This window comes from Myodes glareolus, chromosome 4 (genome assembly GCF_982192425.1).
Source record: "Myodes glareolus chromosome 4, mMyoGla1.1, whole genome shotgun sequence".
Lineage (NCBI taxonomy): Eukaryota > Metazoa > Chordata > Mammalia > Rodentia > Cricetidae > Myodes > Myodes glareolus.
The window spans coordinates 88,452,938-88,518,473 of record NC_142029.1 but is presented as its reverse complement, the minus strand read 5'-3'; the positions used below and the strand labels follow the sequence as shown (position 1 = coordinate 88,518,473).

Below are 65,536 nucleotides of genomic sequence, written 5' to 3'. Positions count from 1 at the left end.
CTTTCTTCCTTCCTTCCTTCCTTTCTTTCTTTTGTTGTTTCTTCCTTCCTTCCTTCCTTTCTTCCTTCCTTCCTTCCTTCCTTCCTTCTTTCTCTTTCTTTTTTCTCTAGTTTTTTTAAATTAAGATTTTTTAATACAACCTTTTTCTCATTTTACATAGCTATCCCTGTTCCCACTCCTTCCCCTCTTCCTACCTCCCCCACCTTACCCCCACCCCTCTTCCTTTCTCTTCCTTCCTTCTTCCTTCCTTCCTTCCTTCCTTTCTTTCTTTCTTTCTTTCTTTCTTTTTTCCTTTCTTGTTTGTTTGCTTGCTTGCTTTTTCAATTTCACTATGTGTTGTGTGACAAAGATTTTCCTGAGGAGACTCAGTAAACACATCTACTTGCCCTAGATAGGGATTCCACCACAGAACAAAGTACAACTTGGTGAACCAATGAATTTTATTGGAATTACCGTTAATCCTCAAGTTGAAAGGAGAAAGATACTGACCCAAATCATCATAGCCAAATTAATTAAAGCAAGCAATTAACTAAAGCAAGCTTTTTCATTTGTGTACAAGAGCTGCCTCCCCCGACATTGGGTTTTAAGAGGTCAGCATTGGTTGTGAGAATGACAAGGCTTTGATAGCTCAGGAGTAGGGGACTTCCAAAGGGGGATTCAGTGGGCAAAATGGGTGGGGTTACAGGGGCAGAACATGAGCAGAACAATTTGTCCTAAGGACCTCCTGAAACAAAGACGTTGTTGCGGGGTAGGCACGACAACAGGTAGTCATAATAAGGGTTATAATAATAACCTTGCAACAAGGGTTGCAAGATGGTTATAAGCAGCTTTTTGAAAGAAATATATGATTACCGTTCCTGGAACAGGCAGTACAGAACCATTTGTAGTTACATACATAGCATAGCCCAGTCCCTGAAAAATAGAGGTTTAATCATAAACAGTAACGAACCTAGTTTGTCTTTAGCATCAGATAGCTTTGGAGGCAGGCTGGTTCTTCATCACTTTCAGGAACATGGGTGAGGAATTACTTACAGGAGCAGAAAGGACTCAAAGATGGCTGCATCTCCGAAGCCCACCTCAGCACTGGCGACAGCTCACACAGCTGGGAACCTGAAGCACCCTGCACAGACTGCAGACCGTTAGCCGCTTGAAGAGTGGTCTTTCGCATCCCCACTTGCTCTAAACCTCATCCGGACGGTTAGCCTGGTTTCTGCTTCTTCCAAGCAGCTGGTTTGATGTCTGAGTCTTCGCAGTTTTTATTTTTTTACTCTGTCAAGAAGGGCCCTGGTGATTCTGGTCAGCTGCAGAAATTTCCTGAATGTTACTTTGAGTTTTTTATCATCCTGCTTAAGGAGCTTCCCTGCAGAATGGAATGTTTCAATCTTAGATTAAACTGTAAAGAACACTAAGAAGCTCTGGCTATCCTGAAATTACATATGTAGACCTTACTGGCCCAGGACTCACAGAGATCTGCCTGTGTCTGCCTCTGCCTCCCAAATGCCAGGATCTAAGGGGTGCTATGGGGAACCTCAACATTGACTCAGGACACCCCAAGACCAAGTTCTTAACACAAAGGAGATTTATTTTCCCCACAAGGACAGAAGGCAAGGGTAAAGGACAAACACAGGAAATAGAGGAAGAGGAAGAAGGGGAAGGAAACAAGGAAAAGGGGACAAGGATATTTGTCCTGGAGGACAAAGGACGTCTCTGGATAGAGAGGAGACAGACCTGGTACATAGGAAAATCATGGTTTTTATAAAGGTGAAAGAGGAAATCCTGTGTTAGGATGAGGTGTTTAATTTTAACTGGGCATGTTAATTATGTGAGCCAAAGGGAGCTTTTGATTGCTAGACTGGTGCGGGAGAATTGTCTGTATTCTGTCAATCATGCTTTAAATAAACGCTGATTGGCCAGGCAGGAGGTGTAGGCGGGAAAACCAGACAGGAAGTGAAAATGATGCAAGGAGAGCAGGAGAATTCTGGGGAGGAGGAAGCTGATTCCTCCCACTCGTGCCCAGATAACCGAAGTAGCAGGATGTGATCTGCCAGCTGGAAAAGGTACAGAACCATATGACTAAAATAGATCAGAAAAATGGGTTTATCAAGATATGAGAGTTAGCCAATAAGAGGCTAGAGCTAATGGGCCAATCAGCTTTATAACTTATGGAGTCCTTTGTGTGATTTTCTTTTTGGGGCTAAACAGCTGTGGGAACCGGGCAGGACAGAAAACACAAACAAGCAGGCCCTTCATGTTACACTAGGCTTCATTACTTTGATAGTTGGACCTTGGTAGTCAGCCTCAAAAGAAGGGATTGGACAAATAAGGGAATGGCCCTTGGTGGCTAGCCTCAGGAATGAAATCTAACAGTTTTTAACAAGGCAGAGGGAATCAGGGAGAAGGGCAAGATATGAAGATCTATACACTCTAGTGGGCTAGTGTCCCTTGAAGTGTACCACCACACCAGCTAGACATGGTTTTTTAAATTGTTTTTCTGTATTTCATCTTCTGGCTGCTCAGAGTCCCCCATTCATGCTTTAAGTTGTTAACCCTTAGTATATAGAGACCATTCAAAATTTACCAGACTGCCTTCCTTATATGGCTCTTACATAGCTGGATGCACACACACACACACACACACACACACACACACACACATGCACGCACACAAATAGAAATAAAAAAAAATAAAACAAAAGCCAGACTAAAGCCTTAATTACGGTTTCTATTGCTGTAAAAAGACACCACGACTGTGACAACTCTTATAAAGGAAAGCATTTAATTGAGGTGGAGCAACTTACAGTTCAGAGGTTCAGTCCATGATCATTACACCAGGGAGCATGACAGCATGCATACAGACGTGGTGCTGGCTACATCTTGACCAGAAGGCAACAGGAAGTAGACTGAGACACTGAGTGAAGCTTGAGCAGAAGAGACCTCAAAGTCTGCCTTTACAGTGACAGATCTTCTTGCAAGGGCACACCCACTTCAACATGGCCACACCTCCTAGTAGTGACACTCTCTTTGGGGGCCATTTTCTTTCAAACCACTGCAAAACCAGAAAATAAATAAATAAATAAAAAGAAATACAGTAAACTCTTTTTTTTTGTAATTTTATTAAATTATAAAAAGTTTCCATTTACGCCCCTCCTCCCAACGCCCTCCCACTCCCCCCTCCCTCTCCTCCTCCCTCTTTGTCCCCTAGGGAAGTCAGGGTCTCCTGCCCTGTGGGAAGTCCAAGTTCCTCCCCCCTCACTCCAGGTCCAGGAAGGTGAGCATCCAAACAGACTGGATCCCAAAAATCCAGTATATGCAGAGGAAACCAGTCCCAGTGTCATTGTCAATGGCTTCTCGGAAAGACTGCAGGCCAGCCACATTCAGAAAATCCGGCCACATTCAGAGAATCTGGTTGGATCACCAGTAAACTCTTTTTTAACATACTTTTTTGATTATTTGGGACTTTCACATCATGCACTCCAATCCCACCCATCTCTCAGTTTCTCTGTATCTGCCCTTCACTCTGTAGTGTTCCCTTTCCCAAGGAAAATTTAAAAATAAAGAATAAAGATGCATATAAGAATATTTTTTAAAAAACATACAAAAAAGCAAACTCCCCAAAAGACCCATTTCACTTCTTCATCTTTCCCACCTCTCCATCCTCTCTCCATCCATCTTAGCAGCATTGGGAGCTGCTGTGTACCATGCAGTAGACCCTTTGGTCCAAACAGCTTTGCTTGCAGATGCTCATTGTGTAATTTGTTGTTGGTCAGGTTCAAGGTCTCTGGCTTCTGGTACACCATCAATACTGGACAATCAATGAAGCTCCTCTTGGATATCCTGCTACTGCCCAGAGTCTTGGGGGATCCTGTGGCTTTGGTTCCTATGGACCAGTTCCTTCACAAAATCTAGCAGTCATAGATGGGGTAGATGTTGGGGAATGCCAACTCACAGCCCAGGAGATGTGCCTGGGTGCTATCTGAGTTAGTCAGTCTCAATTGCTGCGACTACCTCCAGGTGAGGAGCACAGCCAGCTCTCCCACACCCATGGTGGTGTGTGGGGCCAGCTTTCCCAAGTGGGGGGCAGGTGGGAGGGCAGTTCTCCTTTGAGAGGTGGGACGAGCTCTCCCACACCGGGGTCTTTGGGGTCAGTCCATTATCCCAGGGCTGATGTGGGGCAAGGTCAGCTTTCTGGTGAAGACAGAAGAGGCTCTCTCCAGGCCAGTGAGGAATGGGCCCAACCCAGGACAGCCATCATACTCCATCCAACACATAGTTCAACACATGGTTCACATGAGGCTCTGTGGTAACATGGGCAACACAGACGTCAGCTGCAGCAGGACCTTGAACCCAGACATGGCCAACAACAGTAACCTGGGGCCTGATGTCACCACGGCCCCCGGGGGCAGTGCAGGCCTCTCAGATCTATATGGGCTCAACACCAGCCCCAGCAACAGTGAGGTCCCCAAACTCTAACATGGCCTCAGATGGTGGCCCAGATCATGAACATCCTTGTAGCCCTTGGTGGCAACACAGGTCATGGACATCAACACAGGTCCTGGTTGCTGTAGGACCACAGACACAGACAAGGTCCCCAGCAGTGACCCTGCCCAAATGTCACCATGAGAGGCAGCACAGGCCACTCAGATGGGCTTCACTGTCTGTAGTATATAGCCCATGGCCCCAGGTAATGGCACAGACCCCAGGCACCCACACTGCCTTTGGTGGTAACAGGAGCCACAGAGTTCAATGCAGACCATGGCTGCGGCAGGGCCATGGACCCCAATATGGTCCTTGACAGCAGTCCAGGTCTAGATGTCACAGGATGACAAACAGGCCATTCCTCACCATCTTCAAATCTTCAGATCTATGTCTCTCCATAAGACAAGAACCATTCTGCCTCTGGCTGTCCCATACCCCACCCTATATTTGCTCACCATAAGGGCACCCCATTGCTCAATATGCTTCTGGCCCCTGGTTTCTCTTTCTCACCCAGGGCAGGTGGCTTCATGTGGGTGTGTGCATTATTTATTTATTTATTTATTTATTTATTTATTTATTTATTATGTATACAATAGTCTATCTGTGTGTATGCCTGCAGGCCAGAAGAGGGCACCAGACCCCATTACAGATGGTTGTGAGCCACCATGTGGAAGCTGGGAATTGAACTCAGGACCTTTGGAAGAGCAGGCAATGCTCTTCACCTCTGAGCCATCTCTCCAGTCCCGTGTGTGCATTTCTTTCACCCGACTGCTCCTAGTGGTGCCAGCTACAGTAAACTCTTAATGCTAGAAATTGATTATAATACAGGTTTTATTTATCTTTTTTTTTTTTTTGAGACAGGGTTTCTCTGTGTAGCCCTGTCTGTTCTGGAACTTACTCTGTAGACTAGGCTGGCCTAACATTCACAGACCTCCACCTGCCTCTGCCTCCCATTGCTAGAATTAGTGGCAAGTGGAACCACTGAAGTGCTCAAACAGGCCCGAGCAAGGCAAACAGGACTCTGACAGGCCTTGCCCTTCCCCCATTCCCTTCTCCTTTGTAAACCATTAGATTACATTCTTAAAGCTATACCAACGTCTAGTCCCTTAGATAGGCCATTTCCTCTTGTTGAGGCTGACTACCAAGGTTCAGCTTTCAAAGTATTGAAGTCCAACAATTAAAAGTCCCACTTGGCTCAGCTAATCGACACGCCCAATTAAAATTAAATACCTCCTCCTAACATGGGGTTTTCCCTTTCCCTTTTATAAACTGCTATTTGCTTATGGACTATGTCTGTCTCTCTATCCAGAGGTAGTCTTTATTCCTCTGGAGCAAATATCCCTTCCCCCTCTCCTAAGTTCCCTTTCTCTTCTCCCTCTTCCTCTATCTTCTGTCTTTGCCTCTTATTCCCTGCCCTTTGTCCCTCTGGGTCAAATAAATCTCCTTTGTGCTGAGAACTTGGTCTTGGTGCGTGTTCTGTGCTGAACTCTGGTCCTTCCAACCACCACCCAGCAGATTTATTTTTTTTTAAGGATTTTTTTAGCCAGGCATGGTGGTGTTTGTCTTTAATCCCAGAACTCCTGAGACAGAGACCAAAGGATCTCTATATGTTTGAATCCAGACCCTTCTAATTGGGGGCTGGAGCAATGGCTAAGAGCCTGCGCCATTCTTCCAGAGGACCCAGGTTTAAACCTTAGCACCCAGTCAGGCAGCTCATAACTGTCTATATCTTCAGCTCGAGGGGACCCTTGGGACATACATGGTGGAAAGAGAGAACAAATTGCCCCTGACCTCTGCATGAGCACTATAGTACATGCTTCCCTGTAGAGGACCGCAACCACATACTCCATTACAAGATGGCACTGGCATCCGGTTCCACCGCCAGGTGAACTAGGTAATGCACACGTGCTTGGTAACTTTCCACTACTGCGTCCCCGCCTACTCCCGAGGCATCTTCTGGGATAATAGACAGCGGACCAATCCAAGGGTGACACGTCCGAAGCGAGGACTGTTTCATATATAAGGGCTGGATTCCCCTCATCCTGGGTCCCCGCCATGTTAGCTTATGCTCTCTCTCTCAAGACGCATTAAAGTTTCTCTGCAGAAGAATCCTAGTGTCCCGCGTGGTTCTTGCTGGCGAGACGATAGCGTGGGACACTTCCCCCTGTCCAATAAATAAAAAATATAAAAAAAATAGATATTTTTCCCTGTGTGTTGATGGAATGTCTAATGAAGTATTATATAAGAATAATGGCTCAAAAATTTGATTTTTACAAGTATTATTGTGGTGGTTTGAAAGAAAATGGCCCCCAAAGAGAGTGGCACTATTAGGGGGTGTGGCTTTTTGGAGGAAGTGTGTCACTGTGGAGGTGGGTTTTGAGGTCTCATATATGTTCAAGGCACACCCAGTGTCTCAGACCACTTTCCATTGCCTGCGAGATGTAGAACTGAGTTCCTTCTCTAGCACCATGTCTGCCTGCACGCTGCCTAGCTTCCTGACATGGCGATAATGGACTAAACCCCTGAACTGTAAGCCAGTCATCCTAACTAAATATTTTTCTTTATGAGAGTTGCCATAGTCACAGTGTCTCCTCACAGCAATAGAAATCCTAACTAAAGTCAGGTGATGGTGGCACACACCTTTAATCCCACCATTCAGGAGGCAGAGACAAGTGGATCTCTGTGAGTTCGAGGCCAGCCTGGTCTACAGAGTGAATTCCAGGACAGACTCCAAAGCTACAGACAAACCCTGTCTCGAACCCCCTCCCCAAATAACCTCAAACAACAAAAAAAGAAATCCTAACTAAGAGAACCATGGTGCATTTTAATATTTATTACTTATTCATCAGATTAATGTCATTTAAGTGGCACAAAGATAATATTTTTCCTGAACAAATGTTTATCTTGTTAGCAATTGAACAAATGCAAATTAAATAATGAAATACTATTTTAAACCTTCAATTTGAAAACAATTTAAAATGATAACAGAAGTATGACTTCTCTTTATATTCAGCAAATAAAGCGATTTCCATTCTAAAACATTTCATAATACCGATTTGACAATACTGCTCAGAAATATAAAAGGAAATGAACTTCCTGGAGGTGGTGGCAGGAGATTGATAGTAGGTGGTGGGATAGGTATATTTCTCCACAATGCGAAAAAGAATGTAAATTGGAAGAAAAGTTCTATAGAAAAACTTTAACAGATATCAAAATCTTCAAAAACATAAGAGCCCAATATTCTTCTAAAAATGTATACTAGAAAGAGAAGATCACCCTGAAACGTTTAGCTAAAGGTGTCTGATCCTACAAGAACAAGGTGGCATTCTATGTATTATTGCCATATCTCATTCGGGAGAAAGCAAAATTATAAAGAAGTAAAGTCTGGTGGGGCTGTCAATGTGCTTATTGCCAAACCTGTTGATCCCAGTTCCATCCTTGGAACATCTGTGGACAGCTTGTGAAAGTCAGCCCTCTCTGTCTACTATACAGATGCCTGAATTTGGACTCAAGTATTAAGCTTGGTGGCAAGTGTTTTTACCCACTGAGCCATCTCGCTGGCTGCAGAACTACTTTAAAAATAGTAGTTCTATTGACATAGAATTAACAGACAAGGAGCTAAAGCTATTTAAAATGCGTAACTTGGCTGGGTAGTGGTGGTGCACGCCTTTAATCCCAGCACTCAGGAGGCAGAGGCTGGTGGATCTCTGTGAGTTCGAGGCCAGCCTGGCCTACAAGAGCTAGTTCCAGGACAGGTTCCAAAGCTACAGAGAAACCCTGTCTCAAAAACAAAACAAAACAAAACAAAAGTGTAATTTGGCCATTTCCACTTTCCTTTAAATTTTGTCACTGTGTGTATATATGCACAAGTACAGGTGTGTTCACCCTATGTGCCTGGCCCACAAGTACAGGTGTGTTCACCCTACGGTCTTGTCTTATATGTGGGTTCTGAAGATCTGAACTAAAGTCCTTATGCTTGCTGATTGGATAGCAAGCATTTTTCCTACCTAACCATCAGCCCCCCCAAAATAGTATCAATTCAACCTCAAGTCAATGAGTTCACCTTCACCCTTCTTTTTTCAGTAGTACTGGGGATTGAACCTAGGGCCTTATACTTGAGAGACAAGTATGCTATCTCTGAACTACCCATCCAACCAGAATTAGGTTGCTAACATATTGCATATATATGTAAAAACATGATCACAAACATCCCATCATACATACATATGTGAAAACATGGTCACAATCACTCTGTCATACATACATATGTGAAAACATGGTCACAATCACCCACAAAGTTGCCTTGTCTCTCTTTGTAATTTCGCTCATCTGATTTTGCACCCCCTTTTCACCATTCCCCAGAGCCACCCTTTGTGTCATCATAAATTAACTTTCCTTTTCTAGAATTCCAAATGAATGAAATCATAAAGTATGTACTCTTGAGGAGGGGACCACCCCCCTGCACAGTGGGGGCTCCCTCCCAGACCTCGAATTAGACACAAAACACACTCAAACACCTGTTTTCACAGAGAGCTACTTAATTTTAGCAGGGAAGAAAAGTTAAGGTGGCTGCTTTCTGACTCAGGCAGAAAAACAGCACCAAACAACCTTACAGGTGTAATTTTTAAGAGGAGAAAAGGGGAGGTCTGTGTTAGAATGGGCTAGGATGCAGTGGTATATTTTGATTGGACATGTTAATTAGTTGAACCAAAGGGGGCTTTTGATGGTGGGACTTTAATACTTTGATAACTGGACCATGGTAGTCAGCCTCAGGAGGAAGAAGTGGTCAAATAGGAAATAGACCTCAGGGGTTGGCTTTAGGAATGTAATCTAATGGTTCTTTAGCAAGGCAGAGGGAACAGGGAGAAAAGGAATGCCACCAGAGCCATGCGTGCTGTATTGGAGCTTGCCAGAGTCCCTTCAGGGAGGTCCCTTCAGGGAGGATCTTATTTATATTTGACTTTAAAGTTGTATTTATTTGTTATCTATCTATCTATCTATCTATCTATCTATCTATCTATCTATCTATCTATCTATCTGTGTTTTTTTTTGAGACAGGATTCCTTTGTATAGGTTGACTATCTATACCAAGATCAAGTTCTCAGCACAAAGGAGATTTATTCGCCCTAGAGGGACAAAGGACAGGGAATAAGAGGCAAAGACAGGACATAGAGGAAGAGGGAGAAGGGAAAAGGAGTTAGGAGAAGGGGAAAGGTTATTTGCCCCAGAGGTACAAAGGACAACCTCTGGATAGAGAGGAGACAACGTGGTTCAAGGCAAATAGCAGTTTATAAAGGAAAATGAGTAACCCAATGTTAGGATGAGGTGTTTAATTTTAATTGGGCATATTAATTAGTCCCCAATGGGGACTTTTGATTGCTGGACATCAGTACTTTGATAGTTGGACTTTGGTGGTCAGCCTCCAGAGAAGGGATTGGCCAAATAAGGGAATAGACCTTGGGGGCTAGCTTCAGGAATATAATCTAACTTTTTTTTTTTTAAGCAAGGCAGGGGGAATCAGGGAGAAGAGCCATGTTTGCCATGCTCAGGCTGGCTAGAGTCCCTTCGAGTATAACTGCAGCATATCATGTATGTCTTAATGGACATATGTTTTCTGTTCTTTTGAGGAAATGCCTAGAAATCATATGGCTGGGGCATATGGTAGGTGTATGTTTAACTTTTTAACATTCTGGAAAACTGTTTTCAAAGTAGCAAAACCATTTAATGATCTCAACAGTGTCTGAGCACTCCGCACTCTTATCAGCTAGTGTGATTAGTCCTTTTAGTATTAGGTTTTTGGCCATGTCATGGTGGCACACACCTTTGATCCCAGCACTCAGGAGGCAGAGACGGGTGGATCTCTATGAGTTTGAGGCCAGCTTGGTCTACAGAGTGAGTTCCAGGACAGGCTCTACTCAGAGAAACCATGTCTCAGGGAAAAAAAGAAAGACAGAGAGAGAGAGAGAGAGAGAGAGAGAGAGAGAGAGAGAGAAGAGGAGAGGAGAGGAGGGGAGGGGAGGGGAGGGGAGGGGAGGGGTGGGAGGGAGGAAGGAGAAGATGAAAAGAAAAGAAAAAGGAAAAAATTAGTTTTTCTGATATATGTCAACAAGATCTTATCTGGTTTGCATATTCTTGGTGAGCAATAATAATTACTATCATTTTATGAACTTCTTTCCCATCCATATACCTCCTTTGGTAAAGATGTATGTTATAGTAAAAATGGCAATCTTACCATAAGCAACCTACAGATTCAATGCAATGCCCATTAAAATCCCAGCAAAATTCTTCACAGACCTTGAAGAATGGTACTCAACTTCAAATGGAAAAGCAAAAAAGTCAGGATAGTCAAAACAATTCTGCAAAATAAAAGAATTTCTGGAGTCATCACAATCCCTGACTTCAAACTCTACTACAAAACTACAGTACTGACAAGGGCCTTTGTATTAGCATAAAAACAGACAAAAGGATCAATTGAACTGAATCAAAGACCCGGATATTAATCCACACAACTTTGAACACCTGATTTTTGACAAAGAAGCAAAAAATATAAAATGGAAAAAAGAAAGCATATTTAACAAATGGTGCTGGCATAATTGGATATCAGCATGTAGAAGAATGAAAATAGACCCATATCATTCACCATGCACAAAACTCAAGTCCAAATGGATCAAAGGCCTCAACATAAAGCCAGCCACACTGAACCTTAAAGAAGAGAAAGTGGGAAGTACACTTGAACATATTGGCACAGGGAGCCACTTCCTAAATGTAACTCCAGTAGCACAGACACTGAGAGAAACACTTAATAAATGGGACCTCCTGAAACTGAAAAGCTTCCGTAAAACAAAGGGCATGGTCAACAAGACGAAATGACAGCCTACAGAATTGGAAAAGATCCTCACTAACCCCACATCAGACAGAGGTCTGATTTCTAAAATATACAAAGAACTCAAGAATTTGGTCATAAGAAGAACAAATAATCCAATAAAGAAAATGGAATACAGACCTAAACAGAGAACTCTCAACAGAGGAATCTAAAATGGCTGAAAGACACTTAAGGAAATGCTCAACATCCTTAGTCATCAGAGAAATAGAAATCAAAACAACTCAGAGATTCCATTTTACACGTGTAAGAATGACGAAGATCAAAAACACTGATGACAACTTATGCTGGAGAGGTTGTGGGGTAAAGGGAACACTCTTGTATTGCTGGTGGGAATGCAAGCTGGTAGAGCCCCTTTGTATATCAGTATAACAATTTCTCATAAAATTAGGAAACAACCTTCCTCAAGACCCAGCAATACCACTTTTGGGTATATACAACTACTGCAAAGACCTCTTCAGAGAGTGGACTACTGGACACTGGAATCAACTACCTCATTGCCAAGGGCAAGGTAGGCTGGTCTTTCTACAAACTCCTAATGCACAGGATCTTCTGAAGCCTGGCAGGCCCTATGCTGCCAGGAATAAGACAGATATTACCCTGAAGCCCCTGCTCTCAAAGACCGTGGCGGATTCCGGGGTGGCTGTCTAGGTAGCCAATCAAGTAAGTCTCTGTCATCTTTTAAGCATTAACTCGGATAAATATTTTATCCTTCTCAAGATCTCTGATGTAGTGTGATGACCGGTAGCTTTGCCAGCTGTCTTCTCAGTTCTCTGGGTAAAATTCAGGTCACAGGTCTCACTAGAGCCAATACTAAGTCCAAACACAATTTACCTTGTTACCAGGCTCAGATAAGAAATAGACTCACAAAACAGATTTCTCCTGAGTGTTAGGTGATGTCACAATGGTGTAAAGACACGAGAGCTCAAGATGTGAGGATCGAAGACTGCTGCAGGGGCGACACCGTGTTTTAAGGTGTACAAATGCATGTCATCAGACTTCTCTCTCATTATGCTGCTGTCCATAGTCTTAACATTAATCAATAAAGTTCTAACAAGCTATTAATCCAGCTCTGACAGAGTGCTAAACACCATACTGTACCACTATCATCATAGACACAAGCTCAAGATTTTCAATCTTTTATTATTTTACATACCAATCCTACTTCCTACTCCTTCCCCTCCTCCCGTTCCTTCAACCTTCTTCCTCCATCCCAGCCCCCCATCCACTCATCAGAGAGGGTAAGTCACATTGCTTCGAGGAAGGACCAAGGCCCTCCCTACTATATCTAGACTGAGCAAGGTATCCCTCCAAAGAGAATGGGTTCCAAAAAGCCAGTAAAATCAATAGGGATAAATCCTGGTCCCACTGCCAGTGGCCCTGCGGTCTGTCCCAGCCATACAACTGTCACCCACATTTAGAGGGTCTAGTATGGTCCTATGCTGGCTCCTTCCCTGTCTGGCCAGAGTTGGTGAACTCCCATTGGCTCAAGTAAGCTGTTTCAGTGGGTGTACCCATCATGGTCTTGACCCCTTTGCTCATATTCTCACTCCTCCCACTCTTCAACTGAACTTTGGGAGCTCAGTCCAGTGTTCCAATCCTGGTCTCTACCTCTATTTCCATCAGTTGTTGGATGAAGGTTCTATGGTGATATTTAAGATAGTCATCAGTTTGACTACAGGGCAAATCAAGTCGGGCCCCTTCTCCTCTATTGCTTAGGGTCTTAGCTGGGGTCATCCTTGTGGAGTCTGGGAATTTCTCTAGAGCCAGGTTTCTTGCTAGCCCCATAATGGCTCCCTCAATCAAGATATCTCTTTCCTTGCTCTCTATCTCTGTCCTTCCCCCATCTCGACTATCTTGTTCCCTCAAGTTCTTCTCCCCACTCCCTTTCTCCCCTCTTCCTCCCCGTCCACCCTCCCTTCTCCTCCCACCCTCATGCTCCCAATTTTCTCAGGAGATCTTGTCTATTTCCCCTTTCCAGGGAGTTCTATATATGCTTCTTGTAGGGTTCTCTTTGTTACTTGGTTTTTCTGGGGTCATGGATTATAGGTTCCTTATCCTTTGCTTTACAGGTAGTATCCACTTATGAGTGGGTACATGCCATGCTCGTCTTTCTGGATCTGGGTTATGTCACTCAGGATGGTTTACAACTTAAATTTCAATACAGATTATAAACACTGGAAATACTAATGTGTCTAAAATTTATATTTTCACAAACTCAAAGAATTCTTCTAGGTTCCAGGCAGTAAGCTTGCAGGATTCACCTTAGACAGCTCAGTTGCACCCCTCTCTCAATTACCGGGCCCTCAGAACCCAAGCCTCACCACCTTTCCCTAATCCTGACACCCTTCCCCTCAATCACCAGGACCTAAAGAAAAAAAACCCCTCTTTTCCTAAACTTAATCTTGTTCTCTGCCCTGCCAACACCTCCCCAGGTCCAAGAGACACCGGACAGTTCCACAGAGCCTGGACAATAGAGAAACAAGCAGCTACCCCAGGATGTGGCCAGCGTCCCAGTTTTCTTAGGTCCCCTCACATTTCAATGCCCACAAATCAGCAGGAAGCAATCTTGAGAGCCTGCGCCCTATCCCTGCTCCACCTGCTATCCCCTTTTAATTTCCCCACCTGTTATAACAAGAAAAAGATGGGAATGTTAGGATTCAAGCATTATTCTGGCCCCTGTCACCTGGCAGGATGAACCCAGGAAGTACCTTAGCTACCCTAGGATCCTATGCCTGCTAAACCACTACAAAGATACAAAGATACAAAGTCCCTTTAAGAGCTTCATCCACTCCTGCTTCCTTCCTGCTGTTATTCTGAAAAGGAAAGCATACTTTTGCATTTCTCTCTCCCTCCCCTCTCTCTCACACCCTCCCCCCACTCTCTGTTTCTCTCTCTCTCTCTCTCTCTGCCCTCCCCTTTAACCTTCTTTCAATAAACTCCACACTCAAGCTCGATCTGCATGGCGCATTTGTCTCAGGTCCCAGCTCACACCATAATCATAACAGTGAAGCCATCTCCTTCAAATGTAGGAGCCAACTCTCCCATAAGGGTCAGGGCCAGCTTTCTTGTTGCAGTGTCCAGTGAGGGTCAAAGCTGGCTTAACATGGCCCTCTGATTTCATCATGCAAGGTTCCTATGAACCCCTGTAGCAGTGTGGGCACAGACATCAATACAGACCCAGCAGCAGCGGGACCATGAACCCAGACATGACTCTCAGCAACAGCTTGGGCTAGATCTAGCCATGGCCCTGGGTGACAGCACAGGTAACTAAGATCAGGATGACTCTGGTGGTGGCACAGCCCCCGGACTCTAACAAGGCCACAGGTTTTGGCCCAGACTTCTGGCTTCTGTGTGACCTTTGGTGACAGCACAGGCCTCGAACTACAACACAGATCCCAGCTGCGGATGGACCATGGACTTATACGTGGTCCTTGGCAGCAGCTTAGTCTACATGTCACCATGGCCCCAGGTGGCAAGACAGGTCATTCAGATCAGCACAGCCCGAGCAGCAGTGTGGCTCTGGAACACTAACGTAGTCCCAGATGGCAGCCCAGACCTTGGGCATCTGTGTGGCCTTCGAGGGTAACAGGAGCCTTGGACATCAACACAGTCCCTGGCTGCAGTAAATTCATGGACCCAAATATGACCCTCAGCTGCAGCCTGGATGTCACCATGGTACTGAGTAGCAGCACAGGCCACTCAGATCTGTGTGGCCCTGACTGCAGCATGGCACTCAGACACCAATAAGGCCACATGTTGCAGCCTTCTGTGTGGCCTTTAGTGGCAACGTGGGCCATGGACTTCAACACAGACCTGTGGATGAGATAGGATCATGGACTCAGACACGGTCCTCAGTAGCACCTGGGACTGGATGTCACCATGGCCCCAGGTGGCAGCAGAGGTCTCTCAAATTGGCATAGCAGCATTGTGGCCCTTGGACGTAAATATGGTTCCCAGGTGGTGAACCAGATCCCAAGAATCCTTCAACACAACAGCAACCAGAGCCATGGACATCAAGACAGACCTTGGCTACAAGAGGGCCATACAGTCTTAGCTTTTGAGTGCTGAATTTCAGGTGCTCGATGTGCACCACTCCTCCCAGCCCTATTTCTCTCTCTCTCTCTCTCTCTCTGCCTCCCTCCCTCCCTCCTCCCTCCTTCCTTTCTTCCTTCCTTTGAGAATCATTATAGTGCTAGGTTTATGTTTATGACTGAAGTAGTCCCCCCACCATTTCCTTCCTTCCTTCCTTCCTTCCTTCCTTCCTTCCTTCCTTCCTGCCTGCCTGCCTGCCTTTCTTTCTTTCTTTCTTTCTTTCTTTCTTTCTTTCTTTCTTTCTTTCTTTCTTTCTTTCTTCCAAAGCTGACTTTAAATTCCTGATTCTCCTGCCTCCACCTTCAGAGTTCTGGCATTACAGCTGTGTACCACCATGTTCAATTCATGTGTTGTTTGTGATTGAACTCAGGGCTTCATCCATGCTATGTAGGTGCTCTCTACCTACTGAGCTAGATACACAACTCAAGAGTGCTCTAAGATAAGGATATATGGCAAATTCAGCTGGGTGGTAGGGCACACCCCTTTAGTCCCAGCACTTGGGAGGCAGAAGCAGGTGGATCTCTGTGAGTTCGAGGCCAGCCTGGTCTACATAGTGAGTTCCAAAATAGCAAAGAATTACATAGTGAAAGCCTGTCTCAATAAAGCAAAAACAAACAAACAACAAACAAACAAAGCCAATCCAAAGGCTCCAAAATAGAAACAAACTTGGCTTATTCAATGGCACAGATAGGTACAAGGTCAGTGAAACTAGGATATTTGGGGTGAAGAGATTGATATGGGAGGCTGAACTCAGAGTCAGTGGCTTAATGTAACAAGGGTCTTTAAACTGAGTTATGACCTGAGGCTGCCTAAGGAAGGCTAGGAGGCTCTCACTGAGGGTCTCCAGCGTGATTGACAACAGAAGCATCTGGAGCCTGGTCACCTCAGAATGTCTTCATTCACATGTAAGAATTTGGACTAGAGAGACATTTGGGAGCTGTAACATTTTTGATTCTTTGGTGAACATTCTCAAGTATAATTAGAGTCCTCATGCCTTTTTTTTTTTCTTTTCAAAATAGGGTTTCTCTGGGTAGACTTGGCTATCCAGGAACTCACTCTGAAGACCAGGCTTGCCTCAAACTCACAACAATCTACCTGCTTTTGCCTCTCGAGTTCTGGGATTAAAGGCACACACCACCACTGCTTGGCTTTGTCCATGCTTTATGTGGTAGAAGAAAGGAAATTTGAAGGGAAACTGGCAGAAGTTGCAGACATTTTCAAGTGTAACCTTGGACACCACTCAGCATTTCTTTCCTAGAATTTTATTCATCAAAGTAATTCAAAGATATTCTCATATCAAAGAGTGTTATTTTGGGGGAACTGTGTCTTAGCTAGGGTTTCTGTCACTACGAAGAGACACCATGACCATGGCTACTCTTGTAAAGGAAAATATTTAATTGGGGCTGGCTTAAAGTTTCAGAGGTTTGTTGTAAGAAGGCTGCTAGTTAGTTCCCAGCTGTTTAGCCCCAAAATAATCACTCAGAAACCATATTATTTGCAATACTACTTGGCCAATAGCTTAAGCATATTTCTGGCTAACTCTTATATCTTATTTTTTTAATATTTTAAAAAATTTTTTGTATTGATATTTATTGAGCTCTACATTTTTCTCTGCTCCCCTCTCTGCTTCTCCCCTTCCCTCTTCAATCCTCCCCCAAGGTCCCCAAGGTCATGAGTGAGGGTTACCTCACTCAAAATAATGTTTTCTAGTTCCATACATGTTCCTGCAAAATTCAAGCTGTCATTATTTTTTTCTGCTGTGTAGTACTCCATTGTGTAAATGTACCATATTTTTTTAAATCCATTCTTCGATCGAGGGACATTTAGGTTGTTTCCAGGTTCTGGCTATGACATAGTTGAAACTGCTATGAACATAGTTGAGACTATGTCCTTGTGGCACGATTGAGCATCCTTTGGATATATACCTAAAAGTGGTATTACTGGGTCTTGAGGAAGGTTGTTTCCTAATTTTATGAGAAATCGCCACACTGACATTCAAAGGGGCTGTACCAGCTTGCATTCCCACCAGCAATGCAGAAGTGTTTCTTTTTCTCTACAACCTCTCCAGCATAAGTTGTCATCAGTGTTTTTGATCTTGGTTACTCTTATAGGTGTAAGATGGAATCTCAGAGTTGTTTGATTTGCATTTCTCTGATGACTAAGGCTGTTGAACATTTCCTTAAGTGTCTTTCAGCCATTTTAGATTCCTCTGTTGAGTGTTCTCTGTTTAAGTCTGTACTCCATTTTTTTTATTGGATTATGTGATCTTTTGGTGTCCAATTTGAGTTCTTTATATATTTTGGAGATCAGACTTCTGTCTGATGTGGGGTTGGTGAAGATCTTTTCCCATTCTTTAGGCTGCAGTTTTGTATTGTTGACCTTGTCCTTTGCTTTACAGAAGCTTTTCAGTTTCAGGAGGTCCCATTAATCAATTGTTTCTCTCAGTATCTGTGCTGCTGGGGTTATATTTAGGAAGTGGTTCCCTGTGCCATTGTGTTCAAATGTACTTTCCACTTTCTATTCTATAAGGTTCAGTGTGGCTGGCTTTATGTTGAGGTCTTTGATCCATTTGAACTTGAGTTTTGTGCATGGTGATAGATATGGGTTTATTTTCATTTTTTTACATGTTGATATCCAGTTATGCCAGCACACTTGTTAAATATGCTTTCTTTTTTCCATTTGATATTTTTTGCTTCTTTATCAAATATCAGGTGTTCGAAGATGTGTGGATTGATATCCAGGTCTTCTATTCAGTACCATTGGTCCTCCTGTCTGTTCTTATGCCATTATATCTTAATTTAACCCATTTCTATTAATCTGTGTATTGCCATGTGGCTGTGGCTTACTGGCAAAATTCCAGAGTCTATCTCCAGCCAGGCTACATGGCTTCTCTCTTATTCTGCCTCCTTCCTCCCAGAATTCAGTTTAGTTTCCCCCGCATACCTTTATTCTGTTCTGTGCAGGCCCAAGACAGTTTCTTTATTAACCAATGGTATTCACAACATACAGAGGCGAATCCCACATCAGAGGTTTAGTTCATTATTGTCGTGGCGGGAAACAAGGCAGCACCCGGACAGACATGGTGCTGGAAAAGGAGCTAAGAGTTCTACAACTTGATCCACAGGCGGCAGCACTGAGAGACTGAGCCACACTAGGCCTAGCTTAAGCATCTGAGACCTCAAAGCCCGTCCATACAGTGACATACTTCCTCCCAGGCCACGATGTAGCATGAAGCCTAATTGTTCTTAATAAGAACCCAGAGTCAGATATTAGGGGGTGAAAGCTGAGAGATCAGAGAAGCAGAGCAGCCAACTGTTAGCAACTTTCATCTCTACCAATACTCAGACTGAAGGGGTGATCCTATCTTCAGACTTCATTCTCTGACTGCTTCAGACTGCATCCTCAGACTGCATTGAGCTCTTGTCTTCTCCTGCCTTATATTCCATTCTCTGGAGGCCCAGCCATAACACTCCCGTCTCCACCTCTGTTGTCCTGGGAAAAAGGCATGGGATCCCAAGTGCTGAGGTCACCTTTGTCTGGTGACCTTGAACTAAGAGACCACTAAGGTGGTCTTGAACTAAGAGAGACCCCTCTGCCTTAGCCCCCTGATTATTTAATCTCCTGGGATTAAAGGTGTGTGCTGACACTCCCTGGCCTCTAGTGACTTAGCTCTATACTCTTATCTTCAGGCAAGCTTTGTTTGTTAAAACACAAACAAAATACCATTACAGCACACCTACCCCAACAAGGTCACACCTCCTAACAGTGCTGCTCCCTATGGGCCAAGCATTCAAACACACAAATCTTTGGGGACCATCCTATTCAAACCACCACAAACCATATACTCAGGTTTTGGGGCGCATGTTAGTGTTCGGATGTATTTCAAATCCACCACAGAGGCAGAGAACTCTAGCTGGTGGAGCTCTACCGAAGCAGGCCTAAAGACCCAACCTTGATTCCTGGAACCCACTTCAGACACCTAGGTGCTGTGCGGCATATGTAATCCCCGCCCTCCTACAGAGAAATTAGAAGCGACTGGGAGAATCTGCCAGAAGCTTGAGGGCCTGTTAGCCTGGAATATACAACACAGCAACAGCAGAAGCAAGAGAGACTATCTCAACAAGGTCAAAGAGAACAACTAAAAGCTGACCTTTGACCTACATGTTTGTGTAAGCAAACACACACACACACACACACACACACACACACACACAATAATTAAAAAAAAACCCAAACAGACCACTGTAGCACTGGCAAAGAATTTGGAATTCATTCCAAATGAAAGCCATCAGCAGACTTTTAACCAGAGAATGATGTATATTAACTTATAATTGCTCTTTTTAAAGTTTCAATGTTCATACATCACACATGCATAGGTTCACCCTGATCAAAACCCCCTTTATCCTCTCTTGTTCCACTACCACCCACAGATCCTCTTCTAAGCTAGAGTTCCTTCGTTTTCAGGTGGGGTGTGTGTGTGTGTGTGTGTGTGTGTGTGTGTGTGTGTGTGTGTGAACATGAGTGAGGGGTTAAATGCAAGAGATTGTAAACTTTACTGAGGTTAGATCACTGAGGAAGACTTCTTTCCCTCTTTCTAACAAATATCAAATACCTAAATATCTTCATGGAGTCTTTCACTTTTCCCTAACAACTGCTAACAGCCCATAAATTCTCAGAAAGAAGTACATCCTTAGGAATCCCTCTCCTTCCCCAGGGCAAAGTGGTCAGGCCAATTTTGTGTAGGTGCAACAGTTAGTCTTGATTGTTAATTTGGTTGGATCTTGGATCACCAAAGAGCCTCCAGGCACATCCGTTAGGGATTGTCTAGATTAGGTTCATTGATGTGCAAAGGCCCACCCTAAATGTGAGGGACACCATTCAATCCACTGGTGTCCCAGAGTGAATGAAAAGGATAAAACTTGGGCTGGAGAAATGGCTCAGCGGTTAAGATCACTGACTGCTCTTCCAGAGGACCTGGGTTCAATTCCCAGCACCCACATGGCAGCTCACAACTGTCTGAAAATCCAGTTCCAGGGGATCTGACACTTTCACACCAATGCACATAAAATGAAAGATAAATAAATCACAAAAATTTAAAAAAAAAGAAAAGGATAAAGCTTGCTGGGTGGTGGTGGTATACACCTTTAATTCCAGCACTTGGGAGACCCAGGTCTCTGAGTTTCAAGGCTAGCCTGGTCTACAGTGCAAGTTCCAGTCAAGGTTATAAGAATCTCTATCTTGAACGCCCCCTCCCCCCAAAAAAAGAAATAAAGGAAGGAAGAAAACTGAGCACAAACATCCTCCTTTCTCTGCTTTTTGAATGTAGAAGGCAAACTTATGCGTCCATACTTTTTCTGCCATGATGGACTGGATTCTTAAACCATGAGCCACAATAAGCTCTTTCTTTCATAAGCTGGAGGTATTTTGTCATGGCCACACTCAAATAATTTATATAGCAGATAATCACAGCCGCAGTGACCGCCAGAATGCCATGGTCACGTCATGCCCAGAAAACAGAGTTCCACAATACTCCTCTGCAAGAGACCTGCTTTGGTGGGTGAGTGGGGTAAGGGGTGGGAAGGTGTTCAGGTCCCAAAGAGGCTGTATAGAGTGTGTGTGTGTGTGTGTGTGTGTGTGTGTGTGTGTGTGGTGGGGAGATGGACAGGATTTGAGGGTGAATTCGGATGGTGACCAGCAGATTTTAATTGAGAAAGGATTATACCTTTTATACTGTATAGTTGCATATAGGATTAAATGGGAGATCTGGAGTTGAGAAATCTAACACTGACCTTGACAATAGGCACCATATATTAATAGAGGGCCATAAGCTTCTCTTGCCAGAAATAAGAAGGACTGCTTTAGCAAACAGGAACTTCCCAGGAAATGGGAAGACCCTTATCCAAATGCCTGACCTTGGGAAAAGGACTTCTGGGGAGCAGACTCGGTACGATAGTTTCTTAGACTTACTAAATGGGTCTGTTCCCTTCTTAACATTCCCAAAAGGGAAGGTTCTTGTAGGGGAGTGTGAGTGTTACAGCTTTGGAGCTGTAAAGATATCCTGACTTATTCGAAAGCCAGGCTATACTTAGAACTGCAGTGGAGGGGTAGAGTCGCAATAGGACAACTGTGGAGGCTGGAGCTGCAATAGGACAGCTCAGTCCTGGAGGAAAGGTGTCCTGATTTGTCCAGCAGCTAGGCTACCTAAATCTGGGGTGTGTGGTCTCCTGGGGGGAATGGTCTTTCATCAGGATAGAGCAAACCTGTTCTTCACCTGGAGAGCCACTGTAGTTGAGCTCTGCTCTAGTTCCCTAAGGGAATGTCCTAGCAGATCCATCAGCTTCTTCTCCAGCTCAAGATGTTACTTCTCTTGCTAACACTCTGCTAAAGGGGAAGCCCCTATAGAAATGTAGCAATCTACTCCTGCTCTGGGCTCTGGTGAAAAGTTGTTACTTTTTCTGCTCTCCCTTACTCATGCTCAGTCCCCCTTAGGAAGCGTGTTAAGGTAAAAATGAAACACTGCAGGTCCCGGATTGATGGCAGTGGACAGTAGGTCCTGAGACCATGGTGGGCCACGGGCCACAAAGGCAGCCATTCCAAGGCAGGGAGCCCCTGAGTGGCCTGCTGGCCACAAGGGGCCAGTAAACCCTTGGCAGGAAGCCGCATGGTGGGTGAGAGGCTGAGAGGGATAGGCACGCCATGCAGAGTGAGGTTGGATATTTATTTAGTGGGTTATGGTAAGGAATGGAAGAGGGAGGGAGAAGGGGGACAAGTAAAGAAACAGAGGGAGAGAGGAGGGAGGGAGGGAGGGAGGGAGGAAGGGAGGAAGGGATGGAGGGAGGGAAAGGAAGGAAGGAAGAGAAAGAAAGAAAGGAAGGAAGGAAGAAAGAGAGAGAGAGAGAGAAAGAAAGAAAGAAAGAAAGAAAGAAAGAAAGAAAGAAAGAAAGAAAGAAAGAAAGAAAGAGGAGGAGAGTAACCACGGCAGCAGCTACCTCTTTGGAAGGGAGACAGAAAAGGAATGAGGGCTCAGACTGGAAGCAGAAGGAAGATCTACCTGCCTTGTGGTGCACTGGGGAGGAAGTGGGCGTGGCTTGACTCTTAAGGGAACAGGACAGACCATTACTAAGAGTCCCAGCAAGACTCTTTTGTTCTGCTCAGCTCCCTTAAGAGATGTTCCTGCCAGGTTCTTCTATTCTGCATTAGCCAATGGTCACCCAAGACTCTTTTGGGAAAGAGATTTATTTGGAGAGTTGCTGCCCCTGCCAGGGTGCTGAAAGACAGCCTCCAGCTGAACAGTCAGAGAGGCTTACATAGAGCTACTTAGGGGCAGAGTTTGCCCAGGGAGAAGAGGAATTAGTTAGTTTTTCCCTGCTCAGGGATTGGCTGGTTTAGTTGGTCAGGGACAGAGATGGCTCTGATTTCAGGACCAAACTGTTTTGTTGTTGTTGTTGTTGTTGTTTTTTTTAAAAAAAAACTGGTCCTCTTTAGCCTTTTGCCTCTAATTGTAGGACCAAGGGTTCTTCCATTGACTCTGATTCCAGGGACAAAGTGTGTTTCTTTGGCACTGGTTTCAGAGTAGGAGCATGTTTCTTTGGTTCTGGGTTCAGGGCTAAAGGTATTTATTTCCCTGGCTCAGGTTGCAGATCCAGGGTGTGTTTCTTACACTGGTTCTGGGTTCAGAGTCAGGGTGCTCAGGGATTGGTTGGTTTTCTTGCTTCAGTTGGCCCTTTTACCCTACGGTCCTGATGTTTTACTCTTTTCCCATTATATGTACCATTCTGATTTCTCTGTATTTATTAACTGAACTCTTGCCCTCAATGGCCTCAGGCTCTGGATCTGAATTGTAGGCAGTTTTTCCTTGGCCTCAGGCGTGTCTAGTAAATCTCTAACTTTCCTGTTCTTGGTGTAACTAACTAGGAGGGTACATTGGAATTCCTGGTTCTGAGGCATTGGGATTTTTTTTCCAAAGATTTATTTTGTTTAGAGAGGCTACCAATGTATTTATTTTTACCCTTTACCAAAGCCCACTCAAGATTTCCTAAAGGGAAAGGCATTAATAATGAGAATAATAGAAAATGAAAGCAAAAAGGTGCTGGAGAAGTGTGGTCTGCAATGTTGAAATACTGGAACTTTGTCAAGCAGCGATGGTCACCACGTAGTCCATGCTATTCTAGCCCTTCATTGGGCTCTTACATCCTTTTTACTCCGTCTTCCATGATGTCCTCTGGCTTCAGGAAGGGAGATACAGATTTCATAATCAGGAACAAGCATTTAATAGTTATTTTTAAAAAATTACTTATTGTATACAAGTGAGTGTTTTGCCTATGGGTATATATGTGCACCCTGGGCATGTCTGGTATCTGTGGAAGTGAGGTCAGAAGAAGAAATCTGACTCCTTGGAGCTGGAGTTATGGATGCTTGTGAGCCACTATGTGGGCGCTAGGAAAGAACCTGGGTCCTCTGTGAGTGAAAAATGGAAAGGAAGGAAGGAAGGAAATGGAAAGGAATGACTGCTCCTAGGTGTGGTGAAGGAGAAAGTTAATTATAGATTTGTGTGTGAGCATAACCAGAGGGTACACAGCTGGTAGAGTCCAGAGTGGTCATGACCCTGAGCCATGTGAGGGGAGGGGAAAGGGAAGAGAAAGGGAAGAGAAGAGAATCAGATGCAGCAGTCTGGATGGCAAAGGTATAAAAAATGAATGAAGTATCCAAAATAGCTGAAGTAGAGGGAGGAGCATATAGGGGAAGGGTAACCCAGCCCCAGGGCTGGAGAGTTCAGGGTAGAGGGAGGGATGAAGAGGGAGAAGGGAGGGTTGGGGGGGGGGAGCGGGGAGGGGAGTGGGGGTGGGTGTTACACCAGCCTTACTCTGTAACATGTAAGTAGGGACTAAGGGGTACTGGGAGAATCTGGCAGCCAGGTCTGCTTTGAAATGTTAAGTAGGCACCTCAGCCATTTGTTCCAGTTTGAAATTTAACACTCTGAAAGATCAGCAAGTGCTCTTAACCTCTACCATGATTTATACTCAGTACTTTGCCTAATAAATCTCAGAAGTAGCCATAGCCTACTGCAAAAGATTGTTCCGAAACTGATGGTCACACTAAACTATCGGCTTAAAGGTAAGTATTTAGAAGGCGATTTGACATTATGGCCATTTAGTGAAACGAGAGCAGCCCATGACCTTTGGATCCACGGGTTCTTGCCCAGGAGTACAGCACTAGACTTGCATTTCCTCACAGGAAGGCCTCATGTCCACTCAGAAAGTGTCTGGTTACCTCCAGAATGACCATTCCACTATTGCGCCAGTGAGTACCTCTTGCCTGGGGCGGGTCAGCACTACAGCAGGCAGAGTTCAGACCTGAGTAAGACTGCTGATCTAAAAGTCTCCAGCAGCCTGTTTAGCAGTTTCTAGCTCAATGAGAGCTGCCCATTGGAGAGGAAACTTCTGGTTCAGTTCTTGATTTCTCTGTATTGTTTCTTGATTTCTCTATGTCATCCTCAGCAGTAAGGTCTTGCCATCTAGTTCTGGTGGGCTACCAGCCCAGCAGCAGTGGCAATAGTCTGAATTATTTTAGAGACCTCTGGGACTTCCTGCCCAAAACGCATAGGGAGGTAGACCAACCTTAGCCCTGAGATTTCATTTAATAACCTCATGGTTTTTGGGAGGGGCTTTGTCAACCCAGGTAGGTCTCAAACACTCCACATAACTAAAGCTGACCTTGAACTGAGCTCCTGAACCTTCTGCCTTCACCTCCTACATGCTGGGCTTACAGGCATTTTCTACCACATCTCAATGTACACTGCCACATTGTCTATGAGAGACCTGAGTGTCCTGTGGAGGTCCTAGAACACTGGTTCTCAACCTCCCTATGCTGTGACCTTTTTAGTACAGTTCCTCATGTTGTGGTGTCCCATAATCATAAAATTATGTTGTTGCTACTTCATCACTGTAAGTGTGCTACTGTTACAAATCGAAATTGTAATGTAAATATCCGATATGCAGGATGTCTGGTATGTGACCCCTGTAGGGGTCTCGACCCGCATTGAGAACCACTGTCCTAGAATCAATGCCCCAGGATATTCAGGGGCGATTGTTATGGGGAGAGCCCTTAACATTGGGATGAAGGACTTCTCTCCAACTGCTTCAGGAAAGTCTTTGTTATTTATTTTACATTTTTGTTTACTTATGTGCTCATGTGTGAACACGCCAGTGTCATGGTGTGCATGCAGATGTCAGATGACAACCCGAGGGAGCTGATTATCTCCTTCTATCTGTGGGTCTGGGAGCTCAAATTCAGGTGGTCTGGCCAGGTAGCAAGTGCCCTTACCTGCTGAACTATTTCACCAGCTTGAGGAAGTCTTTAGGGGATATCCAGAAAAGGGATGAAGAGATCAGGCGATAGTTAAGAGCATTTACTGCTCTTGCAGAAGACCTGGGATCAGTTGCCAACACCCACATGGCAGCTTACAAACTCTATAATTCCAGTTTCAGGGGGTTCAATGTCCTCTTCTGGTTGATTTGGGCACCAGACACATGCAGGGCACACATACAAACATGCAAACACTCACACATATACATTAAATCAAAGCAAATTAATATTCAAAAGCCAGGAAAACACTTCACATAGATTATTGAGGAAGTGACTGAAAGAATATAGGGATGGTGTAAATCATCCCAGCACTCAGGGAGGCAAATCTCTGTGAGTTCGAGGCTAGCCTGATCTACAGAGTGAGTTCCAGGACAGTCAGAAACACACAGAGAAACCCTGTCTTGAAAAACAAAACAAAACAAAGAAACAAAACTGGGCTTAGTAGGGTGGTGGTGGCACATGCCTTTAATCCTAGCACTTAGGAGGCAGAAGCAGGTAGATCTATATGAGTTGGAGGCCAGCCTTGATCTTGTCTCAAAAAATCAAAAAGAAAAAAAGAAAGAAGAAAAAGAAAGAAAAAACCCACAAAACAACTGGGTTCTCATATAATATTTATTGTAAACTGTCCACTATTCTAGGATATTTCCTATATTAAACCATTTAATTCTTTCAATAATGCTGTGAGATTAGTCTCATTTCTTAGATGAAGAACTTGTTGCAGGTCATAGAAGTGGGATTTGAAGTCAGGTATCCAGACTTTAGGGTCCATAGACTTATCCAAGATGACTGAATCTTGCTTTTAGATAAACAGGAACCACTAATTCCCTAGAACTAGAGCTAGGAAGACAAAGAGTTCAAGGTCATCAATGCCTATAGTAGAACTTGTCCAGATAAATTTCCTTAGACTTCCTTATTCTGCAAACTTATCAAACTATAGTGGCAGTATTTGTGCCTGTGTGTGTATTTGAGATAAGATCTCATTCTGTAGTTTTGACCTGGAACAGGCTGGCCTTGAACTCACAGAACTCCATCTGCCCCTGCCTCTGGAGTACACTGGGATTAAAGTTGGCTATGGTGGGCATTTTACTGTGATAGATGAAGGCAGTTATTTCTAACTTTATTATCTATTGCATAATCTTTTGACTTTCCAATTAACTACCATAGACATTCTGTAATTGTGGCTGTTCTCAGCTTTTTCTTTTCCTTTCAAAAACCTAACATAACTTTGTTAGTTAAAAATACATCACACATGCACACACAAACAAAAGAGACACACCACATAGTGTATTCATAGTATTATTTGTCGGCTGCATCAGTTACACGTCTGTGTAATCGGAGACTGCTTATTTGTTTCCCAACTGCCCAGACCCAAATAATCACACAGAAACTATATTAATTACAACACTACTTGGCCTATTAGCTCAGGCTTCTTACTAACTCTTACATCTTAAAATAACTCATTTTTATTAATCTGTGTAGTGGCACGAGGCTATGACTTACTGGTAAGGATCTGGCATCTGTCTTCTTCAGCAGCTACATGGTGTCTCTCTGACTCTGCCTACTCTCCCCCCCTTTTCTTTCCTCCCTCCCTTCCTTCCAGCCTGGCTTTACTTTGTCAAGTAAAGTTGGTCATTGGTCCAAACAGCTTTATTCAGCAACCAATAAAACCAACACATATACAGAAGGTCATCCCACATCATCTCTGCTTTAAAACAAAACAAAACCTGGAGATTTAAATTCTTTTTAAAAAATCTTGCATGGGGGCTGGAGAAGGCTCAGTCGTTACTCTGACAGGAGACTCAGACCCTGCGTGATAATACACAAAGCCCTGTAACTCTAGTTTCAGAGGATCTGATGTGTAATGGTTGTTCTGTCTTTTAAGAGACAAGCCACGCCCACTCCCTCCCCCATCTGCTGAGGCAGGCTGATCTTCAGCTTCTGGCCTGAGCTCACTCTCTTTTCCTTCTTCCTCTCGGAGAGGCAGCTTCGCTTCTGCCTCTCTCCCCACTTCTCCGCTTCTCCCCTTTTCTGTCTCTTTCTCCTTTTCTCTCTCTCTCTGTCCCCCTTTTCCCTTCCCCCTCCATAACCTGAATAAATATTCAACCTCACTCTACATGTCATGTCTATCCATGTCTCTGCCTCCTGCCCACCCACCATGTGTCTCCCTGCCTGGGACCAGTCATTGCTCTGGGACTGGCAGCCATCTCTGCCTGGGACTGGCTGCTCCCAGGGCCTGCTGTCTGCTGCCACATGGCCCACTACCACCATTTGGGACCTACAGCATTTCTGCTGCCTACTGCCACCGGGGATCTTGCAGCATTTAAAAAAAAATCATAAAGTGATGTCTTTCTCTGCCCTCACCAACACTAGCCCCACAGGCAAACATACACCTTATACAAAAACAAACACTTATTTAAAATGAAGTTTAATCAATGTGTGTGGGAATGTGTGGGAACTTGTGTAGCATGTCACATGTTGTGATGGTCACAGAACAACAAATGGGAGTTGGTTATCTCCACCAGGTAGGTCCCCAGGAATGGAATTTAGGTCTTTGGGTTTAGCAGCAAACACCTTACCTTGCTGAGCCATCTCTCCAGTCACTACAGAGGTTTAACAGTTAAGGATTCAAGATAAACATTAGTTTAGATAAACAAAGTTAAGATTTCCAATTTTAAGGAATATGGAAATTGGCCTCTCCAGAGGAAATTGAGTTCGAGGCCAGCCTGGTCTACAGGGCAAGATCCAGGAAAGCCAGGGCTACACAGAGAAACCCTGTGTCGAAAAAACAAAACAAAACAAAACAAAAAACCAAAAACATACAAACAAACAAAAAGACTATAGATATACTTTACAGTTATATGCTACTTCAGTGTTCGAGACTTTACAAAAATATTCAGGCGTGACCCATGATGCTAACATATCACCAGGTCAGAATAGTTGTCATAACTGGTAGTGCAATTCATTTCCTTGTATGGAAAATGAATATGACCGTATGGAAAACTGGGAGATTTATACGACTTCCAAATCACAAAGGATTGAGATACTGGAGTAGCTATTCTGCTGGCTCTGGAGCTCTTTCATGTCCCCATTATATACATTGTACAACAAGAGAAAGACATCTTGTGAGTCTGCCACTGGCTACACTTATCCAGAGTAACAGGAAAACAGGCTAGGCAAGGAAAAGAGGGCTTGTGGGCGTGGCTCAGTGGTAGGGTTTTCGCCCAGCGGATCACATGAGTGTAATCAGTTACTATAGCGGATGAGTTTCCCGAAAAGCTAAAGCATACACACTCTAGCTCATATCTACTCCTAAAAGCCTCGTCCAGAACTGCTCCCCAAAGTCTTCGCGCCTTGCCTTCCCCAACACACTTTGTAGGGTTCCCTACTCTCCACCCTGGACATCAGTCTCTGTACCTAAAGGCGGGCTTAGAGGAAGGGCAAGCATAGGGGAGGAGACAGGAAAATAGAAATAGCCAATTCGTCCTGAACTCGAGCCCCTCGTGGGCCTCACCCTTGTGGGGGCTGAGATTGGAGAGGAAGTGGGGAGGCTCCAATCAATCCTTACTCCGGCGCCCTCATGCCCCCACCCTTCTCTGTTCGGGGCTCCGGCGCGCCCGGTCCACGCCAGTCGCCTCCAGAGGGGAGCGGCCGGCAACAGCGCGCTCGCGGGGTAAAGTGGAGATCTGCTGGCCACTCGAGCCCACCAGACACGTCCTCGGCGCCCTCAGCGGGCAGCGAGCCGCACAGCCCCGAGCCAGGCCCCAGGGCAACCCCGGAGAGCGCGGTGGCCGGATGCGCGGCTGCGTCACTTCCGGGCGGTGCAGCGGCGGCGGCTTGGAAGATGGCTGCGCCCTGTGGCTCGGAGCTGCCCGCCAACTCGCCGCTAAAAATTCCGAAGATGGAGGTGCTCTCCCCGGCTTCTCCTGGCGACCTGAGCGACGGGAACCCATCACTGTCCGACCCTTCCACGCCGCGGGGAGCCTCCCCTCTCGGGCCGGGCAGCGCGGCGGGCTCGGGGACAGCGGCGTCCGGGGGTCTCGGGCTGGGGCTGGGGGGCCGCAGCGCTGCCTCGTCCTCGGTTTCCTTCTCGCCCGGCGGCGGCAGTGGCGGGGCTGCGGCGGCCGCTGCCGCCGCCTGCCGGGGCATGTCGTGGACGCCGGCAGAGACTAATGCGCTCATCGCTGTGTGGGGCAACGAGCGGCTGGTGGAGGCGCGGTACCAGCAGCTGGAGGGAGCCGGCACGGTATTCGGCAGCAAGGCCCCCGGGCCGGCCATGTACGAGCGTGTGTCTCGGGCTCTGGCCGAACTGGGCTACGAACGGACCCCGTCCCAGTGCCGGGAGCGCATCAAGGTAACCGGCCGCTCTGCCCGGGGCAGCGAACCAGAGGCAGAGAAGGCGGGGAAGCGGGCCTGGGGGCGGGGGCCGGGCCTAGCACGGGGCTCCCCTCCCGGGCCCCGGGTGCCCCTCGCGTCTCCCCCGCCTCTTTCTTCTCCCGCTGGGAAGGGGCGCTTCTTTCCAGATGGCCGCCAGCCCGTAGGTTTCCTGAGTTTGAAGTTGGGCGTGTCTGCCGCCGCCCCTCTTTCTTGCCAATTGAGGATGTTCCTGCGCTCTGAAGTTGGTAGTTTCTTATTGTGCGCGGGGCCGCACTGTCGCCGGTGCTGTCGCCCTTACTGCTTTGTTTCCAGGTAGAGGGGCTCTTAGGCTGAAGCTTTCCAGTTGGGATGCGATTGAGGAAGGGGCAGCAGGGGCCTGAATGAGCGCCCAATGTAAGATTTTTTTTTTGTAAGTGATGGAGTTTTAAGAAAGAGCTTTAGGACGGCTGCCCTTTTGTGTCAGTCGCATTGCTTGTCACTTGAGGTGATAAGGACTAGCAAGGTTTGAGCTGCGTTTGAAGAGTTGGAAAGGCTTAAGGCAGGTCGTGTGTGTATTGATTGTTATCGAGGAGGTAGAGGACACCTTGAATGTTAGCCTGGCTGAGGGTTGCATTGGAATTTGGATTGGCGATCTCTTCAAAGTTAGTGTGGTTTGAGAGGATCCTACTTCTGAGGAAGCTCTTTCTTGACACCCAGTTTTTACTGCTTTCGTTAAGGTGCTGGATGCGGACAACTAAAACAGTGCGCATCTGTCTGTCCTTTTGCATCTGCATGTTTAAATGCGGAGGCTTAATGTGGGCTAAATTTTACCATCAGCCCGGGTAGTGCTTTGCTGTTTCTCATGATTTATTTAGGCGTTCGTGTCTGTCTTTGCAGACAAGGAGTTGTGGTTTAGTTATGTTCTTTACCTCGTTCTAGAGTCTACTAAAAGTTTCTCCCAGGTTTCATTGAAAAGATTAGCAGTACTTAGTTATAGCATTCATTTCTGATAATGCAGGCACATTTTCTGGGGCATGAAAAACCACCAGGAACAGTCATAACTGAGAATAATCATATTAGCAAACAACCACAGAACTCAGTAAGAACGGCTCTGAGTAAGAGTAGTCACAATGAAGCTGGAGACGTATGCAGAGTTCATGATGTCTTGACTCCTGTGGTGTTCGCTTCAAGACATTGTTACTTAGAAAACTTGCTCTAGAATCAGCTGTTTCATTATTACCAGCCCTTCAAGGAATTTGGCACTCACTGGAAAGTTAATTTAGATTATTTGGTGGTGTAATTTCAGGATTCTTATTGAACGCTGTTGTTAAACAAGAATGTGATTGAAATAATGTGTAATAGTGAAAAACTATTGTTCTTTGGATTTTATTCACGGCTTTCAATTTAGGGTCATTCTTGTTAAGTTTGGGGCAGATTCTTTGCGCTGCTGTGGATAGAATCTGTCCACAAACTTTTCTGGAGTTCAGAGAATGTCTTGGGCATTTGTAAACTATGCCTGTTTTCTTGATTTTTATTCATAGGACTTTCAAAGTGTACTATCAAAACCTTGCTGAATATAAATCTCTCCATAAAATTGTTTCTCAAACAACCAGGGAATATCTAGTTGGAATGCTTCATTGTCCAGTTATGAGAAGGCAATCTAAAGCCAAGGAGATTGAGCCTCTGAAGAATTTAGAGGATCAGTTTACCTGTTTTCAGACAGGTAAGACCAAGTTGACCTCAAACTTCTAGTGCTTTGAGATTCTGAGTGGTTCTCTGGTACGCTGCAGCAATTAACAGACAAGGTGGTGTGATGAATGCTTTGTTTTGTAAAGTGCTTTACTCTCAATGATTTGGATCAAGCAGTTCAGACTCTTGTTAAGGAATCTATTTCCTGCCAGAATGAAGATTAAGGACAAGTTCTGGTCTACCTTGTCCTTCAGTGCACCATCATACAATAGGCACTGAATACGTCATTCACCAAATGAAGTTTAGAAATAATTTTGGAAGGTTTTCTTGTTTTGATTTTTGTTGCTGTGATAAAACACTGTCAAAACCAATGTGGAGAGGAAAGGGCTTTTTATTTGGCTTACAGGTTACAGTCCATTATTTAGGGAAGCAAGGTATCTTGATTAACTTTTTAATTACTCTGAAGAGACACCATGATCAAAGCAATTTATTAAAGGCAACAGTTTTAGAGGGTAAGTTTAGGTGGGAAGCATAGCAGCAGACAAGCAGGCATGGTGCTGGGACAGCAGTTAAGAACTCACTACCTCTGATCTTCAAGCAGGAGGCAGTGAGAAAGAAACTGGGCCTGGTTGCGCTTTTGAAACTTAAAGCCCACCCCCAGTGACACACCTTAATCCTTCCCCAAAACAGTTCCACCAACCAGGGACCAAACATATAAATGTCTGTGCCTGTGGGGTCATTTTCATTCAAACAAGCACACCAGGACAGAAGTTCAAGGAAGGAATCTGTAGGCAGGAACTGAGGAATTGCTTACAGGATTGCTTTCACTTGGTTTGCTCAGCTAGGCTTTTTTAATAGTGCAGGCACACCTTCCCCGGGATGGTACCTCCTCCTACATCAATTAGCAATTAAATGCTTTACAGACTTGGCTACTACAGGTCTGATGGAAGCATTTCTTCAGCTGAGGTTCCTTCTTCTCAGGTATGTCTAGGTTTGTGTCAAATTGATAAAAGCTGTGACTGAATTATAAAAGTTTATAGTGGTGTTATTAAATTTAAAAATAGAGACTTTGGAACCAAATTTAAAAAAATATAATATTAAAGCCAAGCTTCGAAGGACTGAGGCGTTACAGCTCTGTGGTGGAGTGCTTGCTTATTTTCTACAAGGCCTTGGAGTCAATCCCCAGGACAAATACGAAAACAAGATTGTTAATAATTCCCAAGCTTTGTTCCTTTAGAAAACTATGTAAATGTGATCTTCAGCATAGAAGCAAATGTAGTCGCTGAAACCATACATTTATGAGACAGCTGTCCAGGGAATGGAGATTATACTTAGGAAAAATACAATCTTAAGTTCTTAGAGTCTTTGACCTAAAAATAAATCTTTTGGTTTCATTTTTTAGAAATACCATCTTAGAACAAGTAATTCAGAAGCCTCTTGTGACTGTTTATTGATGAGAAATGCAGGGGGCTGGAGATAGACTCGGCTTAAAAGTGCTTGCAGCACCGGAGTTTGTTCCTTGGTACTCATGACCACTTGTAGCTCCACCTCCAGGGGGTTGAATGCCCTCTTCTGGCCTCTGTGAGCAACCACACATACATGGAATGCTAGTGTATACACACACACACACACACATTCATGCACATAAGTAAATCTGAAAAAAAAAAGAAATCTAATTAGTAATACCATTGTTTTTAGCTGTGGAACTTGCTCTATAGACCAGGCTAACTTTGAAGTCAGAGATCCTCTTGCCTCTGCCTCCAGAGTGCTGGGATTAAAGGCGTGCACCACCACCACCCAACTATTTATCTTAAGTGAGTGTTTTGTCTGCATGTGTTTGTGTACACCACCACAAGTGTGCGTGTCTGGTGCCTGCAGAGTTAGATTGAGGGCATTGGATATCTAAAACTAGAATTATGGTTGAGGGTTAACTACCAAGTGGGTGGGTGCTGGGAACTGAACACTCATTCTCAGCAAGAGCAAGTGCACATTATCACTGAGCCATTTCTTCAGCCCCAAACCAGGGAGTTCTTGTATAGAGTAATGTAGCTTATTTAAATGTAAGCTCAGGGCTAGAGTGTTAGAGCTTGTGCTTCATTTGTGGAATTGCCCTGGGTTCCATTGTCAACATTGCAGATTAAGCAAAACTCCTTAACAGGATGTAGACAATACTATAGTTACTGCCCAATTCGTTGCTCACTTGCAGTATTCTCAATAAACTATTAGAAAAACAAGTCAACAGAAGCCTTAACAGACTTGCAGGGAGAAAGAATATCATGTGAGCCATTTATATTTCTTTTGTAATATATTTGAAATTCCTGTAAGTATTCCATTATGTAAAGTTAGAAAAGGGGGCAGAAAAGATGTCTCAGGTTGAGAAGAGTACTGCTCTTTTTCCACGGTATCTGTTTGGTTCTTAGCACCCACATGTAGGCTCACAAACATCTCTCTCCAGGGAATCAGAGGTCTTCTTCTGACTTCCAGGGGCACTAGCCACACAGTGATGCACAGACATACATGCAGACAAAATACCCATATGGATTAAATGGGGGTGTGGGGTGTTTAGAGATAGATATCAGTAAAATTCTTCATTCTTCATTTTTTTTTTTGAGACAGGGATTCATATAGCCATGACTGGCTTTGAACTTGATATGTAGATGAGGCTGATTTTGAACTTCTGAGGGCTATCCCACTATGCCCATCTCTAGTAAATAATTTCTTCTTGATTTTGAATAATAATCAATTTTTCATTTAGATAATTTCTGTCTGTCTCTCTTTCTTCTGTAGTTTTTCTAGACAGGATCTCACTATGTAGCCCTGGCTGTACTGAAACTCACTCTAGAACAGGGTGACCTCAAACTCACCGAGATCCGCCTGCCTCTGCCTCCCGGCGTACTGGGATTAAAGGCGTGTGCCACCACTGCCTGGCCCCATTTAGATAACATGGAGCAACCTTCCTCATGAGAGGTCTGGGAAAGCTGACTCCTCTCCTCTCCTTTCTTTAAGTAGATTAGTTCTCTAGAGTATGTTTGTTAGTTATACGATGGAAGTGTTCAGATTATAAATATTAGTAACTTTTGGATTTTGTTACTGAAATTAAACTTTTTAACATTGTTCAAGTGACTATATTTCTAAGCCTACAATATTTTAATTGAAAGTCAAATATAAACATTATTTAGAGTTGTAGCGTTTCATTTGACGTCTGCCATGATGTTAGTATTTGTTCTGGTTTCTTTTCTTATTTTGGATAAAATAGACATGTTTGAAACTGCTTTGCTACACAGATTGTTTACTCTGAAATTTTCTTGCATTTTTGTTTGCCAGAAGAAAATGTGTTTGCTAACAATTCCAGCCCTGTTTTGGAGTCAGATAAACAAATATAGAGGGCTGGTTTTTTATTTTTCTTTTGGTGTTGTTTTGTTTAATTGCATGGTTTTTCTTTTTCTGTAAACTTTTTCTTCATATGTTCACTCACCAAATGGACCTTGAGTGTTTGTTATGCGTGGGACTGTCTGCTAGTTGTTAGAGTACAAAAAGAACTGCTAAATACAGTTTCTGGATTGTCTGCTCGTAGTTAGAACACAAAACGCTGCTAAAGATAGTTTCTGTAATCTAAGTGCTTTTACTCCAGCTGAAGCTTGTGCACACACCGAAGAGCTGAGAAGATGAAATGCAAATGATGCTACCCAGAGCGGTACTTGATTAAGTGGCAGAGGACTAAAGCAAGTCGTAAGTGTTGTGACTTCAGAAGGGAGGCCATCTTCTTCATACATCCTCAGTAGTTGAAAGATCTGTCTTGACTTAGAATTCATGAAAGCATTCACTTCTGAGCCAGATGCCACATTCACACTTCAGTCAGTTAATCTGATGCACTGCAAACCTCGTTCTCAAGTCCCATATTTTTGAATGTTTGCCAAAAGTTTGCCACTTGAGAGTTGGCTTTATGTCTCTGAACAGATGTATATGTCTAGCTTTACGTGCAGTTGAAAGGCAAGGTGACTGTGACCTAACAAATTTGCCTTTGCTGTGTTTGTTCCATGCTGGTTAACCTTCAGAGTAGTCTTCTGTCTAGCAAACATAACATTTTTTGGGGGGACACTGCTTAGATTTGTACATCGAAATACATTTTGTAATTTAGTGCCCAAATCACAATACAGTGTATTTGGACTTTTATTTTAGCATATGCCTTCTCTTTGTGAGAACCAATAGAGCTGAGATAACTTGGAGCCAAAAGATGCTGCTCTTCCTGTACAAGCAGTTTTGTTTTTCGAGACAGGGTTTCTATGTATAGCTTCGGAGCCTGTCCTGGAACTCGCTCTGCTCTGTAGACCAGACTGACCTTGAATTGACAGAGATCCACCTGCCTCTGCCTCCCGAGTTCTGAGACTAAAGACCTGCGCCGCCACCACCGCCTCCGTGGCTTACACAAGCATTTAATGGACTAGCCATTCCTGAGGACTTTATTTTTGGCAAGTCTTTTTGTTCTCTTTGTATTGAAAGAGCTCTAAGAAATGTTGTAAATTACTTAAATGGATCCAGTTAGATCTTTCTCTTATCATTGGTTGTATACTGTTGTCCCCATTTTACTGTCACCGTTTGGGGTTGGAAGTGTGGCTCAGTGGTAGAACATTTATTTGCCAGCAGTGTAAGCCCTGGGTTCTATCCAAAGCACTGTATGAAATAGTAACAACCACCAAAATCTGTTTTCTTTGAGCGGAGTATGGTGGCTTATGCCTATAATCTCAGTACTAGGGAGGATGAGTAGAAGGTTAAGGTCACCCTACTCTATAGAGAGGTCAAAGTCCTCCTGGGCTAGGTTATCAAAGCCCTGTCTGTCTCATAAATCTTACACTAGGGCTTCCAGCTTTAAAGAGATATGACAAGCTCCTGCTAGAACACTGAGTGAATGGGGTTCTCTCAGTTACATCCTAGATTTTTTTTTTAAAGCTTTTATCTAATGAAGAGTAGAGTAAAGTGTGTGTCTGAGTCTGGGTCTGGTGACTTACATTTGCAATTCCAGTGCTCAGGAGGCAGAGGAAGGAGGATTACAAATTCAAGGCTGGCATAAACTACATTCAAAGTGCCAAGCTAATCTGGAATCCACAGAGAGACCCTGTACTAGTTACTTTTTTCCATTGCTGTCACAGAATATCTGACAAAAAAGCAGCTTGTGGAAGGAAGGGTTTATTTTGGTTCACAGTTGAGATGTAGTCCATTATTGCAGGGAAATTGTAGCAGCAGGAATTTAAGGCAGCTGTGAATGTAATGTTCACAGTAAGGAGGCGGAGAGAGGAATGCTGCTGTCTAGCTGTTTTTAATTCAGCCTGAGACCCCATCACGGGGATGATGCCACCAGCATTCAGTTAGTTTCCTTCCTCAGACCTTTCTGGAAACACCTTCATAGATATAGCCATAGCTGTGTTTCCGTAAGTCTTATTCATCATAAAAATTCAGTCTTATCCATCATAAAAAAACAAACAAGAAAAGTAAAAGGGAAACATTTTAAAAGATAGATATATATATATAGATGTAACTGGGTTTATAGCTATGGTAGAAACACTTGCCCCAGCATGGATAAGTCTTGCTTGGATTCCTTCCCCAGTACAGCAAAGGGGGCCTGGTGGAACAGTAGAATCCCCGGTGGAGACAGGAAGACAGAACCTTAAGGTCATTCTGTATGACTGTATGACTATGGCTATATAGAGAGGCTGATCTGGGTTACATGAGATCTTGTCTGAAAACCCAAAAAGGAAAAATATGAAACAAGCCATGTAGTATAAACGTTGCCATCCAATAAAACTTTTCTGTGATGATGGGAATGTTTGTTTCTGTTAATTCTGCTTGATTGCTATCAGTTACATGTGACTACTGACCCTTTGGAATGTGACTAGGGTGCCCAACTAATTGGATTTTAAATTATATTTAGTTTCAATTAAGTCACTTAACCATCACTGCCCAAGCTCTCAAGCACTTTTAAAAAGGTTCCCTTGGCCACATACTCAGACCTCTAGAGGAAGGTCAGAATTCCTTTTACGTGTGGTGCCATTCTGTTTCTCTGTAGGAGGAGCCTTGTAATGGTACAGTGTTGGAGGTGGAGATTTTAGTTGAAGCACTACAATATTACCCTAAGTTGACTAGGACAGGTATTAAGTTCTTGGTTCTCTAGCACATGAAGTTCAGGAGGACTTTCTGTGATAATAGAAAGACTTTACACCTTCATTACCTGTTACAGCAGACATTTAACACGGGTGCTGTTGAATAACTGAAATGTTACCAGAGTGGCTACAGATGAAATTTCATTTAAATGTGAATAGCCACATGTCTCAGTGCTGTTATATTGGCCAGAGCAAATTTGGAATTAATGATGTGCAAGTTTTTCTGCTGTGTAGTCCCCAAAGATTTGAAGTTCATGTACCCTCTAAAACATTTTTAGGCAGATAGTAAAATTTAAATCAGGGACTGGAGAAATGGCTCAGCAATTAGGAACATTTGTTTCTATTACAAAGGACCTTGGTTTAGTTTCCAGCAACCTCTTAGTGGCTCACTCGCAGCTCCAATTCCAGGGCATCTGTTACCCTCCTGACTTCCATGGGCACCGGGTAAGAATGTGGTGTGCATACATACATGTGGGTAGCAATTACACACATAAGCTAGATAAAATAAATCTAAAAACATTTTAAAATTTTATAGGAAATTACTGATACTTAAAATGCTTAATCTGGTTTGGGATAAGACAGAGATGCTGTAGAATTTATGAATAATGTGCTTTGAAGCTGAAGAATCCTTGTAATATTCTTGTTGGTAATATTTATGGAGTAGGAAATATTCTAGTTTACATTTGAAAGAGGCAGTGTCTTAAACCCATTTTTTGTCATTTTAAATTTAGAGGCCAAACTTTATTCCTAAAAATAAACAGTGGGTTTGTACTAATCTTCAAGGTTTTTAGGTCCCTGATCAATCAGCAGAGGAAAGTAGCTTTTGAATGTCTTTCTTGCCTGATAACAGTGGGATTCAATCCTTGAGATCCAGTGTTTCTTTAAGTAGTAAGGTCTGAAATAAAGACCTTAACTTTTCATTATGTACAGTAAGTGTTTGAGAAGTACAGTGGTTCCTTTACCTTAAAGGAGTTACACACTGAAAAACCAGTTACTGGCTAGTGACGTTTGTGTGCGGAGTTGGCATTGTTATGAAGCTCATGTGGACACTACGGTTGTGGTGCTTCAAGCTTTGCCTGAAGGTATAGTGCTGCTTAGTTGGGCAGAGGCGGTAGAGTAGAGGAGTGGCTGTGTGATGTTCAGGAGCAAAGTAACCTGGAGCCTTCTAAATCGTGAAATTGTTTGAATTTTTTGTTGTTGTTGTTTTTTGTTTTTCAAGATAGGGTTTCTCTGTAGTCTTGACTGTTCTGGAACTTGATTTATAAACCAGGCTGGCCTCAATCTCAGAGATGCACCTCCCTCTGCCTCCTGAGTGCTGGGATTAAAGGCATGTGCCACCACCACCCCAGCTCTGTTTGAAAATTTTTAAGGATTATTTATTTATCTTCTCAAGAAAATTTATTTTATTTATTTATTTATTATGTATATGATACTCTGTGTATATGCCTGCAGGCCAGAAGAGGGCACCAGACCTCATCACAGATGATTGTGAGCCACCATGTGGTTGCTGGGAATTGAACTCAGGACCTTTGGAATAGTAGGCAATCCTCTTAACCGCTGAGCCATCTCTCCAGCCCTTGAGGATTATTTAAAAAGCAGTGCCTTTTAATTAAAGAACAATTAATTAAAGAACAATGCCGTGTAGTACATGGCATGTGGTGAAGGTGTGATTTAGGATCTGTGAATGATTGCTTTGTAGTGTCGTGAAGAACCATCTGAGAGAGTAAACTGGTAATTTCAGGGTGTCATGTGAGCAAATGCACCAATTCTAGGTAGTTTTTGATGATAGAATATTTTTTGTAGTATTGAACTGTAGTTGTGTAAATACCTATAATTGCATTCCTTAAAACTGATTTTAAGAAAAGCCAGAGTTGTACATCTTTGTTTGACTACAACCCACAAGAAGAATATATTTTACTCAGGGTCTAGTACTCACATTAATATAATGTGTACATATAATAGAATAAGGTTCACAAAATATTAGTAATGATGATGATGATAGTTTATAGTGCTGCAATAAATGTAGCAAGTACCACAAATTGTTTTAAGTCAACAACCACTGACTTGCTGACCGTGTGAGCACTTTATTCCAGTAGGTCCTGTCCTATTTGAACATAGACAGACTAGCTTCAGAGCCTCTTTAGTAACTATAGATATGGAAACACCTAACAGGGGCACCTGCCCCTGCTATGCCCTCTTTGTTGACCCCTGGCACCACATTGTTTTTCATTCTCTCCAGTCTTTGCCAGTGATGCTTCCCCTGGTAACCCCACCTGAGGGCTGCTCATCCATCCTATCCATAGCACAGGGGAGTGGTCTCCAGACATTTGCACCTAAGACTGGTATGAGGAAAATGAGAGGAAGGAAGACATTGGTAGCTCAGAGTCACGTTGTCCCCACATGGATTAAACCCTGGAGAGAGCAGAATAGAAGAGCTAGAGAGACGGGAAGGGGAGACAGCTTAGATTTCATCAAAGGGATTCACAGAGCCCTTTTCTCCATGTTCCCTACCCCAAGCTTTACATTTGGGAGAGAAGCCTGCCGACTTCCCGTCTATGGGAATGCTTCTCATGAACCAGCATGTTACATTAGCGATTCTGTGGATGTGGTTCTTTGCTCTCTTGCACATTGGTAGAACAGTGATCAGTGTCAACCTTTGCCTTGAAGATTCTGCAGCAGTAGGGACCTATTCGCAGGGTCATGGAGTAGCCCAGAGATATTTGAGGCCCCTTCGATAATGTTTGCTATAAGGTGACACTGTAGGGACCAGGACACCTCCTGTTACTCTGTGTCCACAGGCTCAGCCCTTCCCTTCTCCCCAGACTGGCTTTCTTCATATGTCCCTTGCTTACATCCATCCTTTTGACTTACATCAGCCCCTGTTCAACCATCTTACTAGCTACCCTCTTGCAGCACTAGGACCCCCTCCCCACCCCTCATCTACTCCTTTTTTGTCTTCTCAGGCAGGGAGGCAAGGTTTTGCTTTGTAGCTCAGACTGGCCTAGAATAGAACTCACTGTGTAGCTCAGTTTGTTATTGAACTCATGACCTTCCTGCTTCAGCTTCCTATAATGCAGGAACTATAGCCTGGTACCAGTGACATCTTTACTAGAACGGTTGTTTCCAAGGTGCATTGTCTCTAGCATTTATGTGTCACAAGGCCCCAAAATTGACTTCTCAAGCCATCCTACATTTTGATACAAGAGGACTGAGCTGAGCTATAATTAGTATTTGGGAATTGTACTAATTATACAATTCAGGTGTTGAGAAGATCACCCTGAGCTATATGACATGAGACCCTGCCTCAACACCTCCCTAGCCCCTACCTCCCTAAAAAAAGACCTGGAAGATACAGAGATGAGACCAACATTTTTCATCCTGCTCTTTTTGAAAATTTTATTACATTTACTTAGTGTGTATATGGTGTTTGTGTGTGTGTATGTGCTCTTGAGTGTTCATGCGCTATGACACATCTTTTGGGAGTTGTTCTCCTTTTACCAACGTGGATCCCAGAGATTGAACTCAGGTCACTCAGGATTAGTGGCAAGCACCTTTACACCATGAGCCATTTGTCAGCCTTGTGTTCTTGCTAAATTTTTTTGTTTTATATTTAAATTTGGTTATTTTATATGTTTGGGCATTTTACCTGCATATATGTCTGTGCATCACATGTGTGCCTGGTGCTTACAGAGGCCAGATGAAAATGTGTTTCAGGGAATCAAACGTTTGCCTGCCTACTGATCCATCACTTGCCCACGCTGCTTTTCTAGAGTTGTTACAACATGACATGAAGGCCCAGATTCTCCAGTGGAACGCTTGGTTGAGTGAAGGAAGGGTCAAGGGAAGCAGTAGGAAGAAGAAAGGAGACTGGAAACAAACTGGAGGTCAGGTGATGTACCAGGGAAGTGGGGCTTTCTCCGTCTAACACAGTGTTTTAATTCACCTGCTGATGTGGCCGCCCTTCATTTTATAGCAGTCGCCGGCAGTGATGTGGACAGAGAGGGTCAGAGTGGAGGCATAGAGTACCTTCTGAAGTCACCCTTGCAGTGAGTTAGGCAGACGGTGAGAGCAGTGGCCGTGAGGCTTGGGAGAAGAGAGCACATTCATTCCTGGCACAGCTGTCGAGGGAGCTGTTGGATCTTAACTTGTCCTAGAACTTCCTGTCTACTTCTGCCAGTTCTTTGCTGTGGTCACAGATGACCTTCATGAAACTTTATGGCTAAGTGAGATAGAAATAGAACACCATGTTAGGACAGTCCTGCCCTGTGCCTGGAAGATACATTCTTTTAGCCTCCAGTCTGTCCGGTTTGGACAGATGTGGACAGAAGGTAGATTGTCCTACCCTTTTTTCTTTTTTAAAACATTGCCAAAGATTAAGATTTCAGTTTAAAAAAATTAAATTATTAGCTGGCGCTGATTAGAGTGCTGACCTTTAATCCCAGCACTCGGGAGGCAGAGGCAAACAGATCTCTGTGAGTTCGAGGCCATCCTGGTCCACAAGAACTAGTTCCAGGACAGACCCCAAAGTTACAGAGAAACCCTATCGTGAGTATTTTGAGACAAGATAGACCTGGCAGGCCTAGTACTCACTAGGTTAATTAGGTTAGTCTCAGAGTTGCAACAATTTTCCTGTCGCCTCCTCTGGAATGCTCATTATTATAAGAGTATGCCACCAGATTGGGCCAGCTCTCATAAGTTAATTATCATATAAGTGTTATTTTATTACTAGGCCATGATACATTAGCACAGCAATTCTCAGCCTGTGGGTCTCGATCCCCTTGGGTCAGTGACCCTTTTACAGAGGTCTCATATAGATATCCTGCATACCAGGATATTTACATTATGACTCATAACAGTAGCAAAATTATATTTATGAAGTAACAATGAAAATAATTTTATAGTTGGGATCACCACAACATGATAAACTATGTATTAAAGGGTCATAACATTAGGAAAGTTGAGAATCACTGCATTAGTTGTATTTTACCATTGTGGGAAAAGCATATACCCCTTAACCCATCCCTGCTGCTATGGGAAGTCATGTTTAGAAAGTGAAATAAAATGGGAAAGAGCTGAGTTTCAGAAACAACTAACAAGTGCTATTTAGTGCTTTGGATATTTATTTATTTGTGATTTTTTGAGGCAAGGTTTTCCTATGTTGCTCTGGCTGTCTTTGAACTCACTTCATAGACCAGGCTGGCCTCAAACTCACAGAGATTCACCTGGTTCTGTCTCTTGAGTGCTGGAATTAGAGACATGCACCACCAAGCCTGGCAGTGCCTTATATTTTAAACAATTTTTAGGGTTACAGGAATAAGGACATACTCTATAGTTTTATCACTGTGGGGAGGGGGACTTATGCATCATGCTGTATTCTGAGTACTTTTGCCTTTGCAGAAATTTCCGTATGTATTTAAAATGGATGTTTAATGAACCAGTGCTTCTTATGCATATGCCACAATTATCTGGAGTTTGTAATCTGTATTGGACCTTTCCACTGTTCTGAATACTAGGTGAAAGATGTCTGCACTTGAAAAAAGACATGTGTTTAAATCCTTGTAATTATCACCTATTTGTAGTTTAGCATCCTTGTGAGCCTGTGGAAATACTGTGTTTTTCTTGGCACTAACCAAGTGTTACCTTTTACTTTGAATGTGCTATTTAAGTCTTAGTGAAATAATAAATTTGTATCTTTTCTCAGGTATTCTAGGAATAGCAGTCATCATTTCAGCTTTCTGTGTGTGTTCTCAGCTCTGATAATGAATAACATTTTGAGCTATCTAATATTATTGATTCAGTATAATTGATAGAGTAGACAGGAAGTTGTTTACTTCTATGTTTTCTAGTTGCAATTCTTTAGTCTGTGAGACTCTTATTGTAATAGCTCAAACTTCTAAAATTTATAGTACTTTTTATCTTAGATTACTTCATTTATTCAAATAAGCCAATTATGTTTGTAAGTGATGTTAATAAAACCAAAATAAAAGATCATATCTACCAAAAAGTGCTTTTTATTATTTATTTAATTTATAAGTATTTTTCTCTCCGTGGAAAGATTGGGTTGTAATTATAAAGGAGACTGTGTTAGGAAAGCAGCAGGTCAACCTTGTATGTGGTATCTGAACTGCATTATACACACTCTTAAAGAATTTGTTTGCATTTTCCATCAAAGATTTATGGAGCCATTTTCATATGCCATGTATGAACACATCATGAGTATATCAGTGAAAAGAATCAACTTTTTTTTTTCTTTTAAATAAAGACAGTAGCTCAGGCTGTCCTCATTGTGTAACCGATGGCTGTGAGCTTCTGGTTGGCTCACCTTTGTCTCTCACATTCTGGGATTACAGGTCTGTTACCACACCTGGTTACAAAGCTGTCTTAAAAAAAAAACACAGATCCTATATTCTAATAGAAAATGGTGGCATTTATGTTCTTGCTGTTATGGGGATTGAGCCTAAAGCCTTGCATATGCTAGGTAGGCAGTCTTTCATGATCCCACATTTTCCAGTCTTAAGAAAATAGGCATATTTAAAATAGTTAATTCAAAGCAAGTGGTTTACTCCTGTAATTCTAGCACCTGGCAGTAGGAGGCAGAAGAGTTTGAGCCCAGCTTGGTTACACATTGGAATATTGTTTCAAAAATAAATAAGAACAATTAGCACAGGACAGAAGCACCCAGACATATTTCTGTTAGTGTGTTATTGGCCTCAGTATGAATACCATACTTTGCGCTTTTGCATAAGGAATGGGTCGTTTTTGTTTTGTTGAGAATGGTTTTCATGCTATTTGGTTTTGTTTGTTTGTTTGTTTTTGCTTTTTCGAGATAGGGTTTCTCTATGTATCAGCCCTGGCTGTCCTGGAACAAGTTCTGTAGACCAGGCTGGCCTCAAACTCACAGAGATACAGAGATCCTCCCACCTCTGCCTCCCAAGTGCTGGGATTAAAGGCCTGCACTGCCGCTGCCACCAGCAGCACCACTGTCTCATTATTTAATTCTTTTGCATTGTATGTATCCAGGTGCTGCTGAGATTTGCATCACCGAGCAGCAAAGTGTGTATTGTTCTGTCAGTGACTAGCTAACTCAGAGCTCCTGTAGCCTTTGATGCAGGTGCTGTGTGGTGTCCAGTCTTGAGCCAAACCAGGTAATTTCCTTCTCTTCCTCAAATTAGGAAACAACAGCTGGCTTTGAGAGGTCAAGGCTGTGCCATTTTAAAATGAATTAAAACACTGTTTTCCCTTTATGTAAGTAATGTATTCATACTACTAAACTAAGAAAACATGGAAGAAGTTGTAATTTCTTGACTATAGGATAGTATAGTCACACATTTTTCAACAAAATTGGGAAACCTACTTTTAATTTCAGTATATTTTCATGTGTCTAAAACAAGAATTCCGGGTTGGAGAGATGGCTCAGTGTTTAAGAGTACTGGTTTTGGGGGGGGGGGTCTTCCAGAGGATCAGGGTTCAGTTCCCAGTGCCCGTATGACAGTTCACACATGTCTTCCAGTTACAGGGGATCAGGCACCATCACACAGACATACGTGAAAGGCAAAACACCAGTGAGCACAAAATGAAAATAAATCATTAAAAATTCAAAAAAAATTCCAAAACAAAATAGGAATGTGATGGCTTTATTCTATCAGACTTCAAGAAAATATATGAGTGATTCATGAACATTTAAAAAAAATATTTTTTTAATTTTTTTTTATTTTTTTATATTTTTTTATTTTTTTAATTTTTAAGACAAGGTTTCTCTGTGTAGCTTTGGCTGTCCTGAAACTTACTTCGTAGACCAGACTGGCTTTGAACTCACAGAGATCCACCTGCCTCTGCCTCCTTAGTGCTGCAATTAAAGGTGTATGCCTCCACCTCCTGGCTCGTCCATGTACCTTGTTTCACTATTTGTGGTGGATTTTCCTTTGTGCTGGCTTCTTGTGGCTTCAGTCACTGGATAGGGAGTTATTAGAGTTCTTTTCCCTTTTTGGTCATGTGTCAGTGTGTTAATTATGTTTTAGTTATATTCATGCTTAGCCTAAAAGTTGTTGAAATTGGTTAGATAACGAAGCTAAGTGTTTCTGAAATTTGATTCTATATATTTACATAGCAGTACCACACACCCTCATGTAGTGTGAAGTCCTTTTGTGTGTGGAACTTACGTTAGCAAATAGAAAATGATCTTAAAAAGATCTTTTCAATACTAAAATGGGAGAACATCAAGGTAGCATTTCTGTAACATATTGGTATGTCTTAGTTGAAGCTCCTGATTTGCCCCCCCTACCCTGTCCCTCCTGCAAGACTCTGGTTTTGTTTTTGGCTTTTCAACACAGTGTTTCTCTGTGTAGCTCTGGCTGTCCCGGAACTCACTCTGTAGCCCAGACTGGCCTCAAACTCACATAGATCGAGCTTCTTCTGCCTCCCCAGCACTGGGATTAAAGGCCACTACTGCCTGGCAATAGTAAGGTTCTTTTTGTGGAGATGAAGGGGTGTTGAAATAGTCTTTTTATGTAGTCCTGGTTGGCCTTGAACTTGGGATCATTCTCCAGATGCTGGGATCATTCCTGATGTGTGGTTCATTTGAAGTGTCATTCACACTTTCTATCTATCTATCTATCTATCTATCTATCTATCTATCTATCTATCTATCTATCTATCTATCTATCTAATCTATCTAATCTATCTATCTATCTATCTATCTATCTATCTATCTATCTATCTATCTATCTATCTATCTATCTATCTATCTATCTATCTATCTATCTATCTTCCAGACAGGGTTTCTCTGTGTAATCCTGGCTGTCCTGGAACTCGCTCTGTAGACCAGGCTGGCCTCGAACTCACTGAGGTCCGCCTGTCTCTGCCTCCTGAGTGCTGGAATTAAAGGTGTGTGCCACCATCTCTCAGCCACACTTTCTTTTCCCTCTGTGCCTTTGCTATACCACTTTAATTTCCTGCTTTGCTTTACTTGAGTTTACCTTTGTTCACAAGCTCCTCCGTATAGACACATTGCGGCTGTATCATTTTGTAACAGTTATAGTAGCTAACATTTGTTGAATGAAAGCAATTAGCTACATTGCTTTAAATGCTCTACTTCTACTTCTCATTTAATGCTCACAACAATCTATGATGAAGTTCTGTCTTCAACTCCGCTTTACAGATGGAGAAATTAAGGCACAGAGATTAATTCGGCTAATGTCACAAAGCTAGCAGGTGGTTACAATAGAATAAGCATTCTCACTCCAGACCCTGTGTTTATAACAACTTGGTTTATTTCCTCCTACAAATCATCAGCCCACTTTCTTTAAATTTTGACAACTGCAATAATGTTTTTGGAGCATAAAACATAAATGTAATACCCAAACCGTATAGTAACATCCAGAAGGATGTACTACTATGCTTACATATTTTTTTCTTTTCTCATTTGTTGTCCGGCCCTCCATCCCCCAACCTCCCACCCCCCCCCCCACACACACACACAAAGGGAGGGTCTCATTATCCCAGGCTGGCCTCACAGTCAGTAAGTGACTGAGAATGACCTTGAACTGTTGATTTTCCTGTCTCTAGTCCTAGGATCATAGGCATTCGCCCACCATGCCTCATTTGGAAAGAAGGCTCGGCGGTTAAGAGCACTACCTGCTCTTTCAAAAGTCCTGAGTTCAATTCCCAGCAATCACATGGTGGCTCACAACCATCTGTAATGAGATCTGGTGCCCTCTTGAGGAAGAGACCTGGTCAGTCGTCCTCATCAACTTAGATCATGAAACCCAATATGGACAAATTCAACAGAACCGCCATATACGGGCTGCCCATGCATGCTTCAGCATTCCAGTGCATAAATTTCATTTCATTCAGGGATCAAACCCAGGACTACATGCATGCTAGGTAAGCATTCTACTAACTGAGCTACAACTTCAGCCTTCTTAGTATTATTTTTTTTAGTTTATTTTTATTGTATGTTTTTTATTTTGTTTTTTGTTTTTTTTTTTGTTTTTTTTTTTTTTTTTTGTCATGGGCGTTGGGTCCCCGTGAACTGGAGTTACAGACAGTTGTGAGCTGTCATGTAGGTGTTGAGAATTGAACTCGGATCATCTGAAAAAGCAGTTGGTATTCTTAACCGCTGAGCCATTTCTCTGGACCTATTTTGTGTGGGTGTATGTATGTGTGTTTTTCTGAGATTAAACCCAGGTCCTTTTATATACTGGGCAAGTACCTATATTTCTCATTGAATTAATTTTCATCATTCAGATTGGAATCTTGCAGCCTGCTGTATTAAATTATGATGCTAAATCTTCAGTCTCACTTAAAATTATGGATGGATTTCAAATAATGTTGTGTACTTGAGCAGGGAAATACAGTTATAATTATTCTCTACAGTCATTTGGATTTGAGCCCCTCAAAAATTCTTGTAAAATGAAAACTGGCACCACATCACTAGGGAATGTTTGAATTGAAGACTGCTTTTTGGAAATCTGTGTCATGGTTGGACATAACTCTTAAAGTGAAACCTGTGAAGATTTAATGTGATAATATACTGCTTGTTATATTGAACATCTATCCATAGTGAAACGTGTTATCTATAGATATGTCCAAGACAAAATCCTTAACAAAAGGACATGTTTTATCTATCCCATGAGAAGTGAAAGGTCGAATGAACCATTACACCTGAGTTTTCTCATTACCTGTGCTTTTTAAATTATCAACAAAAAATAGATTTTATTATATAAATATTATGCCTGCACATAAATTTAAGTCCATCATGTGTGTGCAGTGCTAGAGGAGACCAGAAGAGGGCATTCGGATCTCCTGAACTGGAGTTACAGGCAGTTGTGAGCTGCCATGTGGGTGCTGGGAATTGAACCTGGATCCTCTGGAAGAGCAGCCAGTGCTCTTAACTGCTGAGCCGTCTTCCCAGCCTCCATAAACTTTTATTACTAGATCCATCCTTATTATCAGTGCCATTATAACTTTGAACTGTATAATACTCCTTACATGTGTCAAAACTCATGGTGAACAGTTACTCAACTCACTGTTACAAAAGAGAACTTACTCAACAACAAACACAAATTCTGCTTTGGAAGTTTTAAGGAAGAGTGTAGCACAAGTTCTAATTGGTCTTAGTAATAAAAAACCAGAGACAGATGTTAGGGATGAAGGCTGAAAGATCAGAGAAACAGAGCAGTCAGCCACTAGAGCTCTACCTCTATGAAATCTCCAGACCTAAAGGAGGCCAAGCTCCTGTCTCCTTCCATTTTATATTCCTCTCTCCCCCCAGCCATATCACTTCCTATCTGTCTGCACAGACCTGCAGACCTTTACAGGTTAATCAGTGACTAGCTCCGCCTTCTATCTTCAGGCAAGCTTTATTTGTTAGAGCACAAACAAAATACCACAGAAGAGTTTAAAACATGAAAATAAAGCTAAAGTCTTTATTGTAGAAGATTCATTGTTACTCATTCACATCTTCAAGTCGGTGGTGGTGGTTCTTAAGCTGTCAACTCCTTTTAAAGGAGGTGCACTTGAACTATAGTAGAAGGAATATCTACAAGGTACAATTACTTTTTGACTGTAAACACAGGTAAGTATGATACTTACTTGCCAAAAAGTTATAGATTTTGACCATTTCCTTATGTTTTATATTTGCTACATGGGTAAATTTACATGAGTAAATGGTTGGAGATGAGATTAACTGTAATGCATACAGGTTGTGTTCCACACAATGGCATTTTTAAATCAACAATGGAGGTGTACAGAAAGATAGTTTCATAAGTCCCAGTATAGTGGAGCCAAAAATTTGTTGTCATTTAGTCAAGTGATTGTAGCTATCCTTGTCCTTTGACAAAACATTGCTCAACATATTGTGATGCTGGTAGAACAAACCTACTCTGTTGCTAAGCAATAGAAGTATAGGACAGCTGAGCATGGTGGCTCACTTCTGTAATCTGAGCACTTGGAAGGCTCTCCTAGTTTGCTTTCTTTATTGCTTTGATAAAATGGCTAAAAGCAATTTGAGAAGGAAAGGGTTTACTTCAATTTTACAGTTTACAATCTATCATAAAGAGAAGTCAGGGCCTGGACTCTTTTAGGAACCTGAAGACAAGACCTGAGGCAGAGACCGTGGAGGAACACTACTTACTGACTTGCTCCTCTGGCTTGGTTTATTTCACCACTCAGGACCACCTGCCCCGGTGTTACACTGACCATAGTGGTCAGGAAAGTACTCTGCAGACATGCCCATGGTAACTGATAGAGATTTTTTTTTTTCAATTTAGGTTCCCTCTTGCCAGATATTAACTTGTGTCAGGCTGACTAAGTAACAAGTAGGGGAGGCTGATGAAGAAGTTTCGATGAGTGCCAGGATAGCCCGAGTTACAGGGTGGGACTGGTCCAGGATAGCCCGAGTTAGTAAATTCATGACAGTTTTAATGTTTTAGCTGAATACCACTTGGAGTCAGAGCCCCAAAGTGAAGGAAGTATTGAGAAAACAGAAGCCTGAAAAAAGATTCCGCTGTAGCAACTTTAGAGGAATGCTCTTCCTGGAGTCCATTCTGTATGGATTTTTTGCATTTAACGTTAAAATCCCTGTTTAGCGGTCCGCTGCTGGGTAGGCTCCGGTCTAAGTGCTTCCCTCGCATGCCTGAGGGCCCATTCCCATCCAGCCTGCCTAGCAGTCTCCAAGCTTTTCCGCAGTACCCACCAGTTTTGTTGCAGTTCGTTAGTTTTGTTTTGAAATGACGTCTTAGGTGGCCTAGGCCCTCATTGTATTTCCAGGATGAATTTTAAAATATTACCTATTGCCACTTCAGAAAAAGAATTGTTGCTTATCACAGAAAAAAGTTCCTTGAAAAAAATAAAACAAAAATACGACAGTCTGGCTTGGTGGCGCACACCTTTAGTCCCAGCATTTGGGAAGAGGAGACAGACAGATCTCTGTGATTTTGAGGCCAGCCTGGTCTGCAGAGTTAGTTTCAGGACAGGTTCCAAAGCTACACAGAGAAATCCTGCCTTGAAAAACCAAAACCAAAACAAACGAAAGAAAGTAAAATGAGAACTTTATTATTCTTTTTGATTATTGTGATAGGGTCTGGCTGTATAGGCCAGAATTTTCTGTCCTCCTGTCTGTCTCTCTTTTTTAAAATTATTTTTATTTCATGTGTACTTGTATTTTGTCTGCATGTATGGCTGTGAAAGTGTTGGATCCCCTGAAACTGGAGAGACAGTTGTGAGCTGCCATGTGTGTGCTGGTTATTGAACCTGGGTCCTCTGGAAGAGCAGCCAGTGCTCTTAACCGCTGAGCTATCTCCCCAGCCCCATGCCTCTACTTCTTTAGTGCCAGGATTATACCACCACATCTAGGAAACTTCCTTATTTTTGCTTAAATAAGTCATTAAAATGAATTGAGAAACCAAGCAATAAGTGATTTTTTTTTCTGAATCAGATACTGTTTTTATTTACTTTGTTTTTATTTACTTGCTTGTTTGTGAATTTTACTGAAATTTTCTTTAGGAAAAAAAAATCAGAAAATCTGGGTGCTGTGTTGTATGCCTTTGGCTCCAGCTTATGAGAAGTTGAGGTGAGGAAATCTCTTGACTTTGGGTTTGGCGTCGGCAGCACTTGGGTTTCATGGATGGCGGTGCTCTCGCCTGCTAAGCCCTCTTGCTGGCTCTGGTCATGCCAGTCTTTAGACTCCTCTGAAGCCTGACTTCCCGACATATACTATGTTCTTTTATGGGGGAAAAGCCTGTGAGCTGTAGCGCAAACTTAAAGCAGAGGTGTGTGAACTCCTCGCAGTTTGTGAGAAGTGATGTGTGCATTTCCCTCAGGAAGAGATCCATGGCTCCAATTGGCTAAGGATATATCCTGGATAGAAAAGGGGAAAGACAAAGGTTTAGAATTAGAAAGTTTTTTACTTTTTTTACTTGCCAAAATTTGTTCAACCAATAGAACAGGAGTGGGAGTGGGGTGGAGGGGAGGATGGTAACACAAATTTCCTATATTTGTTTTAGTTCTTGTAGAAAGTAGTTTGCCAGATATTAATGCATAAAATCAGGTATGATAAATAAGATTTTTGCTCAAATGGTTTTGTGTTATTTTTTCTGCCCCAAATTTACAATTGTATGTCAAAAGATATATAAATTTATGCTTTTGGTTTGTTTGTTTGTTTCTCATTTTAAGTCAAATCTCTCTGTTTAGCTCTGGCTGTCTTGGAACTCTGTGTAGACCTGGAAGGCCTGGAACTCACAGATTCTCCTACCACCCAGTGTTGGGATTGCAGGCATGCGCCACCTACTGTTAGCATGTTAGTCAAGCACTCTACCAACTGAGTTACATCCCCAGCCCCTGTGTGCGTGCGTGCGTGCGTGCGTGCGTGCGTGCGTGCGTGCGTGCGTGCGTGTGTGTGTGTGTGTGTGTGTGTGTTGCTTAAGATTGAACCCAGGGCCTTATACGTGCTAGGCAAGTACTCCACTGAGCTGTGTCCTTAGACCTTTTGAGTTTTTATTAAACTTGGTGTTTTGTTGCCTTAGTTAAGAGCCTCTGATAGTAACTGTAAGTAGGAGTTTAAAGGAAAAAGATCTATTTTATAGAGACTGCTCATTTCTCTTAGAGGTATTTGTTTGGGGTTGTTTCCCAGAGACAAGGTCTCGCTGTATACCAGACTGGCCTTGAACTTGCAGCAGTTTTTCTGCCTTGCATGCTGGGATTATAGATTATAGATGTGAACTGCCATGCATAGTTCAAAGTGTTATTTTGACACTTTTATAAGAAACCCAGTTTTTGGAGATTCCCTTCCTGTGTAATTCCCCTTCTCTTGTGGGGTATATGACTTTTGAAGACTTGTTTTAATTGTTTGAGTGAGAGGAATTTCGGTTTTGTCACGTTTAGTTGGCCACTGAGTATGTTTAGTATGGCCAGTTTGACAGCTGCGTATGAAAAGCTGTGTACTGTTTGTTTCTCTTATAACATTGTTTCCTGCTAATATAACTAAGCTATCCTCCCTGCAGGTCCACTTTATTCTTTATCTGACAGTGTAGACCAGTGAAGCCAGTGTTTTCTAAAAGCATGGTTATACAGCTGTCGTGACTGATCTCTGCTCCTCCTCACTGTATGCTCTGACCAGTTGCTCTCAGCTCTGTTAGAACAGTGGTTTTTGTCATGGTGACTATTTTATTAATATGAAGTGGGTTAAGTACAGAGCCAGTAGCAGAACCCTTGGCCTGTGCCTGTATGAGCTATTTAGTTTCCTCCTGTATTCCCAAACCAGGGAGGAACTAGCTCTTCCCACTTTCTGAATACAAGAGCAGGGATTCGAGATCACTGAAGTGAAGACACCTCAGTCTCACCTTTAGTGAGTTAGTAATGTCAGGAAGGGCTTTGAAGCCACTGGTCCTGCTTGTAGATCTTATTTTCCAAGCCTTTCATTATTTTATTTGCCCTTTTCTGAACTCTACAATTTCCCTCTCTTGTAGCTGGTTCGATGCCCAGAACTGAATGCTGTGCTCCAGCTGTGGCCTCACCGGTGCTGACTAGAGAGGAAGAGCCACCTGCATAGCTTACATGTGATTCCTCTGCCTATACAGCCCAATACTGGATTTGCTTACTTTGGCAAGATAGCTGCATTGTGCACTGTATTTAATGTTACGTGTACTGTAACCCTGGGTCTTTCTCTGCATTGCTGCCGTCAAACCCTCAGTCCTGCCAATCTAAAAGTCCTGCCTTTGTGTCCCCACCCTCCTCCCCATAGACCTCCCGTGCATTCATTCACAACGGATGTCATCTTTTTATTCTCTGATTCCCTTTTACTTTAATCTTAAACTCTGGCAAGACTTTCACTCTGTTCTATAAATTGTCAGCTGTCAGCCCCCCCCCCCCCCCCGCTTTGGTAATGGAGCACCCCACAAGCCTTTTCTCTGGTTCTTATCCATTTGTAGTCCTGTAACCCAAGCATTTGGTATGGTGGATTCATAAGCTTTCACGTGGCGTTTGTGAATCAGGTGCTGGGAATAACTCTGGTTGGCCTCCTGAAGTTCTTGCCTTGCTTAGTCTAGATTTCCTAAACTCCTCGGGACCTCTGTCTGGGTGGATAGTATAGTTCTACAGCCCCTCCTCCAGGGAGGAGATGCAAATGGGCTGTCAACTTAACAGAGTTCTTACAGTAAGACGTTAACTGTTGTCTTTTAATAGAATAGCCTTTAGTAGTTTTAAGTTTTTCCAGGTAGAGATCAAATTGCTATACATTTCTGAGATGAGTGAGGTAAATGAAGGAAGTGAAGCAAGATTTTTTTTAGTCTTAAGTAGGCTGTGGTTCACTGGGAAAGCCAAATGGTGTATCTTGTTGAATTTGGTAGCTTACTCAAGTGGGAGTTGCAGCCTCATTTTCCTGGACTCTGGAGCATCCTGATGCCTGATTTAGAGAAGGGTTTTAGTTGGTTTATTTAGGATTGTTGATCCAGCCGCCCAGTCTTTTAATTAGATGCTTTGATTAAGCATTTAGAGGATAATGCATTCTGCAATCTTTTCTGTGGGTGGTAAGAACTGAAAGGTCTCCGCATGTCCTTTTTATCTGTGTCTGAGCTCTCAAAGTGAATCCTAGTGGGTCTTAGGGTAGCAGGTAAGCCACCTCAACTCCTCCCCACACCATCTTAGTGGATGTTCCCTGTTTAAACAGACTGTCCTTGAGTTTTGGGCATTATTAGACCTACAAGGTACTGCTTACATGTATTTGTATCTTGAAGGAGAGAAAGTTGATTTGAAAATTTTAATTTTAATGCCATTTCAGTACATCAGGTTATTATCATGGTTTTAGACATTACTAAACACCTGGTAGGTGTCAGCACATTGTAAGCATGTGTTGCAGGTGTATATTACAACTAAGAGGCGTGTATAGCTGCCAGAGACCGCTGATTGTAGTATTCGCAACTACATAACCAAAGGAAATTATAAGCTCAGTTTGGTGGCTTTGAAGAATGTCCTTTCTCTGGCTCCTCCCCATGTATATTATTAAAATTTGGTGAATTTATTTTTGATCAAGAGACTAAATGTTTGCAAATATAGGAAGAAATGCATGGATGTGCTTGTGCCTCTGTCACTTCCTCATAAGTACGGTATCTTTCTAGAAAGAAGCGTTAGTTTTGTTCTTGGCTTCTGGAGTAACCCTCGGTGACAGAGCCAGTCAACTGGACTTTGGTGTTCTGAGCACTGTTCTGTAGGCAGCCAGTAACTAGTGAGACCATCTCCATTTATGGTCTCAGAAGAGGGAAAGGGAGAGGATTGGAACTCTATTTACAGTCCTTAGGAATCGAGAGTGGTTGGGGTGTTCTTGGAGGCAGAAGCTAGACCTTGTAAGATAAAAATAAATTGTCAGGGGCTGTTTGCAATTCAAATTCCTATCTCTGAGGAGGGCAGAGGGTGCTGGGGAAGGGGGGTATGTGCAAAGTCAAGTGAGATTTGCAGCGCTTGTCTCTTTTTTTTTTTGGGAGATTTGACCATGACACACATTTTCCAAGTTTATGTTTCTGGATTATTCTAGAAAGTTTTGTTATGGGGTCATGATTCTCTGTTGCAAAAAGAAAGCTGAGATGACTTTTAAAGAGTTTGTGGGAAGCCTCGTTCTCTGTAAGGTACCATTTGAGGCTGTGGGAGAGGTGCTATGAAATGGGGTGCACTTTGGGGGATGGCCATGTCTCATGCTTTCTTATTTATTATTCTTTTTGCCTGTGTGGATTTCTGACCTCAAGGGACAGATTTAAAGAGCCTTTGAGGGAATGTGGTAGACTGTCAGCTGTCATTAAAGGCCCTGCTCTCTTCATGGAGATGCCCTCAAGACCCAGACTTGGTTCCATTTGGTGAGATTAGGTCATGTATTGGCTTATGGAAGGCAATCTGTCCTTTAGGAGAATCATATATTCCTGATGATGCTTATACATTAAGTTAGAGATAAACTAGTTTTAACAGTTAAGTTAGAGAAGTTAGATTTTTGTCTCTAAGAAAATTCTGAGTGAAACTCTATAAAGTAGAAAAGGGATTGGAAGGAAGAGCGGGAGGCGGAGACAAAGGAGACCTGAGTGAGACCAGAGCTTCAAGCTGAGACAAGGCCCTTGATTCATCTTTTGATATATCGAGAAAGATAGCATGAGGTGTGCACCCTTAACTTTGGGACACTGGGCTAGTCTGAAATATGTAATAGAAATGAGAGCTGAACCAGGCAGTGTTACCCAGGTTTTGTCTTTGAGCTTGCACAATGGTATTTGCTGTGTGTCAAGTGACAGAAAAGGAGTAAGAGGACTGTCTCACCTCCTGGGAAAGACTGTTGGCCCTGCTTGCTGGTTTGTTTAGTTGACAACTTCAGTTGGTAGACTAGTGAAATGTAGGTATTAATGTAATACTTCCTGGTCATTGTGTCTGAGACTGGAGACTTAGGACATTTTTTATTTGATTTATATTTTAAATTGTAGAAGTTTTTTACCATGACAGAGTGAGTTAGTGAGGAACATAGACTCTGTAAGGGATCTGTTTTGTTAGCTACTTTCTTTGTCTAGGCAACTGTTTTCCCCTGTACTCCTTAACCCCAAGGGTAAGGAAGATGTTCTTCACTTGGGGAAATTCTTTTTTCTGTCTTTCCCTCACGTTTTCCAAATTCTGGGCACGATAGCAGCTCTCTCTCCTGTGGCAGGTGTGCATCCTATTGGCTGGCTGGTATTTCTTTTTTTTCTCCCCCTTATTCTTTTTAAATGGGGGAGGGGGCATATAATATGTGTATGTGGGAAAATGCAATAATGTTGTAATGTTTCTTGTTTTAATTGATAATTGCAAAATAATTGTTTGAATTATAACATGTTTCAGTAAATGCTAAATTAGTATTTTTCTAATATAATAATGAATTTGAAATGTAGCATTCCTGTAACAATGTGTCTGTGTGTGTCTGTCTGTGTCTGTCTGATAGTAATTAATATCTGTGGTCCGTATCTGGAGGAGGAAGTACAGCTTTAAAGGAGTAACAAAAGACTTTGTGTCTTAGACCCTTCGCAGGTGTTACAGTCGGGTGAAAGAACATGGTGTTGGGAAAAGAAAGAGCAGTTACACATTTGAACAGTTGGAACAGGTGTTTGGTCAGGGAGGATGGGATGCTCAGCCCTGCCAGCCTGTACTTATTAACAGTAGTGGCTTGTACCAGGAGCTGGAGTCAGATGGCAGCACTATGGAGGACTATTCACAGGACGACTGGGGCAACCACAGTCAGGATCTCCATGGCTATCCAACAGATCAGGAATTGGGTAAGAAACCAATGCATGTGTGTTGTGTGTGTGCATGCCTGGTATGTGTACTGGTATTGATCACCTGTGATAGCTTCCAGTTCTGTCAGCACAAGGCATATTGCTAAACTATTTTAGCCAACTTGGGCATCTTTGGTTTAGTGATTTGGGTACCACTAAGCTCCCTAAAGATAGAAGAATTCCTAATCTGAGTCATACAAGGAGGTTCACTGACAATCTTCTGCAACTCAAAATACCCTGCTCTTTGTAGCACTGAGGTTCCTGCCAAGAGCACTGACTTTTGGTCCAGGTACTTTAAATCTACATTTGATGGGCCTAACTAACAGTCTTTGTTTGCTTACATCTCTGTATATCAGGCATACCAGTTTTGACTTTCTTACATGAGAAATACTGGTCAGGTTTTAGCTATAGCCTGTGTACATCACCAGCAAGTTGTGTAGTGAGTATGTTAGGAATAAATGCCCTTCTGCCTCATGAGGTGCTCAGGTGACTCCTGAGAAAGTGCAGGCAGGATTGACTCTGTGCATTTGCTTCCCTTCCTTAAGGAAAAAAATTACAGAAATCTTACCCGGTGACAGAGAAATAAAGAAAAGGGGTAGATTGTTATCATAGTTTCTATTAGTGCTTTAGAACTTCTTCCAAATATTGGAATGGGAAAAGAAAGAGGATTTCAAATTGGTAAGATTATCAGCCATACGTAAGAAAACGAAGACTGGAAGAATAAGAATAGATGCTGAATGATCTGCCTTTCAATCTCGCAAGAATAGTAGGGCCTAGACTGCAGTGTCTCACAACCCTGTTTGCTATAAAGAGTTAAATCACCCAGACCTCGGGGGGGAAAAAAAACCACACAGAATATGCTGATCCTCGTATTTGGGGGAATAATTACTTACACTGTAAAACCTACGTAGAAAACCTAAATAGAGCAGAATCATTTTCGTTCTTGTTCTTTCAAAATCATGTTAGCAGTGAAATTAAGCTTTAAGCTCCTTGCTTGAAATCCACTGGTGACCTTGAAGAATTTTATACTTGGGAAGCCTGGTTTCTGATCTTGCATATAAATGTTCGCATCTCATTATATAAAGTTATATTTTTAAGTCTAGTACAGGGCAGTAAATAGAGCTACTTATCCACATAAATGTATGCCACCTTTTATAAAAATATAACTTCTTTCAAAATGCTTTGTTTTTCAGATGAAATGCCAGTTTCAAAGAGAACATTAAAAATAAAACAAGAGTCTCCTGAAGAAGCACAGTAAGTACATGCTTCATTTTTTCACCAGTATGTCTAAGTTTAGTGACCTGGGAGGATTGTGGGTACCAAGGCATAGTATAGAAACTACAGCCTTACCACCATGGAAGCGTGTCTGCTCTTTCTTCACTTTACCACTAGGGACCTGAAATGCCGAATTTTACATACAGGAAGAAGAAATGTTTTACATGAAATCATGTGTTTCCTGTGTGGACTTGCTTACTAAGAGACAAGATGAGCCACAAAGACTTGAGCTTAATGGGGCTGGGTGAAATGGTAGAGGGCCAAAGAGCCATAAATTCTTTTTTTTATTTATTTATTTTTTTTTAAAATTTTTTTATAATTTATTTATCTTTTATTTTATGTGCATTGGTGTGAAAGTGTCAGATCCCCTGGAACTGGATTTTCAGACAGTTGTGAGCTGCCATGTGGGTGCTGGGAATTGAACCCAGGTCCTCTGGAAGAGCAGTCAGTGCTCTTAACCGCTGAGCCATCTCTCCAGCCCCCGAGCCATAAATTCTTTATAATATTGCAGTTTGAGAACAGAAAGGAAGCTCTTAGGTGACTTAATTACCGTGTAGAAATCAGCTCCTCGAGGAAAGACTGAGAAGGTCCAGGATAGAGCCTCTCACTGGCCCAACTGCTGTTCTTCCCCCTAAGAGTTCCTACCATCTGTTACACTTACAGTTCTTTTTAATGGCTTAAGTGAGTTTCTTATCAAAGCCATTAAAAATCAGTTTGGGGCTACTTGAAGAGCACTACTCCTTTGTCTTCTTGGTAACCTTGAATTCATAGCACCCGTGTCTTGTGTGTTGCATTCCACATGTGTGATCTTGACATTTGAGAGACAGGAAGACACAAGCTGCCACTTGTCACTAGCTTTCAACGCTGGAACTTTATTGGTATTGGATCTTCAGAAGCCAGGAAATAGGCAGGCCTCTCAGGAACTGCTCAAATAAGTGGTGCCAAACTGCTCCACACTTCTGATGTCCACGTGCTGAGGCCAGTAGGACACTTTAGTTTGCTCTGTCCTCTGCTGCTCTTTCTCACCTAAGGAGTGGAGGTTCTGAAAGAGCTTCTGGTAGGCCATTTACTGCTTGGGTTAGTACTTCTGCAATTCCTCGCACTGTCTGCCTATCATGTGCTCATCATGGGACGTGTTGAATAAAATAAAATAGCTTGGCTTGGGCAGTGGGTTGGGTTTTGTTCTCTCTCTCTCTCTTGCTCTCTCTCTCTCGCTCTCGCTCTCTCTGCATCTGTGGGGTTAACAAACTGATCCATGCGTCACAAAGAATATCCACTTAATCATTTTGTTAACTTTTGTTTTCTAAGCGTCTGCTGTATGCAGAGCACTAAGATATTTCAGTGAACAAAATGAACAGTCTCTGCCCTCTACTCCGTCTCCTAAGTGTAGTCCTCCCTGACATCAGTAAAACACGTTCAGGGCTGGAGAGACGGCTCAGTATAAAAGCATAGGAGTGGGAGTTCAGATCCCAGCACTTACATAAGAAAGTTGGGCCTGGTCCTGTTATCACGCATAAAGCTAGCACTGAAGGAAGTGGAGCCAGGACGAGCTCTGGGGTGGCCAACTGCCCCTCTACTCAAAAAAATGAAAGCTCCAACTTCAGTGAGAGATGGTATCTCAAAGGAACATAGCTGAGAATGGTAGAAAATACTTATACCCTCTTCTGGCTTCTGTACAACACACAAGTGTGCATACAGCAAACACTTAATTCCTTTAAAAGAAGGAAATATACAAATTATTTGATGACTATGAAAGATAGTTTTCTTTTGACATGTTGTCTCATTCAGGAATGTATTTGCTTCACAAAGAATCCCAATCAAATAGAGTAAGAGATGGAGTTTGAGTACCTTCATGTTCCCTGAGGAGAGAAGTAGTTCCCCAGGGAGCCAGTGCTTTCAGTAGGTGCTTGCTTGGTCTCTTGAGAAGATTCCGAGCCAGACTCCTGGGTGATGGGTAAATATAGTGTACTCTTAGGTCCCAAGAAGCAGCTGTTAGCTGCTAACAGTGTTAGCTCTTTGTATTTTGTCAAGATAGGCCAGGGAGGCACTATTCTGTATGTCCTCCAGAATGCTCCAAAGCTCTTCTCCTAGAACAAGATTTTAAAAGGAAAGTTTAAAGGATGATGGCCTCCTTTGAAGATTCTGTTAGCAGAGAGCAGGAGAGAAAGCACAGTGGTTTAGTGCTTGGTGCTCTTGTAGAGGCCTCAAGTTGAGATCCAGAGGCTCACAGCTGCATCTGACCCCTAGGCCTCCACCAGCCCTTGCACACACTCACTGCCCACCCAAAAAGTAATTTTTTAAAAAAGTACTCTTAGCAAATCCCCCTTACTTGATTGCGAGTGTGGTATAAGCATTTTTGTAGGTTAAACTTAGAATTGATTTTTAAAGATGTAATAACTCGATTGCCAAGTTAATATCTAATAAGCCAGTTTTGCCATATCAAAGTTTGGCCATACTTAAGAAACATATTTTTAAATATTTTATTTGTTTTGTTTTATGCGCACATTTGCCTGATTGAGGGTGTCGGATCCCCTAGAACTGGATTTACAGACAATTGTGAGCTGTCATGCTAGTGCTGGGAATTGAACCCAGGTCCTCTAGAAGACCAGCCAGTGCTCTTACTGCTGAGCCATCTCTCCTGATTGCCCCCCACCCCTTGAGACAGGGTCTTTACCATAGCCTGGCTGTTCTGGAACTCACTGTGTGACCATGCTGTCCTTGAACTCAAAGAGATCCACCTGGCTCAGCCTCCCAAGTTCTGGAATTAAAGGCATACAACAACACTATTCCCAGTGAGAAACAACTTGTAATTGCATTTATGTAAATTACATGAAGTGTCAGTCAATATATTAGCTAAATAGCCTGTTAGTTTATTAGTTCATAGCATGTTCTATCTTGATATGCTAATTACACAAGTCATAACTGAAGATTTCTGTAATTTTACCTTTAATATTCTAATTAAAATTTGGGAGTGATAATGAGTTCATACTAATTCATTTAATTAGAAATGACATATTGCTCATGTCCTTAGTCATAACCACGTAATTATCTCCCCCAGCACGTGTGTGGAAATCACTGGACTGTTGTAAATTCTGTTTTAGAAATTGTTATTTGAGGCGGCACTGGTGCTTTGTGAAAGTGTCCTTTGGCTTTTGCACGTTGGTCCGACGGCCACTATAAGGGTTATGATAACCATTTTTTAAAAATTTGTGATTTCGCTGGGCAGTGATGGCACATGGTTTTAGTTCCAGCACTCAGGAGGCAGAGATGGGCCAGGTGGATCTCTGAGTTTGAGGCCTGCCTGATCTACAGAGTGAATTTCAGGCCACCCAGAGCTACACAGAGAAACCTGGTCTTGAAAACCAAAAAACAAAGAAAAACAAAACAAAACAAAATAAAAAATCATGATCCTGAGTGGGATTAGTGACAGCACTAGTGGTAAAAATGTTCAAGCCTGGAAGCCCACAGCCAATCCCCAGAGTGCATGGAAAGGTAGAAGAGAAGCGATTCCAAGGTTTTCTTCTGACCTCCGTACTAGTGACATGGCACAAATCTACACACAATAATTTTCTAAAAATTCATCGTTTCTGAAATCCTGGGATCTTAAGAATTTATATTTATTAAATTTGATACAGTGAGACTATGAAAAGCAGTTCGTTTTTAATTCTAGGAACTCAATGGGATATTTCTGATATTTAATGTAGTGACCTTCCAGTGTGGAAGCTCTGAAATGTGGGTGTTTAAATGTAACGTTTTACTCTTGTTGGCTGTGTTTTAAGATCTAGTGGTGCCCATAGTGGGCAGTTTAGACGTTGAGCATTTCTATCATCTTAGAAAATTCTGTTAGATGTTGCTGCTCTAGACGCTTCAAGAATTTGACTGTTAATTTCTCTTTCTAGGAAACGAGACACCATGCAGAATATTGTACAGATTTTGGAGTCAGTACAGTTGAAATGGGAACTGTTTCAGAGTTGGACAGACTTTTCAAGGCTCCATCTTTCCAATAAATTGGCCATTTTTGGAATTGGCTATAACACTCGCTGGAAAGAGGATATCCGTTACCATTACGCTGAGATCAGTTCCCAGGTGCCCCTTGGTAAGCGTCTTCGGGAGTACTTCAACTCTGAGAAGCCTGAGGGACGAATAATCATGACCCGAGTGCAGAAAATGAACTGGAAGAACGTTTACTACAAGTTTTTAGAGATCACCATTAGTGAAGCCAGGTGCCTGGAGCTGCACATGGAAATTGACTGGATACCCATTGCCCACTCCAAGCCAACCGGTGGGAATGTTGTTCAGTACTTACTGCCAGGAGGGATTCCGAAAAGTCCAGGTCTTTATGCCATTGGCTACGAAGAATGTGTTGAGAGGCCTCTCACCCCAGATGTCGAGCGCCAGGCCCTGGACCCAGGAAAAGAGGGCCGGGTTGGCCTGGAAACCCTCTCAGCACAAGCCTCGTTGCACGTGGAAGTAGAGCCCACCCGGATCATCTACTGCTACCTCGGAATCGCTGAGGTCAGGACTCTGCAGCAGTGCCTGTTCTTACATTTCCAAGCAAACACCAAAACCTTCAGTAAAGAGTGGGTTGGTATTAATGGATTTTTGTCTCAGAACTGTATTGTGGATCCTGGAATTTCCCCCAAATCCATCTATATAAAATTTGTAGAAGTAGAGAGGGATTTTCTTTCTGCCGGCTCATTAGTTGAGTGTCTGGAAAAAGCCATTGGATATCCCTTAAAATTTAACAACTGAGTGTCATCCTTCATAAGGATTTGGGCGTGTGCATTCTCCATCCTTCCTCTTACCCAGACTACCCCCAGTCCAGATGCTGCCATCAGCCTGTCTGTGGGAACTCTTTCCACGATGAGACCAATGCACCCTCTAAAGCAGCATAGCAGACCTCACCTCAAATGCTCATTTTGAGCAAACAGGTCTTGCATGGTGGGTCAGTTCTTTTTTAAAAAAAGAAAACATTGATTTTTAAATGGATTTTAGAGCCCTGAAATGAACAAATGTAGGTACATTCCATATTGGACAAAACTTATACTTTGAGTTTCATATGAAATTGAAAATTGTATTTTTTTCAGTGTTTCATTTTTACACATCTCTATAAGTATTATTTACAACTTTGAATAAATAAGCAATAGATAATGGCAAGTAAATCTTTGAATCACAGTAAATAAAGCTGTTTTTCAATATTACCTTTAGCTACTATTGTATATAATTTAGTTTCATCTTTTTCACCTACCAAGTGTTTTGCTATTTCCAATCAGTGTTGCCTGCAAAGACTTTTGTTTATGTGATGTACGATTTTTATGGTTGTGTTACCATTTAAATTAAAAAAAAAAAATTAAAGGAATTCCTGACCTTTTGGGTTGCTAGTTGAGCTTTTTGTACCGGCATGTGGCTGCACTGATTGTGGGGAACATGTCCAGCTTCGATGGGAGAGTGAACAAGCCAAGGCTGGGCTGTGCCCAGTGCTAGTGGTCATCTGGAAAGCACAGGGCCCTAGGTTCAGTCCCCAGTCCTGGAAAGAAAAGAACGGCTATACCAAACAGAACAATGACCGTAGTCCTTCCTTGTCAAAAGTTCCAGAGGGCATTCGACACCCCAGTGTCTCTTCCTAGAAAATGACTGCGGGGGTCTGCTTCTGACTTGGGGAGTACACACGGACAAGGCGCTTTGACTCCTCGCTTTTTCACTCAGTAATTGGATTGGGTCTCCAGTTGAAGAGGGCAGACTTGATGCCAACTTGCTGTGTCTAAAAAAAGAAAGTGAAGAGCCAATAGAAACACAACACTGATGCCTTTGAAAAGCAGTCCATGAGAGGAGAAACTGGAAGGTGTCGGTCCGGTAGATAAGGACTCTTGCACAGTCCTTTTCTGAGATTCCGGTGGGTCAGGCTCCACTCCACCTGGATGCTACCACTCTTGGCTAGGAAGAGTCTCCAGTAGTCAAGGGTCACTTGGTCTTGTGACAGGAACTTGCTAGTTTGGTATTTGTCTTTAATGGTTCCTCAGCACCTCTCAGGTGTTCTGCTTTAAGAGGACAGCAAATCCAGATGAGAACTCTTAAGTCCCTGATTTTGTATACTGTTGAAAGTAAGATCATAGCCAGAAAGGAGGTGGTTTGTCCCAGCACGTGGGAGGCAGAGGCAGACAGATTTCTTTTTTTTTTTTTAATTATTTTATTGGTGTTTTAGCCTGTATGTATATCTGTGTGAGGATGCTGGATTCTGGAGTTACAGACAGTTGTAAGCTGCCATATGGGTGCTGGGAATTGAACCTGGGTCCTCTAGAAGAGCAGTCAGTGCTCTTAACCACTGAGCCATCTCTCCAACCCTAGGCAGACAGATTTCTAAGTTTGAGGACAGTCCAGTCTACAGAGTGAGTTCCAGGACAGCCAGAGCTACACAGAGAAACCTTGTCTCAAAAACTAGAAGTAAAATAAAATTGCATATGTAAACCCACAAAATTAAGTCAAATTGGTGATTTACCCCTTCTTATTTTAATATTTGGCTAATTGATGCTTGTATGTTTTTCTAGTGATCTAGAGCATTTTTAACCACTGGGATGGTTTATATTATTTGAGTCTGGGCTTATGGGGTTACCTTTTTTCTGATGTAAGCTGCTAAGAATAGGTGCCACTTGGAGAGTATAAATATCCTGAGACTGTCAGTACAGCACCTGCTCAGTGTGCTCTGTGTGTGTGTGTGGGGGGGGGGTTGGGGGAGTCTTGTAAGTTTAACCTTTGGTTCTAAGGCTAAGGTGCATTGATGATTGGACAGCAGTAATCTCGTAATTAACAGTGGCAAACTGGAGGAACAAACATTACCAGGAATATTAAATGGCCCCTTCAAAACAGCCACTGACCAATCGAGATCTAACCTTAATACTGAATTTATCTATCTCTATCCCCTTCTTTGGCTAGTAGTTACTAGGTGGGGCAGAATATTTTAGGAACATTTGGTGAGGTCTTTA

General features: G+C 42.8%; 1 protein-coding gene across 5 annotated transcripts; it reads left to right on the top strand.

Moving 5' to 3' along the window:
* Window positions 1–29,378: 29,378 nt before the first annotated feature.
* Msantd2 (Myb/SANT DNA binding domain containing 2) lies at window positions 29,379–63,927 on the top strand. Of its 5 annotated transcripts, XM_087905704.1 has the most exons (6): window positions 47,582–47,895; window positions 51,517–51,583; window positions 53,478–53,567; window positions 57,182–57,281; window positions 58,475–58,535; window positions 62,456–63,927. In XM_087905704.1, exons 4-6 carry the CDS (start codon window positions 57,206–57,208, stop codon window positions 63,306–63,308), a joined length of 990 nt encoding a protein of 329 aa, XP_087761830.1. In that variant the 5' UTR covers window positions 47,582–47,895; window positions 51,517–51,583; window positions 53,478–53,567; window positions 57,182–57,205; the 3' UTR covers window positions 63,309–63,927. The 5 variants fall into 5 exon arrangements, with proteins under 5 accessions (XP_048304436.2, XP_048304426.2, XP_087761830.1 ...); XM_048448479.3 differs by lacking the exons at window positions 47,582–47,895; window positions 51,517–51,583; window positions 53,478–53,567 and adding an exon at window positions 29,379–30,167; XM_048448469.3 differs by lacking the exons at window positions 47,582–47,895; window positions 51,517–51,583; window positions 53,478–53,567 and adding an exon at window positions 29,379–30,167 and having other exon boundaries at window positions 57,026–57,281.
* Window positions 63,928–65,536: the final 1,609 nt, after the last annotated feature.

Coding starts and splice junctions, on each gene's coding strand:
- Msantd2 (XM_048448469.3), top strand. CDS start 29,394: ATGCCCCCACCCTTCTCTGTTCGGGGCTCCGGCGCGCCCGGTCCACGC. Junction 30,168..57,025: donor AGTGCCGGGAGCGCATCAAG/GTAACCGGCCGC, acceptor TTTGTGTCTTAG/ACCCTTCGCAGGTGTTACAG. Junction 58,536..62,455: donor GAGTCTCCTGAAGAAGCACA/GTAAGTACATGC, acceptor TTCTCTTTCTAG/GAAACGAGACACCATGCAGA.